General features: G+C 46.5%; 2 protein-coding genes across 2 annotated transcripts; one reads left to right on the top strand and one right to left on the bottom strand.

Moving 5' to 3' along the window:
* The first annotated feature begins 21,803 nt into the window (after positions 1-21,803).
* LOC132385781 (uncharacterized) lies at positions 21,804-25,631 on the top strand. Its single transcript, XM_059958005.1, has 2 exons — positions 21,804-22,672; positions 22,740-25,631. Exons 1-2 carry the CDS (start codon positions 22,502-22,504, stop codon positions 23,397-23,399), a joined length of 831 nt encoding a protein of 276 aa, XP_059813988.1. The 5' UTR covers positions 21,804-22,501; the 3' UTR covers positions 23,400-25,631.
* A 6,793-nt stretch (positions 25,632-32,424) lies between these two features.
* On the bottom strand, positions 32,425-48,400 carry LOC132385783 (zinc-binding protein A33-like). Its single transcript, XM_059958007.1, has 7 exons — positions 47,826-48,400; positions 45,182-46,149; positions 44,490-44,585; positions 43,846-44,079; positions 42,020-42,042; positions 41,814-41,932; positions 32,425-35,062 (listed from the first exon to the last, which is right to left on the bottom strand). The coding sequence occupies exons 2-7, from the start codon at positions 45,590-45,592 to the stop codon at positions 34,512-34,514; spliced, it is 1,434 nt and encodes a 477-aa protein (XP_059813990.1). The 5' UTR covers positions 45,593-46,149; positions 47,826-48,400; the 3' UTR covers positions 32,425-34,511.
* Positions 48,401-56,574: the final 8,174 nt, after the last annotated feature.

Raw genomic sequence — 56,574 nt, 5'->3', positions numbered from 1 at the left:
AGCTCTTCCTCCACGTCAGTTTGTACAATGCGCGCATTCAAATGTAATACCTTCAGTCCTGTGTTCAGCCTTTTAGATTCTGTGCATCTTTTCCATTGCAACTCATCCTGTCGACTGCCAGGTTGCCCCATCAGCAGCCTCTCATTGCCAGCAGTCTCACAACATACTGTCTCTGTCTACAAACCAACTACCTCATCCTCGCGGTAGCACATCGGTTCCCAAACCTCTTACCTAACTCACAAAATATCTTTTTTTAGGGCCTGCTGACATTTCTCTACCTGTCAGTGGTGCCAATATTTACCAACAAGTCTGGTTGCTCGCCCTCCCCCTTTAGAATGCCAGGGACCTGATCGGAGTCATCCCTGTCCCTGGCACCTGGACACATCTCACCATCCGGGTGACTCTATCGCCAGCACAGAACCGCTGGTCGTTGGTTGACAACAGGAGGAACTCTAACCCTGTTACGGCGGAGGAGGATCGGGTGAGAGTTAATGTTCTGGAAATGGAGGGGATGCCTCATGGATCAGAGGGAATGAAAGGTTCGAGAGGCTTCAGTTGTTTACTCTGTAGCGATGGGGGCTGAGGGGAGACCAGAGGCAGACTGAGGCTGAGTAGAGCTGAGAGAAGAGAACCGGCATCGTTTGTTCACCAGGTGAATATCTCAATTACCAGAGGACGTGATTTCAAGGTGACTGTGGGACAGTCCAAAGATGATGTTGACCTGTGCCCCAGTACTGTACTCTGCTCCACAGTTCGTTCTCTCTCTCTCTCTCTCTCTCTCTCTCTCTCTCCCTCCCTTTCTCTCTCTCTCTCTCTCTCTCTCTCTCTCTCTCTCTCTCTCTCTCTCTCTCTCTCTCTCTCTCTCTCTCTCTCTCTCTCTCTCTCTGTCTCTCTCACTCCCCCCTCAATTCTCTATCTCCTCTTTTCCTCATCCGTACTCTTTTACACCTTCCCACTCTTTCCTCCAAACATTCTTCCCTACACCGTCACTAACCTGCATCTTTCCCTTATTGTCTCTTACTCCGTTTTTGCCTAACCTTTCGCTTGCCGCTCTTTCTCCCCAATTCCCCCTTTCCTGTAGCTGGCTGTCTCCGCCACCCACCCGTCCAGACCAACCCCCCACCCCCACCCCGCACTGTGATGACGGTTTTACACACTCAGTGGATTACAGATGCTGTATAATGTCTCGTCCGTTGCAAAGATAAAGGCTTGTGGTTTCCGGGAGAGGCCTGTATGTTCCCGTTTAGTGTGCTGCAGAATAGGCGGTGGAGGAGTGTGGAGAAGCGGGGAGAGAGAGGGTAAGTGAGGATGTAAGAGAGGGGGAAGAAGAGGGGAAAGGAGAGGGGTAGAGAGAAAGGGAAGAGAGAGAGAGGGAGAGAGTCAGAGAGAAAGAAAGAGAGAGTGACAGGGAGAGAGACTGAGAGAGGGGGGAGAGAGAAGAGGAGAGGAGAGGTGAGCGTAAATTTGGACATTTGCTTTCAATGAATCAAGGTACAGTGATAACCTTTGATTCGCATCCCGTCCATAGAGATTAATTCTTCACCTCGAGACAGGGAGTGCGGGGTCACGAAATGTGAGGGCCAATTAATTAACTTAACGAATCATACAGTTTCCATGATGTACTGAACTTGTTCACAGCTCTCTGCAGTGTTTCCGGTGGTGGTCAGTGCTGTTGCCGTGACAACACGACTAGTTTCCGCACAGGATGTGTTCTGTAAAAATAGATGATGGTCGTCCAGGAGGCGCCGATTTTCTTCAGCCTCTGGAAGAAGCAGAGAGGCCGCTGAGTTTTCTTGGCGATAGTGTCCTTGTGGCTGGACAAGGACAGGCTGTCAGTGGTGTTCACTCTCAGGAGATTGGAGCTCTCAACCCCCTTATCCTCTGCCGTTGATGTAAACAGGAATGTCTGCATCGCCCCGGCTGACTTCCTGTTGTCAGTAACCAGCTCTATCGTGTTGGTGAAATGGAGGGGGTGGGGAGTGTTGATACCAGGTCACAAAGCTCTCCAGCTCGGACCCGACATGCGGGTGGAGAAGGTTTACTGGAGTAAATTCCAACCGTGTGCAAACAGCACTGGCTCTGTGAACACGGGTGGAACTGTCCAGACGGACTGAAGGATCTATTTCCGCGCTTTCCCCGAATCTCGTCCTTCTCTCTCACTTTTCTCACTCTCACCTTCCTCACTCTAGTCTCTCTCCGCTTCTCCTCTCTCATCCCAAACTCTACTATCCCTCCTCCTCACTCTCCTCTATTACTCCCCACTCCCACTGCCTTACACCACTCTCGCACTAACCCCTCACCCTCTGCTTACTCCCTACCTTCCTGAATCCTGCATCACTCATATGAAACATATTCCTCCCGCGCCCTCCTCATCCAGCCGAAAGGCTTTATCTGCTGTTGCTTCCGCAGGACACGGATTTAATCAACTTCCGGTGACTCTAATTCACTGTCAAAGATAGAACGGGTAAAGTGCTCGGGGGAAGTTGAGAAGCAGGAGATACTGGGAAAATGGAGAAACAGGACTGAATGGAACCAGACAGGAGAGAAATTTCACTCTCACCCTCTGCATCTCCCTGTATGTCTCCCTCTCTCTCTGTCTCACTCTCTTTCTCTCTCTCTCTTTCTGTCGCCCTCCCTCTCTCTATCGCTCTCCCTCTCTCTCACACTCTCTCTCCTCTGTCTGTCTGTCTCTCTCTCTCACTCTCTCCACACCCTCTCTCTCCCCTCACTCTCTGTCTCACTCTCTGTCTCCGTCTCTCACTCACTCTCTCCCCATCCTCATTCTCTCTCTACCTTTCTGTCTCTCTCCCTCTCTCTCCATCTCTCCCCCTCTCACATTCTGTTCTCTCTCCCTCTCTTTCTCTTTCTGTCTCTCTCTCTGTCTCTCCCTCTCCCCACCATCCCTCTCTGTCTCCCTCTCTCTCTGTCTCTCTCACTCTCTCCCCACACTCTCACTCTGCCTGTCTCACTGTCTCTCCTCTCTCTCTGTCTCTGGCTCTCCCTCTCTCTCCATCTCTCCCTCTCTGTCTCGCTCTCTCACTCCCTGTACCTCTCTCTTTCTCTTTCACTCTCTTACTCTCTCTCTGTGTCTCTCTCTCCCTTTCTGTCTCTCTCACTCTCGCTCCCCCGCTCTGTCTATCTCCCTCTCCGTCTCTCTCACTCTCTCCCCACCCTCTCTCTATGCCTGTCTCTGTCTCCTTCTTCCTCTCTTTCTTTCGCTCTCCCTCTCTCTCCATCTCTCCCTCTCTCTCTCTATCTCACTCTGTTCTCCCTCTCTCCCCACCCACTCTCGCTCTCTCTCTGTCTCTCTCTCTGTTCCTCTATCTGTCTCTCTCTCTTGCTCTCCCTGTCTTTCTCTCTCACTCTCTGTTCCTCTCTCTCTGATTCTCTCCCTCTCGTTCCATCTCTCCCTCTCTCATCTCTGTCACTCTCTCTCACTGTTCCTCTCTCCCTCTCTCCCCACCCACTCTTTCTCTCCCTCACTGTCTTTCTCTCCATCTCTCTCTCTGTTCTTCTCTCTCTCTCTCTTCCTCCCTCTCTCTCTTTCTCACTGTTCCTCTCTGTCTGCCTCTCCCCCTCTCTCTCAGTCTCTCTGACTCTCCCTCTCGCTCCATCTCTCCCTCTCTCTCTGTCTCAGTCACTCTCTCTCACTGTTCCTCTCGCTCTCTCCCCACACACTCTCTCTCTCCCTCTCTCTTTCTCTCCATCTCTCTGTTCCTCTCTGTCTCTCCCTCTCTCTCTCTCTCTATCTCTCTCTGTCTTCCTCCTACTCTCTCTTTCTCTCTCTGTTTCTTCCCTCTCTGTCTATCTCCCTCTCTCCCTGTCTCTCTCACTCTCTCCCCACCCTCTCTCACTCTCTGCCTGTCTCTCTCTCCTTCTCTGTCTCTCCCTCTCTCTCTCCCCGCGCTCTCTCTGTCTGTCTCTCCCTCTCTCCCCACCCACTCTCTCTCTGTCTCTCTCCCTCATCTCTCTCTCTTCCTCTCTGTCTCTCTCCCTCTCTCTCTTGCTCTCCCTCTCCCCTCTCCCTCCCTCTGTCTATCTCACTGTTCATCTCTCTCTGTCTCTCCCCCGTCCTCTCCCTCTCCGTCTCTCTCATTCTCTCCGCACCCTCTCTCTCTGCCTGTTCTCTCTCTCTCTTTCTCTCGCTCTCCCTCTCTCTCCATCTCTCCCTCTCTGACTCTCTCTCCATCTCACTCTGTTCCTCTCCCTCTCTCCCCAACCACTCTCCCTCTCTCTCTGTCTCTCTCTCTGTTCCTATATCTGTCCCTCTCTCTTGCTCTCCCTGTCTTTCTCTCTCACTCTCTGTTCCTCTCTCCCTGATTCTCTCCCTCTTGCTCCATCTCCCTATTTCTCCATCTCTGTCACTCTCACTCACTCTGTTCCTCTCTCCCTCTCTCCCCACCCACTCTTTCTCTCCCTCTCTCTGTCTTTCTCTGCATCTCTCTCTCTGTTTCTCTCTCTCTCTCTTCCTCCCTCCCTCTCTCTTTCTCTGTTCCTCCCTCTCTCCCCACCCCTCCCTCTCTCTCTTTCTCTCTGTCTCTCTTCCTCTCTGTCTATCTCCCTCTCTCCGTCTCTCTCAGTCTCTCCCCACCCTCTCTCTCTCTGCGTCTCTATCTCTCTCTCCTTCCCACTCTGTCTCTCCCTCTCTCCCTACGCTCTCTCTGTCTGTCTCTCCCTCTCTCCGCCCCTCTCACTCTCTCACCACACCCGCTCTCCCTCTGCCTCTCTCTCTCTCTCTGTTCCCCCACTTTCTCTCAGTCTCTGTCTCTCTCACTCCGTTCCTCTCTCTCCCTCTCTCTCTCTGTGCCTCTCTCCCCCTCTCTCTTGCTCTCCTCTGTCTCTCTCACTCTCTGTTCCTCACTCTCTGTTCCACTCCCTCTCCCTCCAGCTCTGTCTCTCTCTCACTCTCTGTTCCTCTCTGCCTCTCTCCCCCTCTGTCTATCTCCCTCTCTGTCTCTCTCACACTCTCCCCACCCTCTCTCTCTCACTCTCTCACTCTCTTCCCACCCTCCCTCTCTCTCTGTATTTCTCCCTGTCCATCTCTCCCTCTCTGTCTCTCTCTCACTCTCTCTCCCTCTCTCTCTCTGTTCTTCTCCCTCTCTGTCTCTGTCTCTCTCACGGTATCTCTCTCTTTCTCCCTCTCTCTCTGTTCCTCTCTCTCTGTCTCTCTCCCTCTCTCTCTCTTGCTCTTCCTCTCTCCCCTCTCTCTCTTCCCCCCTCTCTCTCTGTCTTTCTCTCTCACTGTTCTCTCTCTGCCTCTCCCCTCTCTCTCTCTCTGTCTCTCTCTGCCTGTCTCTCTGTCTCTCCTTCTCTCTCTCTTAGCCTCTTGCTCTCCCTCTCTCTCACTCTCTGTTCCTCTCCCTCTCTCCCCACCAACTCTCTCCCTCTCTCTCTGTTCCTCTCTCTCCCCCTTGCTCTCCCTCCCTCTCTCTCTCTTGGTCTTTCTCTCTCACGGTTCCTCTCGCTCCCTCTCGCTCCATCCTCTCCATCTCTGTCTCTCCCCTTCTCCCCACCCACTCTCTCTCTCTCTCTCCCTGTCTACGTCTCTCTCACTGTTCCTCTGTCCCACTCTTTCTTCCTCACTCTCTCTCTTTCTGTCTCTCCCTCACTCTCTTCCCATCTCTGAAAATCTCCCTCTCTCTGACTCACTCTCCCCATCCTCTCTCTCTGCCTGTCTCTCTGTCTCTCACTCTCCCTCTCTCTCTGTCTCTCTCCTTCTCTCCATCTCTCCCTCTCTCTTTCTCTCTCTCACACTTTGTTCCTCTCCCTCTCTCTCTCTTTCTGTCTCTCTCTCTGTCTCTCCCCCTCTCTGTCTCTCCCTCTCTCACTCTCTCCCCACCCTCTCTCTGCCTGTCTCTCTGTCTCTCCTTCTCTCTCTCTCTTAGCCTCTCGCTCTCCCTCTCTCTCCTCTCTCCCTCTCTCTCACTCTCTGTTCCTCTCCCTCTCTCCCCACCAACTCTCTCCCTCTCTCTCTGTTCCTCTCTCTCCCCCTTGCTCTCCCTCCCTCTCTCTCTCTTGGTCTTTCTCTCTCACGGTTCCTCTCGCTCCCTCTCGCTCCATCCTCTCCATCTCTGTCTCTCCCCCTCTCCCCACCCACTCTCTCTCTCTCTCCCTGTCTACGTCTCTCTCTCACTGTTCCTCTGTCCCACTCTTTCTTCCTCACTCTCTCTCTTTCTGTCTCTCCCTCACTCTCTTCCCATCTCTGAAAATCTCCCTCTCTCTGACTCACTCTCCCCATCCTCTCTCTCTCTGCCTGTCTCTCTGTCTCTCACTCTCCCTCTCTCTCTGTCTCTCTCCTTCTCTCCATCTCTCCCTCTCTCTTTCTCTCTCTCACACTTTGTTCCTCTCCCTCTCTCTCTCTTTCTGTCTCTCTACCTCTGTCTCTCCTGCTCTCTCTTTCTCTCTCCCTCTCTCCACCCCTCTCTCTCTGCCTCACTCTCTCACCACACCCTCTCTCTCTGCCACCCTCTCTCTGTCCCTCTCTTTTCCTCTCCCTTGCCCTCCCTCTCTCTCTCTCCCTCTCCCTCTGTCTCCCTCTCTCCCCCTCTCTCTTTTCCTCTCCCTCTGCCTGTCTGTCTCTTGCTCCCTCTCTCTCTCCCTCTCTCTCTCTCTCCCTCCCTCTGTCTCCCTCTCTCCCCCTCTTTTTTCCTCTCTCTGCCTTTGTATCTCTCTTGCTTTCCCTCGCTGTCTCTCTCTCCCTCTCTCTCTGTCTGTCTGTCTCTCTCTCTGTTCCTCTCTCTCTCTCCGTCTCTCTCTCACTCTCTCTTTACATATACAATTCCTCAATTTCTCTATCTTTTCTTTTCCTCATCCGTAATCTTTTGCACCCTCCCACTCTTTCCTCCAAACATTCTTCCCGACACAGTCACTAACCTGCATCTTTCCCTTATTGTCTCTTACTCCGTTTATGCCTAACCTTCCGCTTGCCTCTCGCTTTCTCCCCAATTCCCCCTTTCATGTAGCTTGCTGTCTCCACCACCCACCCGTCCAGACCAGCACCCCTCCCCGCACTGTGATGACGGTTTTACACACTCAGTGGATTACAGATGTTGTATAATTTCTCGTCGGTTGGAAAGATTCAATGTTCTCTCAGAAGATAAAGGCTTGTGGTTTCTGGGAGAGGCCTGTTTGTTTCCGTTTAGTGTGCTGCAGAATAGGCGGCGGAGGAGTGTGGAGAAGGGGGGGGGGAGAGAGAGAAGAGAGGAGAGATTAGCGTAAATTGGGACAGTTGCTTTCAATGAATCAAGATACAGTGATAACTTTTGATTCGCATCCCGTCCATATAGATCAATTCATCACCTCAGGACTGGGAGTGCGGGGTCGCGAAATGTGAAGGGACAATTAATTAAATGAACGAATCATACAGACCAATTAATCACAGCGCTACATTAGGGAGATTGTGAAGTTGGTGGTCCATCTCTCAGGAAGTCAGAATGTTGTCGTGTGTGGGGTCTTTGATAGCATGGACTGTTTTATTGAGGCAGAGAGATGTGTAAACAGTGTCCACAGTTTCCATGAGGTACTGAACTTGTTCACAGCTCTCTGCAGTGTTTCCGGTGGTGGCCAGTGCTGTTGCCGTGACAACACGACCAGTTTCCGCACAGGATGTGTTCTGTAAAAACAGATGATGGTCGCCCAGGAGGCGCCGATTTTCTTCAGCCTCTGGAAGAAGCAGAGAGACCGCTGAGCTCTCTTGGCGATAGTGTCCTTGTGGCTGGACAAGGACAGGCTGTCAGTGGTGTTTACTCTCAGGAGATTGGAGCTCTCAACCCCCTTATCCTCTGCCGTTGATGTAAACAGGAATGTCTGCATCGCCCCGGCTGACTTCCTGTTGTCTGTAACCAGCTCTATCGTGTTGGTGAAATGGAGGGGGTGGGGAGTGTTGATACCAGGTCACAAAGCTCTCCAGCTCCGACCCGACACGCGGGTGGAGAAGGTTTACAGGAGTAAATTCCAATCATGTGAAAACAGCACTGGCTCTGTGAACACGGGTGGATCTGACCAGACGGACTGAAGGGTCTATTTGCGCGCTTTCCCCGAATCTCGTCCTTCTCTCTCACTTTTCTCACTCTCACCTTCCTCTCTCTAGTCTCTCTCCGCTTCTCCTCTCTCATCCCAAACTCTACTATCCCTCCTCCTCACTCTCCTCCATTACTCCCCACTCCCTCCGCCTTACATCACTCTCACACTGACCCCTCACCCTCTGCTTACTCCCTACCTTCCTGAATCCTGCATCACTCATATGAAACATATTCCTCCCGCGCCCTCCTCATCCAACCGAAAGGCTTTATCTGCTGTCGCTTCCGCAGGACACGGATTTAATCAACTTCCGGTGACTGATTCACTGTCAATCCCTCAGCGGAGAGGGAGGGAGAGGGTGAGTGGAAGTTTCAGGACTTTAGGAATAGGGAGAAACACAGTTGAGGGAGTTGGGAAGCGGTGAGGGAGGAGGGAGACTAGGGGATGACGAGATATGGGGAGAGGTAAGTGTGTAGAAGGAGGAGAGATAGAACGGGTAAAGAACTCCGGGGAAGTTGAGAAGCAGGTGTTACTGGGAAGATGGATAACCAGGACTGAGTGGAACCAGACAGGAGAGCAAGTTCACTCTCACCTTCTCCATCACCTTCTCCCTATCCGTTTCCCTCTTTCACTACCCCTCCTCTCTCTCTCTGTCTCTCTCTCTCTCCCTCTATCTCTCTCACTTCATTTCCTGCCTAAACGTACGAGTCAGTTGCAAAACTAAAGTTAACCCTTTCTGAATTGGTGGTGGATGGGGAAGATTTTACATTGATGTAGGTCCCCATCACCCAGGACATGCCTTCGTCTCATTGCTCCCATCAGGGAGGATGTACAGAACCCTGGAGACACACTAACTGGTTCGGGAACAGCTTCTTCCCTCCACCATCAGATATCTGAATGGTCAAAGAACCCATGAACACTTCCTCAGTATTTTCCCTCTCATTTTGCACTACATTTCAAATTTAATTTTACACATCCTAATTGTAATCTGTAGTTTTTATTGCTAAATATTGCAATGTACTGCAGACACAAAACAACAAATTTCACCACGTATGCCGGTGATATTAAACCTGATTCTGATGCACAAACACACACAGCTGGGCTCAGACATACAACACTCCCACATTCCTCCCTTTGTGACACCCTGCTTGCTCCGACGGGCCAGATGGCCTCATTCTGCTCTTATGTCTCACGGTTCTTATGGTCTCATGGACTATTTTCTAAATGGGGAGAAATTTCAAAAACTGAGATGCAAAGTGATTTGGGAGTCCTTGTGCACAATTCCCACAAGTTTTCTGAATTCAAAAGTCAAATTTAGGGGCTCAGCGTTGGGGACGTTGCAGGAAAGTGGCGTTGATATCAAAGACACGACCCACCCAGCCAACACACTTTTTGTCCCTCTTCCCTCCGGGAGAAGGTTCAGGAGCTTGAAGATTCCTACGGTCAGATTTGGGAACAGCTTCTTTCCAACGGTGATAAGACTGCTGAACAAGTCCTGACACGGATCTGGGCCGTACCTTCCAAATATCTGGACCTAACTTGCACTACCTTACTTTCCCTTTTCTGTTTTCTGATTATAATTTATAATTTAAATTTTTATTGTATTTACTTCGAATTGTACTTCTGGGAGCGCGAACACAGAATCAAACATCACTGTGATTATTGAACGCTCTAGTATCAATTGTTTGTCCGCCCTCAAACACTGTTGGGAGAGGTATGCTCCCATTGCCAGAGGGGTGTCAGTGGGTGGGACGCTGAGAGCCCGGCCGGGCCAGAGTTTGGAACCGGGACCGACTGAGGTCGGAGACCGGGAGCTGCGCCTCGGGTTTCGGCTGCAACACCGGCGGGTCGTGAATCCTTTCGAAGGCAGAGCTGAAGAGACTGGCGGAGATTCCGTGAGATGTTTCAGCTACACGGAGGGAGCCCGGCCTTTCCCCGCCGAGGATCGGGGCCTGTTGTCTGGAGTTGTCTCCCAGACCCGTCCCTTTCTGCCGGGAGACGGGAGCTGACCCGCAGCGGCTGCCGGTGGATCTCCGGAGCTCTCACCGCTCCCCTGTGCAATCCGGATGGCTGAAACCTTTAGAAAATAAGAAACAGTAGCAGGCGTGCGTGGCCAGTCAGCCCTTTGCGCCTGTTCTCCCCTTCCCTCAGAATACCCGATATTTATACTTTATACTTCTCTTTATTGTCACCAAACAATTGATACTAGAACGTACAATAATCAAAGCAATATTTGACTCTGCGCTTTGCGCTCCCTGAAGAACAAATCGAAGTAAATGCAATAAAAAATTAAATTATAAATCATAATTAGGAAATAGAAAAGGGTAGTACAAGGTAGTACAAGTCAGGTCGGGATATTTGGAAGTTGCGGCCCAGATCCGGGTCAAGATCCGTTCAGCAGTCTTATCACAGTTGGAAAGAAGCTGTTCCTAAATCTGGCCTTACGAATCTTCAAGCTCCTGAACCTTCTCCCAGAGGGAAGAGAAACAAAAAGTGTGTTGGCTGGGTGGGTCGTGTCCTTTCCCATCATCGCTGAGTCCCTAAATTTGAAATTTGAATTTAGAAAACTTGTGGAGAAAATTCCAAATATTCACCACAATATGGGTGAGGAAATTTCTCCGGATCTCAGCCCTGCTGAGGTAACCTCGGATTTTGAGTCTCTGACCCCTTGTTCAACACCACCCCGCCGCCAACCCCCACCTAGGAAAACATCATTCCTGCCCCTGCCCTGTGATTCTGTGTCTCTTTCAGTCAGACCACCTCTTATTTCTCTAGTTTTGAGACAGGCCCAATCATTGTAATCTCTCTGAGGACACTACCACAACCGAAAATCAATCTGGGAAACTTCTTCATTCCCTTTATCCGATAGGCTGCCTCTGGGACGGGGACCAGACCTGTGCACAGTGTTCCATGCAGGCTCTCAACAGGACCCCATATACCTTCAGAGGAGATCTTTATTCTTGTATTTATTCTATCACGTCTGCTCAGCCATTTCATCATGGCCGATCCATTTTTACTCTCTACAGCAATCGCCTGTCTTTGCCCCGTATCACGTCAGGCACTGACCAATCAAGAATCAATCAACCTCTGACTGAAAAATACATAATGAATTGGCCTCGCAAGCTGATTTCCACAGATTCAGTTCTCCCGGCGACAGAAATTCTCCTCATCTCTGATCCAAAAGGACACCCTTCTATTTTGAGTCTGTGTCCTTAGACATGCCCACCAGAGGAAACACCTTCTCCACATTCACTCCATCAAGCTCTCTCAGTATTCAACAGGTTTCAATCAGGTCACCCCTCATTCTTCTGAATTGCAGTGAATTCAGACCCAGAGCCATCGAATGATTTTCATATGACAAGACATTTAATCCTGGAATCATTTTCATGAACCACATTTGAAACCTGTCCGGTTTCAGCACATCCTCTCCAAGCTCAGGGGCACAAAACTGCTCCCAATACTCCAAGTGAGGTCTCACCAGAGCTTTATAAAGACTCAACAGTACATTTTTGCATTTATAGACTTGTCCTCTTCAAATGAATGGTGACATCGCATATGCCTTCCTCACCACAGACTCCTGCAAATTAACCTTCAGGGAATCCTGCGCAAGGACTCCCAAATCCCTTTGCATCTCAATTTTTGAAATTTCTCCCCATTTAGAAAATAGTCCATAAGACTATAAGAACCGTGGGAGATAAGAGTAGAATGAGGCCATCTGGCCCATCGAGTCTACTCCACCATCAATCATGGCTGATCCCTTGTTTAAAATCTCCTCCTCAACCCCAGATTCCAGCCTCCTCCCTGTAACCTTTGATGTCATGTCCGAACAAGAAGCAGTCAATCTCTGCAATAAATACTCCCAACGACCTGGCCTCCACAGCTTCATGTGGCAACAAATTCCACAAATTCACCACCTTTTGGCTAAAGAAGTTTCTTTGCATCTCTGCTCTGAAAGGATTCCCCTCTATCCTGAGGATCTGCCCTCTTGTCCTGGACTCTCCCACCATGGGAAACATCCTTTCTATATCTACATTGTCTAGGCCTCTCAACAGGACCCCATATACCTTCAGAGAAGGTTTTCTTCTATTCAAACCTTCCTTCCCATTCAATGCTCTTCATTTAATATCGAACTCAAACAGTGAACAGACACAACACAGCCTCAGCCATGAATTTAAAGGGCAGGTGTTGCAACAGTTTGAGCTTAATACCGGGGGCCACGGAGCAAGCAGGGTGTCACAAAGGGAGGAATGTGGGAGTGTTGTATCTCTGAGCCCAGCTGTGTGTGTTTGTGTATCAGAATCAGGTTTAATATCACTGGCATATGTGGTGAAACTACTGATTACAATTAGAATGTGTAAAATTATATTTAAAATGTAGTTCAAAACGAGATCGAAAATCCTGAGGGGATGTTCATGGGTTCTTTGCCCATTCAGAAATCTGACAGTGGGGAAGAAGCTGTTCCTGAACCGGTGAGTGTGTCTCCAGGGTCCTGGACATCCTCCTTGATGGTAGCAATGAGACAAAGGCATGTCCTGGGTGATGGGAGTCCTTAATTGTGGATGCCCTCTTTTTGTGGCATCATCTTTTGAATGTGTCCTGGATGCTGTGGAGTCCAGTGCCCATGAAGGAGTTGGCTGAGTTTTCAACTTTCTACAGCATTTTCCGATCCTGTGCAGTGGCCTCTCCACACCACGCAGTGATGCAACCAGTTAGAATGCTCTCCACGGTGCATCTTTAGAAATTTGCAAGTGTCTTTAGTGTCAGTCCGATTCCCCTCAATCTCCGAATGAAATATAGCCGATGAGGTGCCTTCATTGTAACTGCATCAATATGTTGGGCCCCGGATAGTTCCTCAGAGATGTTGACAGGCAGGAAATGGGAACTGCTCACCCTTTTCACTTCTGATCCCATGATGAGGACTGGTGTGTGTTCCCTCGACTTCCCCTTCCTGAATCCACAATCAATTCCTTTGTCTTCATGATGCTGAGTGCAAGGTTGTTGCTGCGACACCACTCAACTTGCTGATCTATCTCACTCCTGTACTCCTTCTCGTCACCGTCTGAAATTCCACCAACAATAGTTGTGTCATCGGCAAGTTTATAGATGAGCCTAGCCACACAGACGTGGTATTGAGAGAGTAGAGCAGAGGGCTGAGCACGCATCGTTGAGGTGTGCCGGTGTTGATTGTCAGCAAGGAGGAGATGTTAATTCTGATCCACACAGACCGGGGTCTCCTGGTGAGGATCCAGTTGTAGAAGGAGGTACAGAGGCCCAGGTTTTGGATCTTGTTGATTACAATTGAGGGTCTGATTGTGTTGAATGCTGAGCTGATATCAGCAGCCTAAATTGCTTTTATCCTGGTGATCTAAGGCTGAGTTTGAGCCAGTATTTTTTGACAGATTGTGGCGATTGGCAAATTGCAGCGGGTCCCTGCACACAGAAGGGAGTTGATTGACCATGACCAACCCCTCAAAGCACTTCATCACAGTCACTGGGCGATAATCGTTGCGGCAGGTCACCCTGGTATTTTTGGGCGCTGGTATGATTGTCGACATTTTTAAATGTGTGTGTGTGTGTGTCTACGTGTGTTCGCACACTTGAGCAGAGAGACAGAGCATTTGAGGGTTTTTGATGCAGGAATATTTCCAGTAGTTGGTGTGCCTCGAAGGATGGGTCACAGTGTTGGGACGACCATTCAGATCAGAACAAAATAATTTACCCAGCAGACCGAGCTCACAACCCGCTCTTGTGTTTCAGAGTTATTTACAAATTGGAATGTACAATTTAAAATGTGCAAAGTAAATTTATAATCAAAGTATACGCATGTCACCATGTATAATCCTGGGATTTGATTATATTGTAAATTCAGTAAACTCAAGAACCATTATACGATGAATGAAAGATCGCCCACAACAGGACAAACAAAACAACCATGTGGAAAAGACAACGAAATTCAAATACAAAAGAATAAAACTAATAAATAACCCAGAAATAAAAATTAAGAACATGAGATGAAGAGTTGTTGATTGTGTCCATCGGTTGTGGGAATGGTTTAGTGATGGGGCAAGTTAATTTGAGTAAAATTATCCCCTCTTTTTTAGGACCTGTTGGTTGAGTGTAATAACTGTTCCTGAACCTGGGGTTGAGGCTCCTGAGGCTCATGCACCTTCTTCCTGATGGCAGCATTGAGGAGAGAGCATGGCCTGGGTGGTGGGGGTCCTTGATGATGGATGCTGATTTCCTGTGACAGCAGCCCTCAGAGATGTGCTCAGTTGTAAGGAGAGTTTTACCGTGATGTACTGGGCCATATCCACTATTTCTAATCGGATTTTCCTTTCAAGGGCTTTGGTGTTTCCATACCAGGCCATGATGCAACCTCTGAACATGCTCCCCACCACACATCTGTCCAAGTTTGTCAGGGTTTTAGATGTCATTCTGAATCCATTCAAGCTTCTGAGCAGGAACAGACATTTCCCGCTTTCTTGTAATTGCACTTGTGTCCCGGGCTCGGGACAGATCCTCTGAAATGTTCACACTGTGGAATTTAAAGTTGCTGAACGTCTCCACCTTTGAGCCCCGATGAGGATTGCCTCATGGGTTCCTGTTTCCTCCTCCAAAGTCCAGAACCAGTTCATTGCTCTTGCTCTCATTGAATGAGAGGCTGCTCTTGGACCACAAGACCATGAGGGACAGAAGCAGAATTAGGCCATTTGGCCCATCAAAACTGCTCTGCCACTTCATCACGGTAAATCCATTTTCCCTCTCAGCTCCATTTTCCTGCCTTCGCCTTGTATCCTTTCATGTCCTGACCGATCGAAAGTCCATCAACGTCTGCCTTAGCAAAAGGAAAAGCAGAATCCGTCATCAGGGCAAGATGAGGTGCGGCACCTCCCACTCCATACACATCCATTTCTGTCCCTCCCCCCTCCCCACTCTCTAGCCTACAAACCTCTTTTACTCCTTACCATTCTCTTCTCTCCCTCCCCTCTCTCAACTTTCTCAACTCTCTCCTCTCTCACTCACTCTCCTCCCCTCTTCCACACTCTCTCCCCACACTCCCGCAACTTTCTGCTTCACTCTTTCCTCCCCAATATACCTCACTCTCCTACACTTGAATCCTCTCTCCCCACGTTCTCTTTCTTTCACTCTCACCCCTCTCTTTCCTCACTCTACCCTTCCCTTTTCCCCTTTCTCCACCTCTCTCAAGTCTCCCCCACTCTTCCCCTCATCCTCTCTACACCCCCTCTCTCAGATCAATGATTCTGTGCTCTGTTTACATTTGTTTAGTAGATTGTTCGTATCACTTGTTCCTTTATCAATTCTTTCACTCTTTGTTTTAGACTTGGGATTGTGTTTTTCATTATATATTGTACTTCTCACTTACTGTAATCTGACAAACAATCCCGCAGCATCCTCGACAGTTCCTACTCCCCACTGATAGAATCCTCTCATCTTGCTGATCTCGGTCCGACACGTCCACTCTTTATTATTTTCCATAGAGGTTGTCTGAACTGCTGAGTTCCTCCAGCATTTTGTGTTCTCCGTTACACCTCCTCCTCTCTGCCCCTTTCTTTTCCCATTTCCTGCACGTCTCTCCCTTCCTCCATTCTTACCCATCTCTCCCACGTGCTCACTCTCTCTGTCCCTCTCTCACCCCAACTGTTCATTGCAGTCTCTCTGTCTCCCCCTTTATCACTCTCTCTCTCTCTCTCACACACACACACACACACACACACACACACACACACACACCTCTCCCCTCTGTTACTCTCGCAATCACTCCCACACTCTCCTCCACTCCAGCCCTCTCCATCTCTCCCACTTTCACGCTGGTCCACTCCTTCCTTCCCACCCTCTCTATCCCACCCCTGTTCCCGCTCTTCTTCTCTTGTTTGCCCAGATTTCACATAAAATTGTTTTCCCTCTCTGCCTGCCCACCCTCTATCGCTGCTCACGTTCTTAGCCTCCACCTTCCTTCCCCCTTCCCTCGGTGCCTCTCTTCACCCTCTCTCACTGCACCCACTCGCTCATCCCACTCTCACCCTCTTCAACCTACCTACCCGCACTGTCCCATTCTCTCCCCCATAGTCTACCCTTTGTCTCTTAACATATCTCTACCTCACTCTCTTTCTCTCCTCACCTCTGTCACATCTGTCCGCCACGGACAGTTAGACAGAGATGGAGAGCGAGGAGTGAAACTGACCAAGTCAGCAATTAATTGTATCGGCATTGGCTTCGGTCAGTGACCCCTGCTCCGCCTTGTTCCCAGACTGCATATCTTTTCCTCCATCCGTGCCTTTATAGTACACTGAGAGTGAGAGGGAGAAGGGGGAGAGGGAGGGAGAGAGACAGAGAGAGAGGAACAGAGAGTGACGGAGAGAGAGACAGAGAGAGAGTGAGAGCGTCAGCGTGTGAGGAACAGAGAGAGGGGGTGACAGAGAGAGGGGGAGAGAGGGAAGGCCAAAGAGGGGGGGAGAGAGAGGGAGAGAGACAGAGAGAAACAGAGAGAGAGAGAGAGAGAGAGAGAGAGAGAGAGAGAGAGAGAGAAAGAGAGAGAGAGAGTGAGTGAGAGAGAGGAACAGAGTGGGAGAGAGGAACAGAGAGTGAGAGAGACAGCGTGTGAGGAACAGAGAGAGGGGGTGACAGAGAGAGGCAGAGAGAGACACAGAGAGAGACGAACGGGGGGAGAGAAGCAGAGAGTGGGAGAGAGATAGAGGGAGAGGAACAGAGTGAGAGAGAGCGCGAGTAAGGAACAGAGAGAGGATGGGGAGAGAGTGAGTGAGAGAGGGACAGAGACACAGACAGCGAGAGAGGGAGTGAGAGAGTCAGAGAGAGTGAGAGGGAAAATAGAGGGGGAGAGAGGGGGTGTGGAGAGAGAGAGAGAGAGGAGAGTGAGGGAGAGGGGGAGAGAAGAGGAGCGGGAGAGAGACAGAGGGAGTTTGAGAGAGAGAGAGGGGGAGAGGGAGAGAGAGAGAAGGAGTGGGAGTGAGAGAGGGAGACGTATAGGAAGAGGGAGATGGAGAGGGTGAGAGTGAACTTGCTCTCCCGGTATCTCCTGCTTCTCAACTTCCCCCGAGCTCTTCACCCATTCTATCTCTCTTCCTTCTACACACTTACTTCTTCCCACATCTCGTCGTCCCTTAATCTCCCTCCTCCCTCGCCCCCTTCCCAATTCCCTCAACTGTTTCTCCCTCTTCCCAATGTCCTGATACTTCCCCTCGCCCTCTCCCACCCTCTCCGCTGAGGGTTTGACAGTGAATCAGAGTCACCGGAATTTGAGTAAATCCGTGTCCTGCGGAAACGACAGCAGATAAAGCCTTTCGGCTGGATGAGGAGGGCGCGGGAGGAATATGTTTCATATGAGTGATGCAGGATTCAGGAAGGCAGGGAGTAAGCAGAGGGTGGGGTATCAGTGTGAGAGTGGTGTAAGGCGGAGGGAGTGGGGTGTATTGGAGGAGAGTGAGGAGGAGGGATAGTAGAGTTTGGGATGAGAGAGGAGAAGCGGAGAGAGACGAGAGAGAGGAAGGTGAGAGTGAGAAAAGTGAGAGAGAAGGACGAGATTCGGGGAAAGCGCGTAAATAGACCCTTCAATCCGTCTGGACAGATCCACCCGTGTTCACAGAGCCAGTGCTGTTTGCACACGGTTGGAATTTACTCCAGTAAACCTTCTCCACCCGCGTGTCGGGTCGGAGCTGGAGAGCTTTGAGAGCTGGTATCAACACTCCCCACCCCCTCCATTTCACCAACACAATACAGCTGGTTACTGACAACAGGAAGTCAGCCGGGCCGATGCAGACATTCCTGTTTACATCAACGGCAGAGGATAAGGGGGTTGAGAGCTCCAATCTCCTGAGAGTGAACACCACTGACAGCCTGTCCTTGTCCAGCCACAAGGACACTATCGCCAAGAAAGCTCAGCGGCATCTCTGCTTCTTCCAGAGGCTGAAGAAAGTCGGCTCCTCCTGGACGACCATCATCTATTTTTACAGAACACATCTTGTGAGGAAACTAGTCGTGTTGTCACGGCAACAGCACTGACCACCACCGGAAACACTGCAGAGAGCTGTGAACAAGTTCAGTACATCATGGAAACTGTGAACACTGTTTACACATCTCTCTGCCTCAATAAAACAGTCCGCATTATCAAAGACCCCACAAACGTCGAACATTCTGACTTCCTGAGAGATGGACCACTAACTTCACAATCTGCCTAATCCAGTGTTGTGATTAATTGGTCTGTATGATTCGTTGTTAATTAATTGCCCCCTCACATTTCGCGACCCCGCACTCCCAGTCTCGAGGTGATGAATTGCTCTTTATAGACGGGATGCGAATCAAAAGATATCACTGTACCTTGATTCATTTAAAGCAAATGTCCCAATTTACGTTCATCTCTCCTCTTCTCTTCTCTCTCCCCCCACCCTAACTCTGCCTGTCACTCTCTCGTACTCTCTCTCCTCTCCCCCCCCCCCCCATTCTCTGTGCCTGTCACTCTCTCCCTCTCTCTTTCCCTTCTCTCTACCCCTCTCCTTTCCCCTCTTCTTCCCCCTCTCTTACATCCTCAATTACCCTCTCTCTCCCCCTTCTCCACACTCCTCCACCGCCTATTCTGCAGCACACTAAACGGAAACAAACAGGCCTCTCCCAGAAACCACAAGCCTTTATCTTCTGAGAGAACATTGAATCTTTCCAACCGACGAGAAATTATACAACATCTGTAATCCACTGAGTGTGTAAAACCGTCATCACAGTGCGGGGTGGGGGAGGGGTGCTGGTCTGGACGGGTGGGTGGCGGAGACAGCAAGCTGCAGCAAAGGGGGAATTGGGAAGTAAACGAGAGGCAAGCGAAAGGTTAGGCATAAACGGAGTAAGAGACAATAAGGGAAAGATGCAGGTTAGTGACTGTGTCGGGAAGAATGTTTGGAGGAAGGAGTGGGAAGGTGCAAAAGAGTATGGATGAGGAAAAGATGAGATGAGGAATTGTATATTTATAGAGAGAGAGAGAGAGAGAGTGGGAGAGAGAGAGAGAGAGAGAGAGAGAGAGAGAGAGAGAGAGAGAGAGAGAGAGGAGAGAGAACTGTGGAGCAGAATTGAGTACTGGGGCACAGGTAAATATCATCTCTGAACTGTCCCACGCTCACATTGAAATCCTCTGGGAATTGAGATATTCACCTGGTGAACAAACGATGTCGGTTCTCTTCTCTCAGATCTCTACTCAGCCTCGGTCTGCCTCTGGTCTCCCCTCAGCCCCCATCGCTACAGAGGAAACAACTGAAGCCTCTCCAACCTTTCATTCCCTCTGATCGATGAGGCAACCCCTCCATTTCCAGAACATTAACTCTCACCCGATCCTCCCTCCGCCGTAACAGGGTTAGAGTCCCTCCTGTTGTGAACCACCGACCAGCGGTTCTGTGCTGGCGATAGAGTCACCCGGATGGTGAGATGTGTCCAGCTGCCAGGGACAGGGATGACTCCGATCAGGTCCCTGGCATTCTAAAGGGGGAGGGCGAGCAACCAATTAAAAATGTTACCAGTTAAAAATGTCAGCAGGCCCTGAAAAGAAATTTTGTGAGTTAGGTAAGGGGTTTGGGAACCGATGTGCTACCGCCGAAGGATGAGGTAGTTGGTTTGTAGACAGAGACAGTATGTTGTGAGACTGCTGGCAATGAGAGGCTGCTGATCGGGCAACCTGGCAGTCGACAGGATGAGTTGCAATGGAAAAGATGCACAGAATCTAAAAGGCTGAACACAGGACTGAAGGTATTACATTTGAATGCGCGCATTGTGCAAACTGACGAGGAGGAAGAGCTGCGGACTGGCATACATGAGGTTTTGGGCATCACTGACAGCGTGGCCCTGTTGGTAAACATAACAAAATCAAACCATCAGAAAGAGCCGGCATAGGGTCGGAAGGTGCTGAGTCGTTGTGGGGAGAGCTGAGGAACTGCAAATACACAGAAAACCCTGGTGGAAGTTATGTGCAGACTCCAAACAGTGGTAAGAATGTAGTCTACAAACTACAACGGGAGATAGAAATGCAAGTCAGCAGGTCAACGTTACAGTAGTCATGTGGGATTTCAGTACACAAATCGATTGGGAAAACCCGGTTGGGGCTGGATGCCCCGGGGGAGAATTTCTAGAATGCCTGCGAGGTGGCTTCAGAGAGCAGCTCGTGGTTAACCCCACTATCGCCAAATCATTTCGGTTCCTCGCGGCCCGGTAGAACATGCATTGCGGCCTGGTGGCTGGGGACCACTGCACTAAGGGATCTGCTATTCTGGTTAGGGTGTGATGCAATGAACCGGGATTGACTTTGCAATTTGAGAAGGGGAAGCACAACGGAGATGCAGTGTTGAAGTGGAATGAAGGAAACTGCAGAGGCATGAGAGAGGAGCTGGCCAAAAGTGATTGGAAAAGACCTTTGGCACCGATAACGTCAAAGTAAGACTGGGTGGAATTTCGGGAAGCAATTCAGAAAGCACAGGATATACACATCCCAAAGAGACAGAAGTTTTCAAAAGGCAGAAAGTCCATAAGACCATGAGGTGCAGGAGCAGGTTAGGACATTCGGCCCATCGACTCTGCTTCAACATATCTCCATATCATCCTGGTTGATCCAATTTCGTCCCAGACCCAATCTCCTGTCTTCTCCCCGTATCCTTTCACACCCTGAACACTCAGCAATATATGACCTTCTGTAGTAAATGTACAGAGAGACGGCCTCCACCGTTGCCTGTGGCAAAGAATCCCATAGATTCTCCACTCTGGCTGAAGAAACTCCTCCTCATTTCCGTTCTAACAGGATGCCCTCCGTTATGGCTCATCCGGTCTTCCAGCAATCACAGGAAAAATCCTGCCCTCATCCACTCTATCATGGCTCCTCCTTCAACGAGTTCACCCCTTATTTTTCTGAATTCTGGCCCAGAGACATCACTGGTGATATGACAACCTGTTCAATACTGGAACCATTTTCGTGCCCCTCCTCTGAACCCCCTCGAGATTCAGCACATCCTTTCTAAGACGAGGAGCTCAAACCTGCTCAAAATACTACAAGTGAGGCCTCACCAGAGCTTTTAAATGTTTCAACATTTCGTCTTTTACCTTTTAGTCCTCATGAAATGAATGCTCTGTATACAATCTGCCGTTTCCAATCCTAATCTGCCGAGCTCCTTCTGTGGCCTCTCTACGTCCTCAGAACTACCTTTCCCTCCATCTCTGTTCATGTCCTCTGCAGACTTTGACTGTGTAACAAAGCATTCAAATATATCATCCAAGTCATTGTCATATAGCAGAGAATAATCGGTCCCATCACAGACCCCTGTGGAATGCCATTGGACATCTGTAGCCAGACAGAAAACGCTCCGTTTATTCACACGTTCTGCCTCCTGTCAATCAGCCACTGCTTTATATGTGCTGGACTCTTTCTGTAATACCATGGGCTCGTAGCGTGTTAAACAGCCTCATGTCTGCCACCTTTTCAAAGGCCTGAAATTCAAAGTACACAACATCAACCGATTGTCTTTTGTCTAACCCGCTTGTTATTTCTTCAATGAATTTCAACAGATTTGTCAGGAAACTATGCTGACTCCGGCCCTTTTTATCATTTGCCTAAAGAGCATTGAGACATCATCCTTAACAATCGAATCCAACATTTCCCAATTTCCCTATTCCTCTCTCTCTCTCTCTCTCTCTCTCTCTCTCTCTCTCTCTCTCTCTCTCTCTCTCTCTCTCTCTCTCTCTCTCCCTCCCTCCCTCCCTCCCTCCCTCCCTACATTCCCTTTTCTCTTTACTGCCCCGTCTCTTCATATCCACTCCCTGTCTCTCTCACGGACCCCAAACCCCCTTCTCTCTTCTACTGCCCTCTCTCGCTAATCTCTCTCCCAGGCCCCACTCCCCCTTCTTTCCTCTTCCCACTCCCCCGTCTTTCTCCCAATCGCACTTCGTTCTCTGCATTGCAGGGGCAAATCTAGCTACAACAACACCACCATCAGTACGGCCACCAAATCCGAGGCAGGGGGTGCCCCCAGCCCCCAAACCGCCCAGCCAGACCATGCCCACTCCAACACACCCTCTGCACCTCCCTTACCTGGAACTGCCTCGCCTGCCCTCAAGACAGAACAGAGATTTCCTGAGACAGGAAATGCCACCTCAGCCACCAAGGCGCCTCATGACAGACCTTCTCCCTCCATCCCCCATAGGATGAAGGCCAGGGCCCCCGGCGCTTTTGCTCTCTCGCCCCCTCCCGCCCGGGGGACCTGAGGCCACATATACCTGTTGTAGTGCACTGGGGAAAGGGAAACACGCAGAGGTGGATGGCTCTTGTCGATACAGGTGCCCAGCACACCATCCTCCCAGGCAATCCCGCCGCATAGCGCGCTACAGCCCCTTCGAGCGCCAGCTACTCGCCCGTTACCTGGCGTTCATCGACACAGAACACCAAACAGGCACCGACCCTGTTGTCCTCCGCCCCCACCTCCCCATAATGCGATGGGTCACGTCCCCTGATTCCTCCCACAAAGAGGGCCGTTCTCCATTGTCAAGTGGAAGCTACATTGCGGAGCGGGCTGAACCCGGTCCTGAAGGGGTCAGCCGCCTCCATGAACAAGTCATGGCTTTCCCCCAGTCCCAGAACACTGCCCCGGACATCCCCAAGGTACAACCCTCCTCAGCGTGTTGGGGCTTTCCCCCAGTCCCAGAACCCTGCCCCGGACATCCCCAAGGTACAACCCTCCTCAGCGTGTTGGGGTCAACCCTTCGATTCCCTCCATCCCGACGACAAACTGCACGCCTGGTTCACAGACGGCTCCAGCCGCTGGAAAGGGGGAGACCATTGTGGACAGCGGCAGCACTTCATCCTGCCACGGGCAAAATTTACCACAGAGATGGAGGGGGGTTCCAGTCAACTTGCCGTGCTGGCAGCAGTAGCCCTCCCCCTCCAAAACACCACCGGACCAATCCACATCTACACTGACTCCTGGGCTAATGGCATTGCGGTGTGGATGGGCACCGGATGCATTCCGGCCCTCACCCCATCTTCCCGTCACCACAACAGGGACCGTGTTCCCCTCGACCTCACCTACCACCCCACCAGCCTCCGGATCCAGCATGTTATCCTCCGCAAACTCCGCCACCGACAACAGGACCCCATCACTAAGCACATCTTTCACCTCCGCTCCGTCCACCGCAACAGACAGGATCTCCCAGTTGCCACCCACTTCAACTCTGCTTCCCATTCCCATTCGGATATGTCCATACATGGCCTCCTCTACTGCCATGATGAGGCTAAACCCAGGTTAGAGGAGCAACACCTCATATACCGTCTGGGTAGTCTCCAGCCCTTTGGTCTGAACATTGAATTCTCACATTCACGTTGTACCTAATAGCCTCTATCACATCCGCCTCCACCACCACACGATATTCACTCCAGACTCCCACCATGATGGGAATGAAAAACAAAACTTGAAACGCAAATCTCCTTTAACCATTCTGAGTCAGGTTTTTAACATCATTGTTTTTTCTAATTGTTTTTTTTTCGACAGCAGCTATGCAGAGAAAATATACAAAATTACACAAAATTACAAAATACTTCAATAGTGCAAAAAGGTCCAATGAGGATGTGTTCCCCCTTTCCCCTGAAGTGCATGCCCACTGGCAATGGACATTTCCTCCTTAGAGAAAAAATCCCAGCTGTCCACTCTGTCTGTGTCTCTCACATTCCTGTAAACGTCTGTCAGACCTCCCTCAGCCTCTGCCACTCCGGAGAAAATTCCCCGAGATTGTCCGGTCTCACTTTATCCAGGCAGCATCCTGTTAAGCGTCTTTCACTCACCAACCAAAACCTCTTCATTATTCCTGCATTCGAATGCAATTCTCCAGATCTGGTTAAACTAGAGATTTATACAACTGCAACATAACTGCCTGACAATGGAACCACTATCTGGGAGTTATGAACTCGGATTCCAAGATCCCCCTGTAGATCAACACAGTCCAATCTCACCCCATGAATATAACAGCAAAGAGATAATGCTGAGGCTTTATAAGACACGAGTCAGGCCACACTTGGAGTACTGTCAACAGTGTTGGGCCCCACATCTCAGACAGGATGTGTTGTCATTGGAGAGAGTCCAGAGGAGGTTCAGAAGGATTATTTCGGGAATGAAGGGGTTAAAATGAGGAGCACTTGGCAGCTTTGACCCTGTGCTCACTGGAGCTCAGAAAAATGCGGGGCATCTCATTGAAACCTACCGAATGTTGAAAGGACTGGATAAGGTGGATGTGGAGAAGGTATTTCCTATGGTGGGGCACAGCCACAAAGTTGAGGGGCCACCTTTTCAAACAGAGGTAAGCAGGATTTTTTTTTATTAGCCAAGGTGTTTTGGATCTGTGGAATGCTCTGCGACAGACTGCGGTGGAGGCCGAGTGTGTGGGTATATTCAAGGCGGAAGTTGATCGTTTCCTGATCGGTCAGGGCATCAATGGATATGGCGGGAGGTCAGATATCTGGAATTGAGTGCGATCTGGGATCTGCCATGATGGAAAGGTGGCTGACTCAATGGGCTGAATGGCCTAATTCTGTTCCTATGCCTTATGGCCTTATGAACACAAGCCCCCTCAATCATGATGAATCTCCTCTGCACTCTTCCAGCACAAAACATCCTTTGTACAGAATGCTAAGCGGAACTGAATGTAACTTTTCAAGAACGTTGTCAAGTCAGGCAGCATCTGTTGAGGGGAATAGCAACTGATGGTTGGGACAGAAACCCTCAATTACGGCACTAACACAGGCGCTTCGGCCCAACCTTTCCATACCGTCCTACAGTTCATTTAAACTAATCCCTCTGCCTGTCTTTGACACAGAACACAGAAATCTACAGCACATTACAGGCTCTTCAGCCCACAATGTTGAACCAACCATGTAACCTACTCCAGAGACTGCCTAGCATTTCTTGATCGTATATCCCTCTATGTTTCTAAGCCCCATGAACCTATCTAAGAGTCTCTTAAAATATCCTATTGTATCCACCTCCACCATCGCTGCCAGCAGCCCATTCCATGCACCCACCATCTCTCTGTAAGAAACTTACCCCTGACATTCCCTCGGTACCAACTTCCAAGCAGCCTAAAACTACGTCCCCTTGTGTAAGTCACTTCAAGCCTGGGAAAATGCCTCCGGCTATCCACATGGTCAAAGCCTCTCATCATCACCTATATCAGGTCACCTCTGATCCTCCGTCGCTCCAAGAAGGAAAGTCCAAATTCACTCAATCTATTATCATAAGGCTGCTCTCCAATCCACGAGCAACATCCTTGTAAATCTACTCTACACTCTCTATAGTATCCACATCCTTCCTGTAGTGAGGCCACCAGAACTGAACACAGGACTCCCAAGTGGGGTCCAACTAAGTCCACAGCCCTGCCGTGTTGGGGTACAATTACTTATGTACAGGTTCGGAGAAATATAGCTTCAACATCACCTCACAGCTGTTGAACTCAATCCCACCGTTGATGAAGGCCATCACACCAGACGCCTTCCTAACAACACTGCCAACCTCCACAGCAGCTTTGCACGGACATGGACCCCAAGATCTCTCTGACCCTCCACACTGCCAGGAATCTTACCATTAATATTATATTCTGTGTTCAAATTTGACCTGCAGAAATGAATCTCTTCATCTGTGTTGAACTCCCTCTGCCACTTCCCAATTCTGCATCCGAGGCGAGGAAATAGATTGCTGAGCCTCTGGCTAGGATCATTATGTCCTCATTGTCCACGGGAATGGTACCGGAGGATTGGAGGGTGGCGAATGTTGTCCCCTTGTTCAAAAAGGGTAGTAGGGACAGTCTGGATAATTATAGACCATTGAGCCTTACATCTGTGGTGGGAAAGCTGTTGGAAAAGATTCACAAAGATAGGATTTATTGGCATTTAAAGAATCATGGTCTGATCAGTGACAGTCAGCATGGCTTTCTGAAGGGCAGATCGTGTCTAACAAGCCTGATGGAGTTCTTTCAGGAGGTGACCAGGCATATAGATGAGAGTAGTGCAGTGGATGTGATCTACATGGATTTTAGTAATGCATTTGATAAGGTTACACACGGTAGGCTTATTCATAAAGTCAGAAGGCATGGGAACAAGGGATGTTTGACCAGGTGGATTCAGAATTGGCTTGCCTGCAGAAAGCAGAGAGTTGTGGTGGAGGGTGTACATTCGGATTGGAGGGTTGTGACTAGTGGTGTCCCACAAGAATCAGTTCTGGTATCCCTAATTTTTGTGATTTTTATTAACGACCTGGATGTGGGGGTAGAAGGATGGGTTGGCAACTTTGCAGAAGACACAAAGGTTGGTGGTGTTGTGGATAGTGCAGAGGATTGTCAAAGATTGCAGAGAGACATTGATAGGATGCAGGAGTGGGCTGAGAAGTGGCAGATAGAGTTCAAACTGGAGAAGTGTGAGGTGGTACACTTGTAAGGACAAACTCCAAGGCAGAGTACAAAAAAAAAAAAAAATGGCAGGATACTTGGAAGTGTGGAGGAGCAGAGGGATCTGGGGCTGAACGTCCACAGATCCCTGAAAGTTGCCTCATGGGTAGACAGAGTAGTTAAGAAAGCTTATGGGGTGTTAGCTTTCATAACTCGAGGGACAGAGTTTATGAGTCGCGATGTAATGATGCAGCTCTATAAAACTCTGGTTGGGCCACACGGAGTACTCTGTCCAGTTCTGGTCACTTCACAATAAGAAGGACGTGGAAGCACTGGAAAGGTTACAGAGCAGATTTACCAGAATGCTGCCTGGTTTAGAGAGTATGGATCAGAGATTAAGCGAGCTGAGGCTTTACTCTCTGGAGAGAAGGAGGATGAGAGGAGAAATGATAGAGGTATTGTTGATATTAAGGGGAATAGATAGAGTGGACAGCCAGCGCCTCTTCCCCAGGGCACCACTGCTCAATACAAGAGGACATGGTTTTAAGGTAAGGGGAGGGAAGTTCAAGGGGGTTATTAGAGGAAGATTTTATACTCAGAGCGTGGTTGGTGCGTGGAATGCACTGCTCGAGTCAGTGGTGGAGGCAGAGACACGAGTGAAGTTTAAGAGTCTACTAGACAGGTATATGTCGGAATTTAAGTTTAGGGAGGCAGAAGCGACTCGCTGATCTCCGCCATGGCGATGGAGCGGAAGAGAAGGGGCTGGTCAAGGGCCGATTTCCTCCAGCCTATCGGAGCTCAGACTTCACACTGAACCCTGCTGTCATTGGCTGTAGTACCTGTCGCTCAAATGGGAACTCGGAGGGTGATTAGTTAATGTGAACGTCAGACAGCCTTCCTGTCTTTATGAGTTTGGATTTGGATTTATAACGGGACAGGAAGCAAATTGGGAGAAATGTGAGTTTTTATGTGATGGTGCATCGGTCTCCGAGCTACTTTATTACCAATAAAAGGGCAAAGGCCGTGGTGAGGAAGTAGGTGATTTACTGGAGGTTATATGGAGATAATATTGGAAGGGATATCAAAATTGGAATTGTTTGGGATATGATTTAGAAAATGGGTGGATTTGTGGGGATCATAATATTCCAGTGCTGATTAATGAGGGCAAAATGATTGTTACAGAAACAATTGTGTTACTGGCTGGGTCATTTGCTGAGATTCATAATCAGGATAATTTAAGTGAAGAAGTTAAACAATGCAGGGATATATTTTTCAGTGAATACCCTGATGAGATGGAAGTCAGCTGCAGCAATGATAGTATCACTGATGGAGAGATTTCTGTGTATGAATTTAAGAAGTCTATTAATAATGCAGGTCAGGTGTCTCCAGGAAAGAGTGATATTTGAAATTGTAATTGTATATAATTCGCATTTGTAAAATATTAAATATTTGAATTGTGCATCTACTTTCCTCATGGAAAATGGAAATAGTAGTGCCTGAAAACCTGGCAGATCCCCATTTGATCCTTCTAGTTAAGGGCCTATATCGTGAAAGTCTCATTTATGTAAACTTATGGAATATATAGTAATCAAGCGCTTGAGTTATATTTTGGAAAGAGTGGTGATAAAGTGTTTTATTAGAGTGAATTTTGGAAGTGTGAAATGACATTAGATTCAGTTTTAGGTTTGGACGATGATATTCGGAAAGCACAATTAAATAACGATGTTGTAATAGCAGTATTTCTTGAGACTGAAAAGGGAAATGATATGGGAGAAAGGACTTTTGATTAAATTAGGAGTAAGGGGGACATTGTATAATTTTTCTGAGTTTTTTTTTTGTATGGACTGTCCAAGTAACGGTCGGCATGTTTGTGTCTATGACACAGAGAATGGAATCCCACAATGCAGTATTTGTAGCCCTTCATTATTTAATATTATGATTAATGATATTTTCTCTGAGATGGGAAAATGGGATTCCCTGGGTAAATCACAATATACAGATGACTTAGCTTTATGGATTTGAGGTATTAACTGCAATTTACAATTAGTAGATCAAACAGTGGGCAGATTGATGAGGATTGTAAGCTTTCAGTCGTTAAAACACATTACGTGGTTTACAAACAGCATTATTAGACTTGCACTTGATTTTAACTTATAGGATTAATGTCTCGAGGAAGTGTCAGTGGTAAGATTTCTTAGTATGCGGATGGATAATAAGCTGACGGGGAAGCACCTATCAGTAAAATAATTGATAAATGTAAAGGAGCTTTAAATCTCCTCAGACATCTATGTGGGTATTCTTGGGTGCAACATGAAAATCTTTGTTGGCCAATTATATTTATTTAATTTGATCTGTTCTTGATTATATCTGTGTGTCTTGTGAATCATCTTCATATTCAAATTAAAAGTGTTTGTATGTGATACAATTACAGACTTTTAGATTGTGTTCTGGTGCGGTAATGTTGTCTCCTGTTTTGGCTTTACTGATTGCAATGGGACAATTGGCCTCAAGGTAACAGAGGTTCAAGTTGATGTCAACATACTGGATTAATTTGCGGGTCAAGGAAATGATCATCCTGTTAAAGGTGCGCTGGAGGACGGTTGGGGACATCACTAGAAGAGTGTTTTTTGTTTTGGGTGGCTGGGTTCTTATCACGCTGGGAATACGGGTGTATTTGATGATACAGTATGTCCCACTGTAGCGTTCTCTGTAACCCCACATTGTTTTTCCCAATGACTTCAGTTGATTTTAGTTTTTACACGATTGGATTCGGTTCTGCCTGAGAGTCTGTTGGTCATCAGTATATTAATGAAAGTTATTATCATACAGTAACCATTTTTACAGATGAATCAAAAGATAATTTAATTGGGGATGTTGGTGTGGCTGTTTTTGTGTGCCTGAATTGCAGGTAATGATAAAGAAATGACTTATAGCCATTTATCAGCATAGAAGGCAGAATTCTTTGCCAATAGTTTAGGCTTACAGTGGATGGAAGAAATTGGTCCTTATAATTTGCTCAGAATATATTTCGGTTTTGATGAGTCTTAAACAGGTCATTCTGGCAGTAGGTCACATTGACTGTTGGAAACTTGTCAAACGCTATTTCATATATAAAGTTTGATTTATATGTCTGCACATGATGGGTCCTGCACATCACACTGTTGAGGGAAATGATGATGTTGACTGTTTAGCTCCAAAAGCTGTTAAATGTTAAGCTGTGGATATAGACTTGCCACTTAGCAAATTAGAAACTAAAAGGTTGGTAGTGTTAAGAATTAGGGGCTTATGGCAAGACGTAGGATAATGGACGTAAAGACAGACACCTTTACAGAATACATAAACATGTTGGGTTTATAGAAGAAGGGCTTAAAACAAGTGAAGGAATGATATTCACATGACAGAAATATCCACACTATGCTTAATTATGCCTTGTAACTAATTGGAACACTTCATTCTGTGTCGTGTACATTTTGTCATTATGAAACCGTCGAAATACATACTATTTCAATGTGAAGCGTAGAAGGCTGAAGAAAAATGAAATGCAGTCTTCAGTACAATCTTTGCGAGGGTAGATAGTTTTCAAATAAAAACTATTAAATTATGGGACTGACTTTAAATCAATTCACAGTTTGAGCTGGAAAAGGCACGTAATAATTGTGTTAAACATAAGGAAATAACATAAAGGGTAGCAAAGGTGAGTGGGCTGTTGGTGGGTTATTATTATTATTATTATTATTATTATTTATGGGTTATTTATTTTTTTAGAAAATTACAAAGAATAAATGTAATGAAAAATTAGTAAGAAAAAGAAAAATAATATTAATCCTCCCCTCCCCACCTTAACCCTTATCTAAAGAAAGAAATAATGAAGAAAAAGATTGCCTCGATATTGGAGGATACCCACATGCTCCATGGATTTCAAAATCATTTTAATATTTATTCTTACTTTCCCCAATTACATTATAATTTTATCTTCAAAGGACCTATATATTTAATCCCATCTTTTGTAGGTATGGGAGCCAAATTTTGAAAAATATATCATATTCATTTCTTAGATTATATGTAATTTTTTCAAGTGGAATACAACTATATATTTCATTATTCCAATGATCCATAGTTAAATATAACTCAGATTTCCAAGTAATTGCGATAACTTTTTTAGCTACTGCTAATGCAATATTTATAATTTTTTTCTGATACTTATTCAATTTAATTTTCGGTATTGTCCCTTCAATATCTCCTAATAAAAATAATATTGGACTATTTGGGAGTTGAACTCCAGTACTTTGTTCCAATAAAAGTCAGATTTATCGAAAATGGTTGAACTTTAAAACAAGACCAAGTAGAATGTAAAAAAGTACCGATTACATCGAAAGCATTGGTCAGACATATTTGAATTTAATCTATTTATTTTCTGTGTTATATATAATTGATGTAAAAATTATATTGTATTAATCTAATTTGAACATTTATTGTATTTATCGTACTATCAGAACATAATCTTGACCAACTTTTTCCAACAATTTTAACATTCAAATCAGTTTCCCATTTTTGTCTTGATTTATGAATTCCAGATTCAGTCTGTTTTTGAATCAAATTGTACATACAAGATGTAATTTTTTAATTTTTTTCCTTTTTGAATTAATATTTCTATTTCACTAAGTTTTGGCATCAACATTGTTTGACCCAGCTTTTCTCGTAAATTGTCCTTTAATTGAAAATAAGAGAAAAGAGTGTTGTTTGATATTTTATATTTATTTTTTCATTGATCAAACGACATCAATATACCTCCTTCAGAACAATTACGTATATATTTAATCCCCTTTTGGAACCAATTATGTAAAAGTTTATTATCCACTGTAAAAGCAATAAGCCTATTTTGAATTAAAGTTTGTTTTTGCTAATAAAGATTTCTTTATCTTATCGTCCATATTTACCTTATTCCATAAATCAATCAAGTGTCTTAATTTAGGAGATTCTTTTTTTTCCCGTATCAATTTGGATTCCCATTTATATGTAAAATCTTCTGGTATGTTTTCTCCTATATTATCTAATTTTATTCTAATCCATGCCGGTTTTTTTTTTCATCAAAAAAAGATGCAATAAATCTAAGTTGATTTGCTTTATCATAATTCTTAAAATTTGGAAGTTGTAACCCACCTAAATCAAATTTACATCTCAATTTTTCCAATGATATTCTTGACATCTTTCGTTTCCAAAGAAATTTCCTTACATATTTATTTAGTTCTTGAAAAAACTTCTGCGGTAATTGTATTGGTAAAGTTTGGAATAAATATTGCAATCTATGGAATATATTCATTTTTACAGCATTAACTCCACCTATTAATGTTATTGGTAACATCATCCATTTATCAAGATCCTCTTTTATTTTTTTTTTTTAATAATGGCAAATAATTTTGTCTATATAAATTTTTTACATCATTGTCAACTCTGATACCTAAATATTTTATCCCATTTATTGACCATCGAAATTGAGTTACTAATCGACATTGATTATAATTTCCTTTGGTAAGGGGTAAAATGTCACTTTTATCCCAACTTAATTTATACCCTGATACTTTCCCGTATTCCTCCAATTTAAAAGATAATCTTTGCAAAGATTGTAATGGGTTTGTTAAATAAATCAAAACATCATCAGCAAATAAATTAATCTTATATTCCTCTTGATTAACTCTAAAACCGCCAATATCTGAATCTGTTCTAATTAATTCAGCTAATGGTTCTTTTGCCAATACAAATAAAGCAGGTGATAACGGGCAGCCTTGTCTAGTTGACCTTGTTAAGCAAAATGCTGTTGAAATCTGAGCATTTGTAACTACTTTAGCTTGAGGATTAGTATTTTAGGTTTTAATCCATTGTATAAAAGATTTTCCTAGCTCATATTTTTCCAATACCTTAAACAAAAAATCCCATTCCAATCTATCAAATGCTTTTTCTGCATCCAAAGCAAATGCTGCACTCATTTCCTCTCTTTTTTGTGCCAGATGAATTATACTAAGTAACCAGGTTAGATTGATTGTCTGTTTTTAATAAAATCTGTTTGATCCATATGTATTAATTTTGGTAAATATTTAGATATTCTATTAGATAAAATTTTTGCTATTATCTTATAATCTGTATTCAACAAAGAAATAGGCCTATATGATGTTGGTTTTAGAGGATCTCTTTTTTTGGCAATACCGTTATGATCGCTGTTAAAAAAGATTGTGGGAGTTTATGCATTCTTTCCACTTGGTATATTAATTCCATAAAGGGAGGAATTAATATATCTTTAAATTTTTTTATAAAATTCAGGAGGAAAACCATCTTCTTCTGGGGATTTGTTACTCTGAAGTGATCCTAAAGCTTCTTCAACCTCTTTTAATGTAAAGGGCATATCTAATCCTTTCTGTTCTTCCAAATTAAATTTTGGAAGGGTTATTTGTGATAAAAATTAATCTATCTCAGTAATCTTATTTTGTGATTCTGATTGATATCGTTCAGTATTAAAAAAATTTAAAGTTTCATTAATTTCTAAAGGTTTATCAGCAACCTTATTTACACTTGTTCTAATTGCATTTATTGTTTTAAAAGCCTGTTCTGTTTTCAACTGCCAAGCAAGAATTTTATGTGATCTTTCACCTAATTCGTAATATTTCTGTTTAGTTCTCATAATTACTTTTTCTGTACGATATGTCTGGAGTGTATTATATTGTAGTTTTTTATTAACAAGTTGTCTTTGTTTTTCTTCGGTCATATATCTTTGAGATTCTTTTTCTAGCTTTATGATATCTTTTCCCAATTTTCCTTCTTAATTTTAGATGTATAACTTATAATCTGACCCCTTAAATATGCTTTCATCGCTTCCTATAATGCAATTTTATCCTCAACTGAATGTAAATTTGTATCCAAACAAAATTGAATCTGTTTTTTCATAAAATCACAAAAATCTTGACGTTTTAATAAAATTGTATTAAATCTCCATGTCTATTGTTTTATATGTTTTATGTCTATTTGAATAAAATGAATAATCTCTTTCTCTTGGATTAATTTTTCTCCATATATCAATCAGGTTTAAATCTTTCATTAATGATAAAGTTAGTTTTATTAGTTTTAATTTTGTAACAACTGTAGTTGACCTTTCCAAAACTGGATCTAAACAAAAATTAAAATCTCCGCCTATTAATATTTTATCATTTGCGTCAGCCAAGTTCAAAAAATCTTCTTGTATGAATTTTGCATCATTTTCATTTGGTGCATAAATGTTCATAAAAGTCCATAATTCTGAAAAAAATTGACAATGTATAATCACATATCTCCCCACAGAATCAATTATTACATTTTGTATTTTAATTAGTAAAGATTTATTAACCGAAATTGCAACTCCTCTCGATTTTGAATTAAATGAAGTTGCTATAACATTTCCAACCCAATCTCTATTTAATTTCTTATGCCTGTGAACTTACTGAACACATCCTGGCCAGAAAAAAAAAACTTATCCCAATCCACTCTTCCTAGATCCTTTTTCATTTCCACAAAATTGGCCCTTCTCCTATTTTGCCAGAACATTAAGCTGCCAGTTCTGCCCCTAAGCCTCACTAATAGCAGTAATGTCGTTATCCCACGTTTCAACCCAAGCCCTAAACTCATCTGTTTTACCGACAATACTCCGTGCATTGAAATAGATGTACCTGAGAATATGTATATCATCTGCTTTTTTTTTCATTTCCGTTTATACATGCAGTCCTCTCATTTTCCTTATCCTCCTGCACCTCACTATCTGCTCTAACACTCTGCTTCCCCACCCTCTGCAAATCTAGATTAAATTCTCCGGAGCAGCACTGGCAAATCTACCCGCAAGAATGTTATTCCCCCCCCCCACCCCGCCCAGTTTAGGGGCAAACCGTCCTGTCGGAACAGGCCCCACATTCCCGGGAACAAAGCCCAATTGTCCAGAAACATGAAGCCCTCCCTCCTACACCATCTCCTAAGCCACGTATTTAGCTGCACTCTCCGCACATTTATATTTACAGGGACTTTACCCCTGAAGCCGGTCCCGGGACCCGACCCGTTTACAGACCCGGAGCGGAACCGGAGCAGATTCTCAGCCACTGGTTTACATTCCGAGTCCGGAAGAAAGGATAAAGTTTCTCCGTGAATTTATTCCCAGTGAAGGTGTGGAGATGGGACTTGGTCTCCGCGTTGTAAAATGAAACTGTCCCGGACTCGTAACTGAGATAAACTCCCACCCTCCCGGGGATGGGACCGGCAGCGAGACGGGACTCGGGGGAAGGGCGACCGGACACGTCATAATCCCGATGTAACACATCACCATCCCGCCCGATGACCCAGAATCCGGTCTCCGGAATCAGACTGAACCGTCCCTTCATCTCCACAGACTCTGCGGCGACTCCCAGACCCCAGCCCCCAATCTCCGTCACCTCCACCTCCCAGTAATGTCTCCCCGATGTGAATCCCTCCGATCCCAGCACACAAGCTCGATTTGTGAATCTCTTCCCGGTGTCAGGGAGATCCCTCCGGGTCTCGGTCCGTCTCACACTCTTCCGATCCTCAGACACCTCGAGCCGCGGATGCGCCGTTTCCACATCCAGGGTGACAGAGACTGGGGGGAGAAGCAGAGAATTAGAGAGTCCCCGGGGATCGGGGGGAGACTCGGACAGCGCGGCCCCGGGGATCTGGGGGAGACTCGGACAGCGCGGCCCCGGGGATCGGGGGGAGACTCGGACAGCGCGGCCCCGGGGATCGTGGGGAGACTCGGACAGCGCGGCCCCGAGGATCGGGGGGAGACTCGGACAGCGCGGCCCCGGGGATCGGGGGGTGACTCGGACAGCGCGGCCCCGGGGATCGGGGGGAGACACGGGCAGCGCGTCCCCGGGGATCGGGGGCAGACTCGGGCAGCGCGGCCCCGGGAATCGGGGGGAGACTCGGGCAGCGCGGCCCGGGGATCGGGGGGAGACTCGGACAGCGCGGCCCCGGGGATCGGGGGGAGACTCGGACAGCGCGGCCCGGGGATCGGGGGGAGACTCGGACAGCGGGGACCCGGGGATCGGGGGAGACTCGGACAGCGCGACCCCGGGGATCGGGGGGAGACTCGGACAGCGGGGACCCGGGGATCGGGGGAGACTCGGACAGCGCGAACCCGGGGATCGGGGGGAGACTCGGACAGCGCGGCTCCGGGGATCGGGGGGAGACTCGGACAGCGCGGCCCCGGGGATCGGGGGGAGACTCGGGCAGCGCGGCCCCGGGAATCGGGGGAAGACTCGGACAAGGAGGCTGATGAACTTTTTAATCCGTTAGGTAATTTGCCCTGCTGTTCCCCTGTTCGTCCGGGCCGATTTGCCAAGGGGAGAAAAAGAGTCGGTGCTTCGCTCTCGCCTCTTCCCGTTACCACCTAAGCCCGTTGAGCCAAAGCCCTACACTCTGCTGCCACCCACTCCGCTGCCCGCTGTATAGGGTGGTCATCTTTTTAAACTCTCCGCGCTGTCCTGTGCAGTCTCGCTGTTCTTGTACGCAAAGATTTTTTTTTACATTGTCTTCCTTCAGAATTTTGCTCCCACGCCGCCCTTCTTGTCCCAATCTAAAAAACCACCTTCAGTCCTGTATTGATCACCCTATTCCACACTGTCCACATGAAATTCAGCAAGGCCTTTGATGTTGTTGATAGACCACACTTGGAGCATTGTCTGCATTTCCGGTTCCCGAATATGGGGAGGATGTCATTACACTGGACAGGAGGCTTCAGGAGGATGTTACCAGGACTGGGGGCTTGAGTTAAAAGCAGAGAGTGGATAAGCTTGGGCTATTCAGCTGTAGTGTAGGATGTTCAGGTATGACCCCTTATCAAGGTAAATAATTCTAAGGAGCTTAAATAACGTTCTTTTTTCCAAGAAATGGGAGTACAGAACCAGAGGCCTCCGATTGAAAGTGAGATGGGAAATCGGGTAACATTCTCAGAGAGAGGGAGGTTGGTGAACGGAATTTGCCCTCAGACGCTGTAGAAACAGGTAAAAATAACATATTTTAAAATAAATACACAGATGGGAAATGGTTAGAGGGATGGGGGGGGGGTTCAAATACACACAAATGGGCCATGCTCAAGAAGACATCTTAGTCTTGCAGATTGATGAAGTGGGCTGTGAGTTCAACATCCATCAAACCCTCCCAGATCATCCTCCTGAGGAATCTCACCCCGGAGTCTGTGTGTGAAGTGTTGATGTGACGTCACGTCAGAGGGCAGCTCAGTGCCACAGAACAGACAGGCTGGGTAAGGACGGCAGATTTCAATCCTAAATGGGAATTTGTGCCATTTTCTGTGGCTGTGTGTCACACTCTGATAGTATATCTGTGTGTGTGTGTGTGTGTGTGTGTTGTGTATACACATTGAAGGATAGTGTGCACATTGAAGAATTTGTATGTTACAGTGTGTCATCACATGTCTGGTGTGTGTTGACAATGTGTCACACGTGATTGAGTTGCTTAATGAACAAATGACTGTCTCTGAAGAGACTGGTTTCCAGGTTACTGAGGGAAGTAACAACGTACATTGCTGAGGCTCTGACTACAATCTGCCAATCCGTCCTGTGTATGTGTGTGAGGGAGCTTTGCCAGGCCGGTTATGCTGTGTGTGCTTCTCCCGAGATGAAATCTTGACCCATGTCAATGCTTGTTGGTGTGTCCGAGCTCATTCTCACAACGCTTCAATGTAGTGGTCTGATCACCATAAGACATAGGAGCAGAATTAGGCCATTTGCCCATCGAGTCTGCTCCGCCATTCAATCATGGCTGATCCCTTTTTTCCCTCCTCAGCCCCACTACCTGACCTTCTCCCCGTAACCTTTGATGCTGTGTCCAATCTAGAACCTATCAAGCTCTGCCTTAAATACACCCAACAGGTTCCACAAATTCACTAGCTGCTGGCACAAATTTCTCCGCATGTTTTATATAGATTCCCCCTCTGTCTTGAGGCTGTGCCCTCTTGTCCTAAACTCCACCACCATGGGAAACATCCTTTCCACATCTACTCTGTCTAGGACTTTCAACATTCGAAAGGTTTCTAGGACTTTCAACATTTGAAAGGTTTCAATGAGATTCCCCCTCATCTTTCTAAATTCCAGCGAGTACAGACACAGAGCTATCAAACGTTCCTCGTATGATAACCCTTTCATTCCTGGAATCATCCTTATGAAATGAACCTTCTGCAATGCCAGCACATCGTTTCTTAGACGAGAAGCCCAAAATTGTTCACAATACTGAAGGTGAGTCTTCACCAGTTCCTTATAAATCCTCAGCATCACATCCCTGCTCTTGAAATGAATGCTATTTAAACCGATTGAATTCAATGCTAACATTGGATTTGCCTTCCTCACCAGTGACTCTACCTTCAAGTTCTGCAGAATGACTGCTAAATCCAATTTCGTCTCAGATTTTTTGATTTTCTCCCCATTTGAAAAAAAAAAATGTGCACATTATTTCTACGACCAAAGTGCAGGACCATGTATTTTCCAACATTGTATATAATTTGCCAATTTCTTTCCCATCCTCCTCATCCATGTCCTTGTCCAGCCTAACTGTTTCCTCAACACTGTCGGCCCCTCCGCCAATCTTCGTATCATCTGCAAAACCTGGAAACAAAGCCATCTACTCTAGGACAAGAGGGTGTGACTTCATGATTGAAGGACGTCCTTTTAGAACTGAGATGTGGAGAAATTACTTTAGTCAGTGTCTGTGGAGAATCTGTGGAATTTGTTGCGACATGTGGCTGTGGAGGCCAAGGCATATTTAAGGCAGAGATGTACCGGTTCTCATTTAGCCAGGGCATCAAATGGTATGGGGTGAAAGCAGGGGAGTGGGGATGTCCGGAAGAATTGGGTCTTCCCATGACTGAATATTGGAGTAAACTCAATGGGCCGAATGGCCTATTTCTTTTCCTATATCTTATTTTCTATTCCATTAGCTAAATCTTGATATACAGCATACAATGAAGGTGTCCTAACACCTGTGTCCCTGTGGAACACGACTCACTGGCAGCCAACCAGGAAAGGTTCCGTTTACTCCCATTCGCTGTTTCCTACCAATCAGCCAATGTTCTAACCATGCCATGGCCTCTTAACCTGGTTACCACCTTCATGTTTGGCACTTTGTCAAAGGCCTTCCGAGATTCCAAATATACAACATCCACTGCATCCCCTTTATCGATCCTGCTTGTAATCTCCTCAAAGAATCCCAACAGGTTTGTCAGGCAGGATATTCCCTAACGAAGCCATGCTGACTTGTCCTATCTTGTCCAGTGTCACCAAGTATTCCATAACCTCATACTTAACAACTGACTCCAATTTCTTCCCAACCACAGAGGTGAGGCAAACTGGTCAATAATTTCCTTTCTGCTGCCTTCCTCCTTACTTAAAGAGTCAAGTGACATTTGCCATTTTCCAGTCCTCTGGCACCATGCCAGGGTCCAATGATTTTGAAAGATCATTTGGAATGCCTCCATAATTTCTACTGCGACCTCTTTCAGAACACTAGGGTGCAGTTCATCTGGTCTGGGTGACTTATGCATCTTTAGGGCTTTCAGCTTTTTGAGCAGCTTCTCCCTTGTAACAGTAACTGCACTCACTTCTCTTCCCTCGCACTCTTCAACACCGGGCACAGTGCTGGTGTCTTCCACGGTGAAGACTGGTGCAAAATATTTGGCTTATCTGCCATCTCTTTATCCTCTGTTATTCTGTATCCAGCCTTATTTTCTAGCTGTCCTATATCCACTCTCATCTCTGTTTTATTTTTTTACAATACTTGAAAAACAATTTGATATTGTTTGCTATCTTGTTTTCCAAAGATAGGTGTGTAAAAAGGGCCTGAAGGATCATTGGATACCAGAGTCACCCCAACCACAAACTGTACCAGTTGCTACCATCCGGGATACGGTACCGCAGCATAAAAGCCGGGAGCAACAGGCTCCGGGACAGCTTCTTCAACCAGGCCAGTTCAATTCAAATCAATTTCTTGTTTATTTTTTCCCACCCAATCATCCTTTTAGTTCCTCTCTGTAGATATTTAAACGCTTCCCAATCCTCTCCCTTCCGAATAATTTTTGTTTAGTTGTATGCCCTCTCCTTTGCCTTTACATTAACTTGTCTTCCCTTGTCAGCCATGGTTGTACTATTTCGCCATTTGAGTATTTATTTATTTTTGGAGTATATCTATCCTCATTTTCCCAGAAACTGACACCATTTCTGCTCTGCTCTCATCCCTGCCAGCATCTCCTTCCAATTTGCTTTGGCCAACTCCTCACTCAGACCGCTGTAATTTCTTTCACTCCTCTGAAATACTACAACATCAGACTTTACTTTCTCCTTATCAGATTTCAAGTTGAACTCGGTCATGTTGTGAGCTCTGCCTCCTAAGGTTTCTTTTAACTACTCACCTCTGGTTCAATACATAACACCCAATCCAGTAGAGCTGTTCCCCGAGTAGGCTCAACGACAAACTGCTCTAGAAAGCCATCACATTGCATTCAACAAACTCACTCTCTTGAGATCCTTTACCAACCTGATTTTCCCAATTGACCTGCATGTTGAAATCTCCCGTGATTATCATAACATTGTCCTTTTCATCAGCCTTTTCTATTTCCAGTTGTAATCTGTGGGCCTCAACCCACTGACTGTTGGGAGGCCTGTATATGACTGGTGTCTGTGTCATTTTTACTTTTGCAGTTCCTTACCTCAACCCACAAGATTCAACATCTTCCAATCCTATGTCACATCTTGCTACTGATTTACCAGCAGAGCCACACCACCCCATCGGCCTTCCTTCCTTCCTCCGATACGTTGTGTAACCTTGAACATTCAGATCCCATCTACAACCATCCTTCAGTCAAAATTCAGTGATGGCCAGAACATCATACCTAACAATCGGTAATAGTGCAACAAGATCATCCACCTTATTTCTCATACTCCATATATTGGAATATAACACTTGGTGTACTGTATCTGCTACCCTTTTTAATTCTGCATCCCTAATGCACTGATACTCACCCTACTGGCTGCAATTTTCTCCTCTCATCTGTCCGCCCTATCTGACAGTCTGACTGGACGCTATCTTTGCATTTTTACCATCAGTCTTATCCCTTCACTCCAGTTCCAACACCCCCTCCCCCCACCAAATTAGTTTAAATCCTCCCCAACAGCTCTATCAAACCACTCTGTGAGAATATAGTTCTCCCTCGGGTCGAGGTGCGACCCATCCCTTTTGAGTAGGTCATTCCTCCACCAGAAGAGATCCCAATGATCCAAGAACGTGAATCCCTGTCCCCAGCACCATCTTCTCAGCCATGTTTATCTGTCAAATTATCCTGTTTCTACCCTCACCAGCACGTATCACATGCAATAATCTGGAAATTACAACCCTGGGGGTGCTGCTTCAGTGCTTTCTACCAAGCTCTCCAAATTCTATTTTCAGGACCTCTTTGTTTTTACTTCCAATGTCATTGTCACAAATTTACAAAGATATCTGGCTCTTTTCCCTCCCTCTCTAAAATGCTGCGGACACGATTCGAGGCATCCCTGACCCTGGCACCCAGGAGGCAACATACCATTCGAGTGTCCCGTTCACATCAATAGATTCTCCTGTCTGTTCCCCTGACGATTCCCTAATGCACTGATACCCATCCCTGACCCTGGCACCCAGGAGGCAACATACCATTCGGGTGTCCCGTTCACATCAATAGATTTTCCTGTCTGTTCCCCTGACGATTCCCTAATGCACTGATACCCATCCCTGACCCTGGCACCCAGGAGGCAACATACCATTCAGGTGTCCCGTTCACATCAATAGAATCTCCTGTCTGTTCCCCTGGCGATTCAGTCCCCGATCACGACCACTCCCCTCTTCTGCCTCTAACAACAATGAGAGATGCTGATCCGGAAGGGGGAAGACCTGTGTCAGTCAGAGTCTGCACTCACAGGGCACATGAACGACTTGTGTATTTTCCTGACAATCCCTGTCACCACACTGATACTCATTTTTATTCCTGACAATATTATTGTCAGTATTAAATTCTCAGCTCCTCTGGTAGATCCAGACTTATGTCCTGGTGTGTTAATGCATTTGCCTGGGATTGGAACACAGTGGTTCATCTGACAGTCCCGTATATTGATTGTGTTGTGACCCTGTGCTGGTATGTTCAGGGGTCTGACATCTCCAGCTGACCATGTGACAGTGATGCCTCCCAGTCGGTGGGGTTGATGTGGAATAAACTTCAGTTCCCCTTCAGCCCAGTATTACAGACAATCTTTGCCTCACATTGGAACTAAATTGAGCTTCATAAACAAGGGGAAATGAATCGTTGTACGTTTTACCTCGATTAATAGCATCAAGCGTTTCTCTCAGCACTGTGTTCAACAAATAGGGGTGATCGAAGTTTTCAACCGGTAGGGTCTCATCTGTCACTGCTAATTCCTGGACATCGTCATTAATCCTGTAAATATTAAACTACTGGTTATAAATTGCTATTCTGAACTATCTTACAAATCCATTCAGTGTTTCAGTAAAGAGCCTGTCCTACCTCCTGTTCCGACGAGCTTCCTCCTGAAATAAATAAAACACAAATCTGATTAGACTTGGACTTACTGTCCACATCCTGAATTTCATCCAAATCATTACAAGGTGTTGAAAATTCGCACTCCCACAATCACTCAGACACACGGACAATACAGAACCATGAATTTACAGGGAAAGTTTCTGAATATCAGACCATTACTGAGTGGATGAATCTTACAGGGAAGACAGGACAGGCTGTGCATTATCATCTGGATATGACGTCAGTGTGATAGGATGGAGGAATTTAAGATCAGTGATGTCTCTGATTTTGTGCGGGTGAAGGAAGTACCTCAATGTATGGGAAGACTCGTGGGGATATATAATTCCAGATGGATTTTAACAAATTCCACAAGAAATTAAGTGAGGAGGATGTGAAACTCGCTGCCACAGGAGTGGATGAAATGGAACAGCAGAGTGACTGTAATGGGGAGGCTGGATAAACACGTGAGGGACCAGGGAGTTCGGGGCACTGTTGCTGGTTGTGGTGAGTAGGTGGCAGGAGGATTGTGATGCAGGGAAACTGATAGAAGATGGACCTAATGGCCTGTTTATGATAGAGAATGGGATATAATCCCATGTGAAATATATCCAAAAAATAAAGAGACAGTGAAAGTTTCCATAATCTGATGGAAACCGGATATGGAGGATAAGTCTAATGTGTGAGTCACATTCTTTGTTCTCACTGATTGACAGAGACCCTCACACCAACAGCAACAGACACACTCACAGCCTGTGACTGGAACTGGGTGTTAATGGAAATTTCAAAGGATATTTAGTGCAGTAATTAAGGAAACAGTCAGCAGCTCTGTGTTATGATCGGAGTAAATAATTTCAGAGAGATTTGCATTTTGTCCTGGGGTGTACAGAAGTTGTGGAAGCCCTCTCTTAGGACAATAGACAATAGGTGCAGGAGTAGGCCATTCGGCCCTTCTGTCCAGCACAGCCATTCACTGTGATCATGGCTGATCATACACAATCAGTGCCCCATTCCTGCCCTCTCCCCATATCCCTTGACCCCGCTAGCTATAAGAGCTCTATCTAACTCTCTCTTGAATGCATCCAGAGACTTGGCCTCCACTGCCTTCTGGGGTAGAGCATTCCACATATCCACCACTCTCTGGGTGAAAAAGTTTTTCCGCATCACTGTTCTAAATGGCCTACCCCTTATTCTTAAACTGTGGCCTCTAGTTCTGGACTCACCCATCAGCGGGAACATGCTTCCTGCCTCCAGCGTGTCCAATCCCTTAATAATCTTATTATTATGGGACAACAACAACCCTGAATAGATGCAACAATTGTCTGGTGAGAAACAGTTTGCTGCCATTTGTAAATGCTGTGTGTAGGAGCAACACATCTGTTTTCTGTCTGCATTGTATTCTGTGTTACGTGTTTATTACGGTAACTCGTCACGTGAGTGGGGACGTGGTAAAAGCGAAGGGAAAAAGTTACGTATCTGTACTTTGTTCTGGGCAGGTTTGAGCTGGGGACGGGCGGATGTCATTCTGTTCTTGACCGCTGTGTTGCAGCTTACTTTACAATGAATTACCCTGAAGTTTCATCGCTTCAAGATTGTGTTTTTTTAATGAAGGACTGAAAGCGTATCTTGGACATTTTGAAATGTCATTATTGGAATGATGGAAGGGCGCATCATGCAGGTATAACGACTTGTGTGAGGTCGCCAGCAGCGGCAATTGATTTGTCAGAATTGGCTCAGGTGCTGTGTTTATTTCAAATATACCACTGTTCATTTAGTGCCTTTTGACAGAAACAAATTGAAATATAATCCCTCACCTTGAGAAATATCACGCTGTCTTTCTGATCCATCTGTTCCTTTAACTTAGTGATTTCCTCCTGAATAATCCTTATATTCTCTTGAAGAGCTAGAAGATTTTTCTCCATTGGTTTGAGAATCCTCTTCTCTTCTTCCCTGAGATCCCTGAGTAAACTCTGCTCTTTCTCAGTGATAATCTGGCGCAGTTCAGCAAACTGGGATGTGATGTGGGACTGAAGGCTGTGTGACTGTTCCTGTCGAAGGAAAGGTGAAGATTAATATACTGCATTGCTGTGCTCTGTTTCCTTTTGTCGTTAAGTTCGGTCTATTGGAGTCCATGCTACTTCTGAGTGCATTCCCGTCAACTCCATTCCGTCAAGTTTTCCTGAAACCTATTATCACTTATTGACCCATAAACTCCCATCTGATTCACACACACCCTCCCCACCTTTACAGGGTTAACGGTAATTAGCCATTCATCCGGCATGTCCCTGGGATGTGTCGGAATCTTTCGTGGTCACAGGGAGAGCATGCAAACTCCACACAGACAGCAGCAGAGGTCAGGATCGAAACCAGGTCACTAGAGCTGCAATACTCGGCTATTCTGCATTAAAGGGAGCAAAACTCGACAGTAATATCAGAAATTCCGCTCAGGAAGCCTCACCAGAACTCCGGAAATCTTCTCTTTCTGTTGCTGCTCCTTTTCCTGGAAGTCTGATTTCTTTTTTGTGAGAGAGTCGAAGGAAGATTTTATCTGATCCTGGAAGTCAGAGAGTGAAGGAAATAGAAACAAAGATGCATCAAAAGAAACAGGTGATCAAACCCGATTATCACACAAAATGCCGGAAGAACTCAGTGAGTCAGGCAGCATCTATTCAGAGGAAATAAACAGCCGGTGTTTCGGGATGAGACCCTTCATTTGGACTGGGAAGGAATGGGACAGGAGCCAGAATAAAAAGGTTGGGGATGAGAACCAGCTGACAGGTGACGGGTGAGACAACGTGAGGGGGAACGTGGGGGAGGGTGATGAAGTGAGAAGCTGAGAGGGGACAGGTGGAAGAGGTAAAGGGCTGGAGAAGAAGGAATCTAATACGAGAGGACAATCGATCATGGAAGAAACGGGAGGAACTGGGCTGTTTGCGGCCCTGAATGGTGACTAGGGAGGAGGTTAGGAGTCAGGTGTAGCACTTGTCCCGCTTGCAGGTGTCGGTGCCAGGAGGGAGATCAGTGGGGAGGAGCGAGTGGATCAGGGAGTTACAGAGCTTACGTGGACAGTTGTGGGGAGGGGTGGGTCTGGGCTGTTAAGTGTAATGTAATATGTTAATATGTTAAGTATTAAACTAACGTTAGTTTTACCTTGTAGATTTTAACAGCTTCTTTAATCGGCATGAAGCGGTGCTTTCTGTGTTCCTGCGCGTCTCTACAGACCAGACAGATCAGTGACTTGTCCGTTTCACAAAACAGCTTCAGTTCTTCCTCATGTTCCTCGCAGTGACGTTTACTTTCCTTCCCTTTCGGGTTCAGGCTTAGATTCCGAACTTTTTGTGTCAGATTTGCTAAGGCCCGATTCACCCTGAGGGTGCGGTCAGCAAACAGCTCTCTGCATTCCGGGCAGGAGTTTCTCTCCTCCCTTTCCCAACACCGTGTGATACAAGAGCGACAGAAGTTGTGTCCGCACTCCAGTATAACCGGATCGATGAAGAAATCCAGGCAGACGGGACAAATTATCTCCTCGCTCAAACTCTCGGTCTCTCCTTTCGAAGCCATGTTAACTCCCAGCACTTCCTGATTCAGAATGCTTTCACTTTCGGGGAGCTGCTGTTCAGCTGCAGTACCGCGATTGTCCACTACGCGCGCTGCAGTCTCAGGGAGTGAACATTATGTTGCTGTCTGAGGGAGAAATTCTATCTATTTCAAGGAGGGATTAGAAACAGATTAAGCATGTCGGAACAGTCTCAGGGATGAACATTCTGCTGCTGGATGTGTTCAATGGGAAGTAATGGTGGTAATCGCAGGGTGAGATCAGCAACACATTAAACAGATCAGAACATAAATGAAAATTCGGCCGTAGACTGTCTGAGCCCGGCTCCGAAAGGAGCGGCGTTGGGCCTGGGGTTTGCAACCTCGTCCCGAAAAGTGGCAGTGCACAGAAATGTCAAATGAACCTCCAAAGACCTCATCCCCGGGATCGGAAGGACCTTCCCCTGGAAGACGATTGAAGTCCAGCGGAGAAAGGAGAAGCCACAGGGCCGCTAACCTTCGCCCTGGACAGGGGACTCTGACGAGCTGCTGTTGACGGCCTCTGTCCCGGTAGGCGTGATGGGCTGAAGAAGAAGCAGAACAGAAATAAAGCCGGAGAGAAGAGCCTGGTTCAGTCTGAGGCAGGACTGAAAGGGACAAGTTCTGAAACGAGAGGCACAAGAGACTGCAGATGCTGGAATCTCGAGTAACAAATTCGAGGGACTGAGCAGGTCAGGCAGCATCTGTGGAGAGAAATGTAAAATCGACTCGGGAACAACACAGGATGACTACACTCACTTACCGTCCATTGAGATGCTCCCACAACCAATCATCGGAACAAAATGAGTGAAATCGGAGGTGGTTTGACTGAGACTGATCGCATTGGGCCTGTCTCAGAATTACAGAAGTAAAAGGGACAGGCTCAATCTCACAGGATAGTGACAGGATCGGGGCAGGAACAGCAGGACTTGTTCAAGTATATAAAAATACAGGTGAGAGCAGATACAGGACAGATAGAAAATGATGCTGGAGAAATTGTAATGGGAGATAAGGAGATGGCTGAGGAACTGAACGAGTATTTGCATCAGTCCTCACTGAGGAAGATATCAGCAGTATACTCAAGGGTGAGTATTCCCGGACACTCAAAGGTGTCAGGGAAGAGAAGTGTGTGCAGTCACAATTACGACAGAGAAAGTACTCAGGAAGCTGAATAGTCTAAGGGTAGATCAATCTCCAGGACCAGATGGTATGCACCCTTGTGTTTTGAAGGAAGTATCTGTGGAGATCGCGGAGGCATTAGCAATGGTCTTTCAAAAGTCAATAGATTCTGGCCTATTTCCGGAGGACTCCGCTATTTAAGAAGGGGGCAAGGAAGCAAAAAGAAAATCATAGACCTGTTAGCTTGACATCGGTGGTTGGGAAGTTTTTGGAGTCGATTGTCAAGGATGAGGTTACCGAGTATCTGGAGGCATATGACAAGATAGGCAGAACTCAGCATGGTTTCCTTGAAGGAAAATCCTGCCTGACAAACCTAGTGCAATTTTTTGAGGAAATTACAAGTAGGCTAGACAAGGGAGATGCAGTGGATGTTGTGTATTTGGATTTTCAGAAGGACTTTGAGAAGGTGCCGCACAGGAGGCTGCGAAATAAGACAAGAGCCCATGGAATTACGGGAAAGTTACATACGTGGATAAAGCGTTGGCTGATTGTCAGGAAACAGAGAGTGGGAATAAAGGATTGCATTCTGGTTGACTGCCAGTTACTAGTGGTGTTCCACAGGGGTCCGTGTTGGGGCCGCTTCTTTTTGCGTTATATATCAACGATTTGGATTATGGAATAGATGGCTTTGTGGCTAAGTTTGCTGATGATACAAATATAAGTGGAGGGGACGGTAGCGCTGAGGAAACAGAGAGTCTGCAGAGAGACTTGGATAGATTAGGAGAATGGTCAAAGAAGTGGCAAATGAAATACAATACAGGGCAGTAGAACCAGGGATCACAGACTCAAAATCCGAGGTCACCTCAGCAGGACTGAGATGAGGAGAACTTTCCCCAACACAGTGCGGTGAATATTTGGAATTTTTTTCCACAAGTTTCCTAAATTAAACGGACATATTTAGGAGCTTGGCGGTGTTGGGAACGTTTCAGGAAAGTGGCGCTGAGGTCAAAGTTCAACATGTTCTGATTGAGGGGCAGAACAGTGCAACGGGCCGAATGGCCACGCCTGCTCCTGTTTCTTATTTTCTAAATCACGAATTTACCTTTGCGCCTGTTCTCCCTTGGCCTTCCGCCTGTCGGATTGCACAGGGGAGCGGTGAGAGCTCCGGAGATCCATCAGCAGCCGCTGCGGTTATTTCATGTTCCTGTTACTTATTGCTAATTATTTATATTTGTATTTGCACAGTTTATTGTCTTCCGCACTCTGGCTGATCATTCACTGATCCAGTTATAGTTACTATTCTGTCGATCTTCTCTGTGTCCGCAGCAAAATGCTTCTCGAGTTTGTATGTGGTGAGTTATCCGTACTCTGATAATAAAATTTACTCTGAAGTTTAAGTTTCGGGGAAATTCCTTCGATTGCGAGAACAAACTGTGACTGACATCTCCAGCTCCCGGTAGCTGCCCGTCAGTCACACTTACAGCCAATCAGCGGCACTGCTGGGAGAGTCTTGCTCCTATTGGTTGAGGAGTGCCAGTGGGCGGGATGCTGAATGTTCGGAGCGGTCCGAGGTTTGAAAGTGAGAGCGAGTGGATCCGGGATGTGGCCGGAGATTGGGAGCCAAATTTCGGGTAAAGGCTGCAACACCGGCCAGGTGAATCCTTCCCATGGCAGAGATTCCGTGAGATGTTTCAGCTGAACGGAGGGTGGCCGGTCTTTTCCTGCCAAGAATCAGGGGCCTTTCGTCGGGAGTTTCCTCCCAGACCCGTCTCCGGCTGCTGGGAGCCCGGATCTTACGCGCTACGGCAGCCGATGGATCTCCGGTGCTCTCAAGCGGACGGGCTGAAACCCAAGGGAAAACAAGGCGCAAAGATAAATACATGCTTTAGAAAATAATAAACTGCAGCAGGCGTGTCCATTCGACCCCTTGCCCATGTTCTGCCTTCCACTCCGAACATGGCTGATCTTTGACGTCAGCGAAAATATCTTGCAACGTTCCCATTATCGCTTAGTCCTTCAATATTTCTTGTGAATGTAGAAACCTTGTGGGGAAAAAATCAAAGATTTGCCGCACTCCTCATCTGAGTCCTGTCAGATGTCATCGGATTCTGAGTCTGTGACCTTATTCAACACCCAGTGAAGAAACACGGCATTCCTGCCCCACTCTGTCAATACCCTGTGAGACTGTGTCTGTCTCAGTCAGACGGCCTTTTATTTTGAGACAGGCCCGGTCAGTATAATCTCTCCGAGGACACTACCTCACCTCCTAAATGAATCTGGGAAATCTCTTCATTCCCTTCATTCCACAGGCTGACTCCGGGAGGGAGACCAGACCTGTGCACAGTGTTCCATGTACGCTCTCACCAGGACCCCGTATACCTTCAGAGGAGATCTTTATTCTTCTATTCAAACCTTCCTTCCCATTCAATTCTCTTCATTTAATATTGACCTCAAACAGTGAACAGACACCACACAGCCTCAGCCATGAATTTAAAGGGCAGGTGTTGCAACAGTTTGAGCTTCATACGGGGGCCACGGAGCAAGCAGGGTGTCACAAAGGGAGGAATGTGGGAGTGTTGTATGTCTGAGCCCAGCTGCGTGTGTTTGTGTATCAGAATCAGGTCTAATATCACCGGCATATGTGGTAAAATTTGTTGTTTTGTGACAGCAGTACATTGCAATACATAGTAATAAAAATTATAAATCACAATAAGTATTTATAAAAGTAAATTCAAAACGTAGTGCAAAACCGGAGAGAAAATACTGAGGAAATGTTCTTGAATTCATTGTCCATTCAGAAATCTGATGGTGGGGAAGAACCTGTTCCTGAACCGGTGAGTGTGTGTTCAGGGTCCTGTACATCCTCCTTGATGGTAGAAATGAGAAGAGGTCATGTCCTGGGTGATGGGGGTCCTTTATGATGGATGACACCTTTTTGTGGCATCATCTTTTGAATGTGTCCTGAATGCTGTGGAGTCCAGTGCCCATGAAGGAGCTGGCTGAGTTTACAACTTTCTGCAGCATTTTCCGATCCTGAGCAGTGGCCTCTCCACACCAGGCAGTGATGCAACCAGTTAGAATGCTCTCCACAGTACATCTGTAGAAATTTGCAAGTGTCTTTAGTGACAGACCGATTCCCCTCAATCTCCGAATGCAATATAGCCGATGTTGTGCCTTCATTGTAACTGCATCACTATGTTGGGCCCAGGATAGTTCCTCAGAGATGCTGACAGGCAGGAAATGGAAACTGCTCACCCTTTTCACTTCTGATCCCACGATGAGGACTGGTGTGTGTTCCCTCGACTTCCCCTTCCTGAATCCACAATCAATTCCTTTGTCTTCATGATGCTGAGTGCAAGGTTGTTGCTGCAACATGACTCAACTTGCTGATCTATCTCACTCCTGTACTCCTCCTCGTCACCATCTGAAATTCCAGCAACAATAGTTGTGTCATCAACAAGTTTATAGATGAGCCTAGCAACACAGACGTGGGTGTGGAGAGAGTAGAGCAGTGGGATGAGCACGCATCGTTGAGGTGTGCCGGTGTTGATTGTCAGGAAGGAGGAGATGTTATTTCTGATCCACACAGACTGTGGTCTCCTGGTGAGGATCCAGTTGCAGAAGGAGGTACAGAGGCCCAGGTTTTGGAGCTTGTTGATACAATTGAGGGTCTGATTGTGTTGAATGCTGAGCTGTAATCAGCAGCCTGACTTGCTTTTATCCAGGCCGAGTGTGAGCCAGTGAGGATTGTTGACAGATTGTAGAGATTGGGAAATTGCAGTGGGTCCCTACACACAGACAGAATTTGATTGACCATGACCATCCCGTCAAAGCACTTCATCACAGTAGTGAGCGTCACTGGGCGATAGTCGTTGAGGCAGGTCACCCTGGTATTTTTGGGCACTGGTATGATTGTCGGCGTTTTGAAACGTGTGTGTGTGTGTGTGTGTGTCTACGTGTGTTTGCAAGCTTGAGCAGAGAGACAGAGTATTTGAGGCTTTCCAGTTCGATGCAGTAATATTTCCAGTAATTGATGTGCCTCGAAAGACGGGACACAGTGTTGGGCCGACCATTCAGATCAGAACAAAATCATTTACCCAGCTGACTGAGCTCTTGTGTTTCAGTTATTTACAAATTGAAATGTAGAACTTAAAATGTGCAAAGTAAATTTATTATCAAAGTATAGGCACATCACCATGTATAATCCTGGGATTTGAATATGTTGTAAATTCAGTAAACTCAAGAACCATTATAAAATGAATGAAAGATTGCCTCCCAACAGGACAAACAAAACCATGTGCAAAAGAAAACAAAATTCAAATACAAAATAAATAAAACTAAAAAAATAACCCAGAAATAAACATCAAGAACATGAGATGAAGAGCTGTTGATTGTGTCCATTGGTTATGGGAATAGCAAAGTTTAAGGATCTGGTCTCAATTTAGAAAATTGATAATTTTAGAAAATTTGTCAAAATAGAAAATGTTTTGGTTTAGCGAATTTTTCATTATCGTCTCCCATTCTCCTTAATTATTTTTTATCCCTTCCATGACTGACAAAGTCTTTAAGGATTGGGATGAACTAGGTATTAAGTGTTTTTGGGACTTGTTTATCTCAGGATCTCTTGCGTCATTTGACCAATTGTCAAATAAATTAGCACTCCCAAAATCATATTTTTACAGATACCTTCAAGTTAGAGATTTTCTACATTTCCAATTAGCTACTTTTCCTATAGGTCCTGATAAAAATTTACTGGACGATCTTTTAAATTTAAAACCTTTTCTTAAAGGTTCTATTACCGGTATCTATAACTTGTTGATTGATTCTAGGCAAGACTTTTAAAATAAACTTAAAAAAGCTTGGGAGAATGACCTATAATGTCAGATTACTGATGATAGATGGAATAAAATTCTTAAATGGGTAAATAAATCATCTTTCTGTGCTCGTCATTCTCTTCTACAATTTAAAGTGGTTCATGGAGCTTACATTTCTGAACAGAAGCTCTCCGGTTTTTACCCGAATGTTTTTCCACTTTGTAATAAATGCAACTCTGCTGATGCCTCTTTAATTCATATGTTTTGGTTTTGCCCTAGAATTGAAAAGTTTTGGCGGGTAGTATTTCATACCTTCTCTCAACTTTTTAGGGTCCAATTTGACCCAAATCCGCTTACTACCTTGTGTGGTATTATTGCAAATGAAGATATAACTTTAAATAATCCTAACCTACAGGTTTTAGTTTTTACCTCCCTTTTAGCAAGAAGAGCATTCTTGCTTAAATGTAAGGAGTCTACCCCTCCTACACATCTTCAATAGCTACGTGATATTATGTAGTATTTAAATTTAGAAAAGATCTGCTGCTCAGCCTGAAATTTGAAACAATCTTTTAATGATATTTGGGGACCTTTCCTAAATTACTTTTTCCAATTTATAAATATACTTTTACGTATATTTTTCTCTTCTTAAGTGAATATGTTTTTTTTCTAATTATCCATTGTCATCCATCAGCTTTTTTCTTTGGTAGTTGGTAGGGTGTTGATTTTTTTTATATATATAAAAAATTTCTTTTATGATGTATGACCTATCTTTAAGTTTTTGATTACAGAGTGGTATACCTTTATGTATTATGCTATAACAATTTTATTACAAGATATAAAAGTACACAAGTTATGTTGAAATGTATCCATGTGTTGCACTCTGTAAATTTTTTTTTCTTCTGAATAAAAACATTGTAAAAAGAAAGCAGGACCTGTTGGTTGAGTGTAATCACTGTTCCTGAACCTGGGGTTGAGGCTCCTGAGGCTCATGCACCTTCTTCCTGATGGCAGCATTGAGAAGAGAGCATGGCCTGGGTGGTGGGGGTCCTTGATGGTGGATGCTGATTTCCTGCGACAGCACTCCACAGAGATGTGCTCAGTTGTGAGGAGAGTTTTACCCGTGATGTACTAGGCCATATCCACTATGATGTGCTGGGCCATACTACTGAGGACAGACAGTTCCTGCTTTCTTGTAATTGCACTTGTGTCCCGGGCTCGGGACAGATCCTCTGAAATGTTCACACTGTGGAATTTAAAGTTGCTGAACGTCTCCACCTTTGAGCCCTGACGAGGATTGCCTCATGGGTTCCTGTTTCCTCCTCCAAAGTCCAGAACCAGTTCATTGCTCTTGCTCTCATTGAATGAGAGGCTGCTCTTGGACCATAAGACCATGAGAGACAGAAGCAGAATTAGGCCATTTGGCCCATCAAAACTGCTCTGCCACTTCATCATGGTAAATCCATTTTTCCTCCCAGCCCCATTTTCCTGCCTTCGCCGCATATCCTTTCATGCCCTGACCGATCGAAAGTCCATCAACGTCTGCCTTAGCAAAAGGAAAAGCAACATCCGTCATCAGGGCAAGATGAGGTGAGGTACCTCCCACTCCATACCCATCCATTTCTGTCCCTCCCCTCCTCACTCTCTTGCCTACAAACTTCACTTTCACTGCTTACCATTCTCTTCTCTCTCTCCCTCCCTCCCCTTCCTCAACTCTCTCCCTATCTCTCACACTCTCCTCCCCTCTTCCACACTCTCTCCCCACACTTCCCACTCTCCCAACTCTCTGCTTCACTCTTTCCTCCCCAGTATACCCCATTCTCCTAATCTTGAACCCTCTCTTGCCACGTTCTCTTTCTTTCACTCTCTTCCCTCCCTCTCCCCCTTCCCTGTTCCCCTTTCTCCACCCCTCTCCAGTCTCCCCCACTCTCCCCCTCCCACCCTATCTCCCCCTCTACACCCCCTCTCACAGAATGATTCTGTGCTCTGTTTACACTTGTTTAGTAGATTGTTCGTATTGATTGTATCGGCATTGGCTTCGTTCAGTGACCCCAGCTCCGCCTTTCCCCCAGACTGCATATCCTTCCTCCATGCCTTTATAGTACACTGAGAGAGAAAGAGACAAAGAGACAGGAGAGAGAGAGAGACAAAGAGAGGGAGAGAAAGAGAGAGAGTGAGAGGGAGAGAAAGAGAGAGTGAGAGGGAGAGAGAAACAGAAAGAGAGGGAGGGAGAGTGAGAGACAGGCAGAAAGAGGGAGAGGGAGAGATGGAGAAAGGGAAACAGACAGGCAGAGAGAGAGAGGGAGAGATGGAGAGAGACAGGCAGAGAGAGGAACAGAGGGAGAGAGACAGTCAGAGGGTGGGGAGAGAGTGAGAGGGACACAGAGAGAGAGGCAGACTGAGGGAGAGAGACAGAGACAGAAAGAGAGAGTGCAAGAGAGACAGACAGAGAGTGGGAAAGAGACAGAGACACGCAGAGGGAGAGAATGAGACAGAGACAGAGAGGGTGGGGAGAGAGTGAGGGAGGGAGAGAGAGAGAGAGAGGAACAGAGAGTGAGAGGGACAGACAGAGGGTGGGGAGAGAGTGAGAGAGACAGAGAGAGGGAGAAAGACAGAGAGAGAGGCAGACAGAGGGAGAGACAGAGACAGAGAGAGAAACAGAGAGTGAGAGAGACAGACAGAGAGAGAGGGAGACAGAGGCAGAGAGAGAGAGGGAGACAGAGACAGAGGGAGAGAGACAGAGAGAGAGAGAGGGTGGGGAGAGTGAGCGAGAGAGGGAAAGAGAGACAGGGAGAGACAGACAGAGAGGGAGAGAGAAGGAGTGAGAGATTGAGATAGAGGGAGAGGGAGACAGACAGAGAAGGGAAGAGAGAGAGGGTGTGGAGAGTGAGAGACAGACAGACAGAGAGAGTGAGAGAGCATGAGAGGGAGACAGAGAGGGGGAGAGAGGAGAGTGAGAGAGAGAGAGTGAGAGGGAGAGAGAAAGAGAGAGAGTGAGACAGAGAAAGAGTGAGGAGGGGGACGGATAGGGAGAGGGAGATGGAGAGGGTGAGAGTGAAATTCCTCTCCTGTCTGGTTCCATTTAGTCTTGTTTTTCCATCTTCCCGGTATCTCCTGCTTCTCAACTTCCACCGAGCTCATTATCTGTTCTATCTCTCCTTCTACACACTTACTTCTCCCCACATCTTATTATCCCTTAGTCTCCCTCCTCCCCACCCCCTCCATTTCACCAACACGATAGAGCTGGTTACTGACAACAGGAAGTCAGCCGGGGCGATGCAGACATTCCTGTTTACATCAACGGCAGAGGATAAGGGGGCTGAGAGCTCCAATCTCCTGAGAGTGAACACCACTGACAGCCTGTCCTTGTCCAGCCACAAGGACACTATCGCCAAGAAAGCTCAGCGGCCTCTCTGCTTCTTTTAGAGGCTGAAGAAAATCGGTGCCTCCTGGGCGACCATCATTTGTTTTTACAGAACACATCCTGTGTGGAAACTAGTCGTGTTGTCACGGCAACAGCACTGGCCACCACCGGAAACACTGCAGAGAGCTGTGAACAGGTTCAGTACATCATGGAAACTATGGACTGTTTACACATCTCTCTGCCTCAATAAAACAGTCCACATTATCAAAGACCCCACACACGTCGAACATTCTGACTTCCTGAGAGATGGACCCCGAACTTCACAATCTCCCTAATGCAGTGTTGTGATTAAATGGTCTGTATGATTCGTTAAGTTAATTTCGCATTTCGCGACCCCGAATTCCCAGTCTCGAGAAGATGAATTGATCTCTATGGACGGGCTGCGAATCAAAAGTTATCACTGTACCTTGATTAATTGAAAGCAAATGTCCCAATTTACGCTCACCTCTGCTCCCCTCTTCTCTCCCCCCCCCCCTGCCTGTCACTCTTTCGTACACTGTCTCTCATGCAGCGAGGATCAGACTGGGAGGGGCCCTCTCGTCTCCACTGCAGTAATCTCGGGACAGCGCGCTGTGGGAGTGATCTCCGGGCATGCAGCAAGGATCAGACTGGGAGGGGCCCTCTCGTCTCCACTGCAGTAATCTCGGGGCAGCGCGCTGTGGGAGTGATCTCCGGGCATGCAGCAAGGATCAGACTGGGAGGGGCCCTCTCGTCTCCACTGCAGTAATCTCGGGACAGCGCGCTGTGGGAGTGATCTCCGGGCATGCAGCAAGGATCAGACTGGGAGGGGCCCTCTCGTCTCCACTGTAGTAATCTCGGGGCAGCGCGCTGTGGGAGTGATCTCCGGGCATGCAGCAAGGATCAGACTGGGAGGGGCCCTCTCGTCTCCACTGCAGTAATCTCGGGGCAGCGCGCTGTGGGAGTGATCTCCGGGCATGCAGCAAGGATCAGACTGGGAGGGGCCCTCTCGTCTCCACTGCAGTAATCTCGGGGCAGCGCGCTGTGGGAGTGATCTCCGGGCATGCAGCAAGGATCAGACTGGGAGGGGCCCGAATCGCCGCCAGACAGCTGAGGTCTTGCTGCCTGTTGGTGAGATCTGGTGATGAGGCATTCTGCCAGATGGTCTGGACTGTCTGCTCAGGGAACCACTCCACTGTGTCCATCCAGTCCTTCTCCTGCAGTAACTGCAGGACATTCCGTGCTGACCACTGTCTGGTGTTCTTGTGGTCAAAGCTGCTGGTCTGAAAGAACTGTCACCAATTTCATTAACACAAGGTTCACATGGAGAAGCTTCCTGACTGAGACAGACACAGTCTTACAGGGTATTTACAGGGTAGGGGCAGGAATGCTGTTTCTCCTGGCTGGGCAGTGGATCCCGGGATCACAGACTCAAAATCCGAGGTCACCTCAGCAGGACTGAGATGAGGAGAAATTTCTCCAACACAATACAGTGAATATTTGGAGTTTTCTCCACAAGTTTCCTAAATTAAACGGACATATTTAGGAGCTCGGCGATGTTGGGAACGTTTCAGGAAAGTAGCGCTGAAGTCAAAGTTCAACATGTTCCGAGGGAGGGGCAGAACAGCGCAACGGGCCGAATGGCCACGCCTGCTCCT

This window comes from Hypanus sabinus (genome assembly GCF_030144855.1).
Source record: "Hypanus sabinus isolate sHypSab1 chromosome X2 unlocalized genomic scaffold, sHypSab1.hap1 SUPER_X2_unloc_21, whole genome shotgun sequence".
In the NCBI taxonomy this organism is placed as follows: Eukaryota; Metazoa; Chordata; class Chondrichthyes; order Myliobatiformes; family Dasyatidae; genus Hypanus; species Hypanus sabinus.
Note: the sequence above shows the minus strand (reverse complement) of the source record. Positions and strands in the feature narration are given on the sequence as shown.

Bases quoted from the DNA above. Each gene is read 5' to 3' on its own strand.
- LOC132385781 (XM_059958005.1), top strand. From the start codon at position 22,502: ATGCGATGGGTCACGTCCCCTGATTCCTCCCACAAAGAGGGCCGTTCT. The intron at 22,673-22,739 runs GTACAACCCTCC...GACATCCCCAAG, and splicing joins CTGCCCCGGACATCCCCAAG to GTACAACCCTCCTCAGCGTG.
- LOC132385783 (XM_059958007.1), bottom strand. From the start codon at position 45,592: ATGGCTTCGAAAGGAGAGACCGAGAGTTTGAGCGAGGAGATAATTTGT. The intron at 44,586-45,181 runs GTAAAACTAACG...TCTGACTTCCAG, and splicing joins AAGCTGTTAAAATCTACAAG to GATCAGATAAAATCTTCCTT. The intron at 41,933-42,019 runs GTAGGACAGGCT...TAATATTTACAG, and splicing joins GAAGCTCGTCGGAACAGGAG to GATTAATGACGATGTCCAGG.